Source organism: Petromyzon marinus (genome assembly GCF_048934315.1).
Source record: "Petromyzon marinus isolate PM22_M1 ecotype Great Lakes invasive population chromosome 80 unlocalized genomic scaffold, UKy_Petmar_22M1.pri1.0 chr80_unloc.3, whole genome shotgun sequence".
NCBI lineage: Eukaryota > Metazoa > Chordata > Hyperoartia > Petromyzontiformes > Petromyzontidae > Petromyzon > Petromyzon marinus.
In genome coordinates, this window is record NW_027422631.1 from 769,924 (window position 1) to 840,910 (window position 70,987).

Here is a 70,987-nt window from a genome sequence, read left to right on the forward strand (position 1 = left end):
TTACCTCGCATGAGATAAAGTTATCTCTCTTGAGATGTTACTTCACCTGAGGTAATTTTACCTCTGCTTGAGGTAAAGTTACCTGGCCTGAGGTAAAGTTATCTCACCTGAGGTAATGTTACCTCTGCCTGAGGTAATGTTACCTCACTTGAAGTAAAGTTACCTCAGCTGAGGTAAAGTTACCTCTACCTAACGTAATGTTACCTCACTTGAAGTAAAGTAATCTTATTTGAGGTAAAGTTACCTCACCTGAGGTAAAGTTATCTCACCTGAGGTAATGTTACCTCAGATGAGGTAAAGTTACCGCATCTGAGGTAAATTTACCTCTAACTAACGTAATGTCACCTCACCTGAGGTAAAGTTATCTCACCTGAGGTAAAGTTACCTCACCTGAGGTAAATTTAACTAACGTGGGGTAAAGTTACCTCTATCTGGAGCTAGTACGTCATGGTAGAGGTGGGGAGTCTCCACACTTTACCACAAAGACAAAGATCCCCCGTGTAGCCTCTAACAGGCTGTTAGTGAGTAGCACCCATTAAGGCTACCGGCACTGTGGCACACGAGGGGGTGGGTGGCCAGCACCACGCCCGGCCGCCTTTGTCTCCCCAGTGGCGATGTTCACACACCGCTACACCGGGTGCTCATTTTAGGTCGAGTCGACCTAGGGGACGAGGTCCCAGGACCGGTTCAGATGATCGTCACCGCTGTTGGTGGTGGCCGTGAGCGGGAATGGAACTCGGGTCTCTGCCGGCTTCGTAGCGCAGCGCTCGGCCAACACCGGCGACGATCTTCTAACCCGGTCCTGGGCCTCGTCCCCTAGGTCGACTCAGCCTCAAATGAGCACCCGGTGTAGCGGTGTGTGAACATCGCCACTGGGGAGACAAAGGCGGCCGGGCGTGGTGCTGGCCACCCACCCCCTCGCACGTCGTTCCGGCCTTCACAGGCGCTGCTCGCTAACAGCGCTTGCCCCGACAGTCTGTTAAGGTCACACGGGGGATCTTTGTCTCGTATCCCTGTGACTCGCTATCCGTGTGACTCCATCTCCGTGACTCGCTATCCGTGTGACTCCATCTCCGTGACTCGCTATCCATGTGATTCCATCTCCATCACTCGCTATCCGTGTGACTCCATCTCCGTCACTCGCTATCCGTGTGACTCCATCTCCGTGACTCTCTATCCGTGTGACTCCATCTCCGTGACTCTCTATCCGTGTGACTCCATCTCCGTGACTCGCTATCCGTGTGACTCCATCTCCGTGACTCGCTATCCGTGTGACTCGATCTCCGTGACTCGCTATCCGTGTGACTCCATCTCCGTGACTCGCTATCCGTGTGACTCCATCTCCGTGACTCGCTATCCGTGACTGCGTCTGACCGTCGTCCGCGTCTCGTCCCCTCCGTGTCTCTGCGCCTCAGCAGCAGGAGATGGGCGACTTCCGAGACATCAGAGGCTTCTTCACCAAGGCCGAGTGGGGCGACCTGGCCGAGTGCGAGAAGCGGCGCTACAGGAACATCAAGCAGAACCACGCCGTCATGCTGAACCTCGGTGGGTATGGCAGGCCCGAGCCTCTTCACAACTAAACTAATTGTCGTAGTAATTATACTGATGATGAGACCAGAACGTCGTAGCAGAGTGCCATGCACGGGGCGCCACGGTGGCTATGAGATGTTAACTACCTCGCCTGGTCTACAGGAGGTCGTGGGTTCGATGCTGACCCTGACGATGCCTGTCATATATCTGGAGTCTGCGTGTGTCTCTCCCCGGTGAGATGTTAACTACCTCGCCTGGTCTACTGGAGGTCGTGGGTTCGATGCCGACCCTGACGATGCCTGTCATATATCTGGAGTCTGCATGTGTCTCTCCCCCGTGAGATGTTAACTCCCTCGCCTGGTCTACAGGAGGTCGTGGGTTCGATCCCGGTCCTCTGGGTTGTCGCTCCACAATGTAGAATCAACATCACGCGTTTAACGTATTTGGCTGCTGCTGTAAATGTCCACGTGGTGAGCCACTTGGTTGAGCTGTCATTTGTGGCAGCCAGGTGGCTTCTGAAGAAGAAGCCGATAGCTCAGTGGACTTCACTTGGTGAAGTAAAAATAGATTTAGTTTAATGATTTGTTTACCTTTCCTCTACTTTGCACTGCTATCGTGTTTGTGTATTGTGTCGTTGTTGTAACTTTCCTGGCTCCGTGCCCCCTACGGGACATCTGTGAAAAAGAGCTTCATAGCTGATCGGATTCTTAATGTTGGAGAGTAAACCCACAACATTTACAAAAATAGTTTATTTTGTGTGTGTGTGATTTGTTAACCTTTCCTCTACTTTACACGCCTATCGTGTTTACTGTATTGCTTGGTGTTGTTGTAGCAGCCAAATAATATAGATGAACGTAGTGGCGGTGGTACACCGTTACGCTGTATAAAATAATCAGCACATTTTTGGCAATAATGATTTATTTCCATCGCGATTCGAGACCCCGGATAGAAGGATATTTTGGGGTGGTGGTGGTGGTGCGTCAAAATCAGTTGTCGTGATGCCGTAGCGGCGGGAAGACAGAACGTGACACGAGCAGAACTGAACACGAAGCTTCGCAGTCTGTTGCCGTACAGCGGCGCCCAGTCTGATGACGATCGGCTGCTCCGTGCTCCGGTGGTGCCCAATCTGATGACGATCTGCTGCTCCGTGCTCCAGCGGCAAGATTTGACTCCTCGTGCCCCTAGAGACTCGGTGGGACGGTTCCTCGATACGACTTGTGGTGTCGCCACCGCACGTTCGGAATGGGGGACGCGGCTGCTGAATCTGAGTGCAACTTCTGACGGAGAGTCCTGCAGCTCACTCAAGGGGCGACAGCGACATCGTCGGGACTGTGAAAAATAAGAAGAGGTTTTACGCTTCAGGGGAATGAAACAGGCGGCGTTAAGGTGTTCAAACACCAGGTAGATGGTAGCTTTTGCAAGGAATCAAGTTACCCCATCAACCACGCGTACTTGTGGCGAACACGACAAACAAACACTCTCCGATAATACATTTCGATTTAAAGCTTTCGTGACTGCAATGATTCATCTTCTTTGGTTCTTTCGGTAAAGTCACGTAGAATGAGAATAAAATAATAAATTGATAAAATAAAATAACACAATAATATTCTCACGACGTTTCGGCCACAACACAAGCGGCCTTCATCAGGTGAAGGGAGCGAGACTGTCTGGTAGGACAGCGCTGTCAACTGACAGCGCTGCGCTGTCAACTGACAGCGCTGCGCTGTCAACTGACAGCGCTGCCGAAACGTCGTGAGAATATTATTGTGTTATTTTATTTTATCAATTTATTATTTTATTCTCATTCTACGTGACTTTACCGAAAGAACCAAAGAAGACTCTCCGATAATATTTAATCGTTGCCTTTGAAACTGATTGGCCTACCCCAGAGACAGCCTTCTTCATGGCCCAGTCTCACCAGTGTCAGACCAGAGAACAACACCAAAAGGCGACCGGTACAAGGACAATGCAGCATCGAGAGCATTGATAGCTCGGGGTGAGCAGCTACATGACGGGACCTTTTTGCGAGTATCAAAGCGTGAAAAATAAGAATCAGTTTCACCCTTTCTGGCAATAAAACAGGAGGCGTTAAGATGTCCACACACCAAATAGATTATTCCTTTTGCAAGAAATCAAAGCTACTGAATTAACCACGCGTGCTTGTGGCGAACACGACAAACACTCTCCGATAATAATTACATCGTCAGGACTGTCTTACGAGGAACCGGCGTGTCGCTATGCTGCACCGGTGTACCGCCAATACGTCCAAATAACAATGACCGACTGCCTCCTTGCGCAGGGATGAACCCGGCCCAGCCCGAGTTCATGCGTGCACGCGGCAAGCGCAGGGCAAGGGGGAATGGAGCGGAGTGCGGGCGGTCGAGCGACTCCGACGAGGAATGGACGAGGAGGAGGAAGAGGAAGGAGGTGGCGGTGCACGGAGGACAAAGAGGCAGAGGAGGCAAACGTAAAAGGGCACTTGCTCAGCGTGCAGAGACCCCCTGTAGACTCACACAGAGACCCCCTGTAGACTCACGCAGAGACCCCCTGTAGACTCACACAGAGACCCCTGTAGACTCACTCAGAGACCCCTGTAGACTCACACAGAGACCCCCTGTAGACTCACACAGAGACCCCCTGTAGACTCACTTGATGAAGCTGGTTGTAATCACCAGCAGAACATCACAGTACCATACTCGAATTGTTGTGGGTTCACTGTCCAACACACAACCGGTTAGTGCTGAACTAGTAACTAATTGGCACGTTTTGTTTACCTGACAAACCTTACGGATTGGCTTCGTCGGGTGGTGACGGGTTTAGCGACACATTTATAATTACGCGATCTAACCCAAAAAAAATCTTTATTAATAATAATATTGGTCGCGAAATCCTACATGTTAAACTGGTTGGCAATCTGCGCTATGAATTCAGCGACCCAAGTTAAATGCCCGCTCACGGCCAACACCAGTGTCGACGATCTGAACCGGACCTGGGCCTCCCCTATGTCGGCTCAGCCTCAAAATGAGTACCTGGTGCGGTGGTGTGTAGTAAACATCGCCACTGGAGAGACAAAGGCGGTCGGGCGTGGTGCTGGCCACTCACCCCTTCATGTATCGTTCTGGCCTTCATAGGTGCTCGCTAACAGCACTTGCCCCTACAGTCTGTTAAGGCTATACGGGGGATCTTTGTCTTTGCATATGTTCATGCGTGTCCGTGTGAACACACGTTTGTGCGTGTGTTCACGGGTATCCATGTGTTTACACACATGGACACGTGTGTGCGTGTGTTCACGTGTGTGCGTGTGTTCACACGTGTGTGCGTGTGTTCACGTGCGTGTGTTCACACGTGTGTGCGTGTGTTCACGTGTGTGTGTGCGTGTGTTCACACGTGTGTGCGTGTGTTCACGTGTGTGCGTGTGTTCACACGTGTGTGCGTGTGTTCACGTGCGTGTGTTCACACGTGTGTGCGTGTGCTCACGCAGGAGGAGGCAAGGGGGCTGCTTCACGCTGGGCTACCGTGGGAGAGTCGCACGTGAGGGCAGCTCCCAGCAAGCGCAAGGTCTCTGTGCACAGCGCACGGCACTCCTCTCGTTACAGCTGCTGCTGCTGTTGTTGTCTTTAGTTTGTTGTCCTTCCCACGCACCTCCCATTAGCGAGGTTGGCTATGTACGGTGCCAAAGAACTTCAACATACATACGTACTACTAAACACTACTTACTATACCAGGGACGTGCGGTCAGGGGAGGCAGGCGAGGCTAGAGCCTCACCTGTCATATACTCCAATGAAAATAGTTGTTACGAAAAGTAAAAAATAAAAATTTCCACTGCTCTGTTATAAATGTCATTTCTGTATAATCCCAATCATTACAGAGAGATAGTAACAGGCAAGCGCTTATTGCCCGCGCTCCATCCAGTTTCTGAGGGGTTGCGCAATCAGAGGGGAGGCTGAGCTCGTCGCTGCCTCACCTCTCGTCTCCCTGTATTTGCAGCGGAGCTCCGCAAATTTGGCGATTTTGACGATCAAAATTATTGGAGTCGTACAGAAATGACGTAACACAGATCAGCGGAAGAATCTTAATTTGTATTTTATTACTTTTTACTTTTCGTAGAAGAGGCTTGGCCTGCCATACCCACCGAGGTTCAGCATGACGACGGCATGGTTCTGCGTGATGTATGGAATCAGATATACAGAATCAGAATATCAGAATTAGAATATGTATTGTACTGGAGGAATCCGATGAGGTGTCAGGGTCGAGATCGAACCCGCAACCTCCTGCGTACCAGGCGAGGGAGTAAACATCTCCTAGCCACCGCGGGTCACCGCACCAACTCTGCCCCCCGCACCCCCTTCCGATCCCTCACCCCACCGCCCCCTCCGCTCAGACTAAAGCGAAAGCCCTGGAGTACGTGTGGAGCATCTTGCAGGGCGTGGAGGAGGAGCAGCAGCAGGAGGAGGAGTTCAGGGGATTTGAGCTGAGGGAGGTGCACAAGGCCAGGATGGCGATGTTCAGGCTGGAGCGCAGAGCCACCGCCTGCAAGGAGGCCCTGAGGGTGGTGCTCCAGAGGATACGTGGAGGTGCGTAGCCTGCAGCGGTGATTTCTATTCACACCGGAACTCCACGCTCCCCCTCTATTCTCACCGGAACTCCACGCTCCCCTCTATTCTCACCACAACTCCACACTCCCCTCTATTCTCACCGGAACTCCACACTCCACCTCTATTCCCACCGGAACTCCACACTCCCCTCTATTCCAGCCAGAACTCCACACTCCCCTCTATTCTCACCGGAACTCCAGACTCCACCTCTATTCTCACCGGAACTCCACACTCCGCTCTGTTCCCACCGGAACTCCACACTCCCCTCTATTCCCACCGGAACTCCACACTCCCCTCTATTCTCACCGGAACTCCACAGTCCACCTCTATTCCCACCGGAACTCCACGCTCCCCTCTCTTCTCACCGGAACTCCACACTCCCCTCTATTCTCACCGGAACTCCACACTCCCCTCTATTCTCACCGGAACTCCACACTCCCCTCTATTCTCACCGGAACTCCACACTCCACCTCTATTCCCACCGGAACTCCACGCTCCCCTCTCTTCTCACCGGAACTCCACACTCCCCTCTATTCTCACCGGAACTCCACACTCCCCTCTATTCTCACCGGAACTCCACACTCCTCTCTATTCTCACTGGAACTCCACGCTCCCCTCTATTCTCACCGGAACTCCACACTCCCCCTCTATTCTCACCGGAACTCCACGCTCCCCTCTATTCTCACCGGAACTCCACACTCCACCTCTATTCCCACCGGAACTCCACGCTCCCCTCTCTTCTCACCGGAACTCCACACTCCCCTCTATTCTCACCGGAACTCCACACTCCCCTCTATTCTCACTGGAACTCCACACTCCTCTCTATTCTCACTGGAACTCCACGCTCCCCTCTATTCTCACCGGAACTCCACACTCCCCCTCTATTCTCACCGGAACTCCACGCTCCCCTCTATTCTCACCAGAACTCCACACTCCCCTCTATTCTCACCGGAACTCCACGCTCCCCTCTATTCCCACCGGAACTCCGCAATCTTCCGCTGCTGCTGATGGAAGTCGCCACTGCTGTTGATGCTACTGCTACATGTGCCCCCGTCAGTGCTGCTGCTGGTACTGATGCAGCCTATGAACTAAACAATGTTTATTTTACCAGGGTGAGCCCCACTGAGCCGTGTAGCTGTTTTTTCAGAAGCGTCCTGGCTATCACAAATTATAGCTCAGCAAAGTGACTTGTCACCATCGTCATCACGTGGACATTTATAGCAGGCCAAATTACCCTCAACGCGTGACGTCGATTCTGAACGTCGAGGGGAAAACCGGAGGACCCGGAGAAAAATCCGCGCAACCACGGGTAGGTACAACACGCAGACTCCAAACGTACAGCGTGGGTCGTCAGGGTCGGGATCGCACCCACGACCTCCCGTAGACCACGCGAGGGAGTCAACATCTCGCCACGGAGGAGAGAGAGAGAGAGACGCGCGGGCTCCAGATGTATGGCAGGCTTCGTCAGGGTCGGGATGGAACCCACGACCTCCCGTACACCGGGAGAGGTGGTCAACATCTCGCCGCGTTTGCCCGCAGGCTCCTCCGTACCGCCGGCCTCCTCCGCCCAGGCTGCGGCGGTGTCGCTCAGCGCTCGCTCTCGCTACGGCCTGCGGCAGCGCGAGAGGAAAGTCTACACAGAGGTGGAGGAGCCCCAGGACGACGACTTCTTCTGTGAGACCCCCTGCTGCCTCTACCGCTCTCTCTCTCTCACTTTCTCACTCTCACTGTCACTCTGTTACTTTCTCACTCTCTCTCTCACTGTCAATCTCTCACTGTCACTTTCACACTCTCTCTCACTCACTGTCACTTTCTCACACTCTCACCTATTTCTATCGCTTTGTTACACTCTCACTGTCTCACACTCTCACCTATCTCTCTCGCTTTGTTACACTCTCACTGTCTCACACTCTCACCTATCTCTCTCGCTTTATTACACTCTCACTGTCTCACACTCTCACCTATGTCCCTCTATTGCTCCCGCGTTCTCACTCGATATATTCCACCTGCTCCCTCTCACTCTTTCCCCCTCGCCCTCCCTCTCGCACACTCCCTTTCTCGCACTCTCACTCACCCCTCTCTCGTTTGCTCCCTCACTCAGGGATGCAGGGAGGGAGGGGAGGGATGCAGGGAGGGTTACAGGGGATACATCTCCGATGAGCGAGCTAAATACGTTCACCATGCAGAGAGGGAGGGAGGCATCTATCTGGAGCGCTCCTCACCCTCTCACTCTCTCACAGTGCCACTGCTGCTGCTGCTGTTGCTACTGCGATTCGCCCCCCTCCTGCTGCTGCTGCTGCTGTGGCTCTCAGTCTGCGAGCTGTGCAGGGATTTCTACCTGGGGGAGTGCTCCGTGCACGGCCCGCCAGAGTTCATCGCGGACGCGGCCGTGGCCCCGGGAGTGGCCGACAGGGCCCGGCTCAGCCTGCCCCAGGGCCTCACCGTCGGCGCCTCCTCCATCGCCGGCGCCGGCCTCGGGGTGTGGAGCAACAGGAAGAAGCTGCCCAAGGGGGTGATGTTTGGGCCCTACCAGGGAGAGGTGTCTGAGGAGAACCCCGTGAGCGAGTACTGCTGGCTGGTGAGCTGCTGCTGCTGCTGCTGCTGCCACTGCTGCAGCCTCCTCCTATTCCTACATCATCATCGTCGTCGTGTGTGTGGAGAGGAGGCTCGTGAGGGAGATACAGAGAAACCCATAGCTTCACACAGTCACCCACAGACTCACACAGAAGAGACCCAGAGTCTCACACAGAAACCCAGAGACTCGCACAGAGACCCGGAGACTCGCACAGAGACCCACAGACTCACACAGAGACCCAGAGACTCGCACAGAGAGACCCACAGACTCACACAGAGACCCACAGACTCACACAGAGACCCAGAGACTCACACAGAGCCTTAGAGGCTCACACAGGGACCCACAGACTCACAGAGAGACCCACAGACTTGCACAGAGACCCACAGACTCACACAGAGACCCAGAGACTCACACAGAGCCTTAGAGGCTCACACAGGGACCCACAGACTCACAGAGAGACCCACAGACTTGCACAGAGACCCACAGACTCACACAGAGACCTAGAGACTCACACAGAGACCTAGAGACTTGGACAGAGACTCAGAGACTCACACAGGGCCCCACAGACTCACAGAGAGACCCAAAATTTCACGTCATTATGAGTTCAACTTGTAACCCACAGTAGCCGCTCGCTCGCAAGGACAGAACAACTTCGATGCGTAAGGAGGAACCACAGACTCGTGGTTCCTCCTCACGCACTCCTTACGCAAAAATAAACCACGACACCTCGCGGCTTATCTCGTCAAGAAGCATAAACCATCATCACGCAAACTCTGTTGATGCTCGCAGCAGCAGCAGCGGCGTTTGGCGACCCATCGTGCAAAGACGATGGTCAGCGCATGGCGCGGCTCTTACAGACGCACTTCTGCGGTCGTCTGGAAGGTTCTTGCTTCCAATATGAGGAAGCCACTGGGAGCTATGCACTTTTAAATCTTGTAGATTTAAAATTCATTTCTTTAGAACTGCTCTTAGTGTTTAGTTTGTTGTCCTTCCCCCCGCACCTCCGATCAGCACGGTTGGCTACGTCCGGTACGAAAGAAGTTCAAGTTACGGTCCAACTCACGTGAGTTATCTGTGGATCTGCTCGTGTGCGTGTGTGTTTCAGATTTACAAAAACAAAAAGGATCGTGAATATGTTGACGCTCAGGATGAATCTAAATCAAACTGGATGAGGTGATTCTTGTCTTAAGGACCACTGGACAGAGAGACCAGAACCACTCCACACAGAGACCAGAACCACTACAGAGACCAGAACCACCAAACAGAGACCAGAACCGCTACACACAGAGACCAGAACCACTACAGAGACCAGAACCACTACACACAGAGACCAGAACCACCACACACAGAGACCAGAACCACTACACAAAGTGACCAGAACCGCTACACACAGAGACCAGAACCACTACAGAGACCAGAACCACTACACACAGAGACCAGAACCACTACACACAGAGACCAGAACCACCACACACAGAGACCAGAACCACTACACACAGAGACCAGAACCACCACACAAAGTGACCAGAACCACTACACACAGAGACCAGAACCACTACACACAGAGACCAGAACCATGACATACAGAAACCAGAACCACCACACAGAGAGACCAGAACCACTACACATAGAGACCAGAACCACTACACACAGAGACCAGAACTACTACACACAGAGACCAGAACCACTACAGAGACCAGAACCACTACAGAGACCAGAACCACTACACAGAGAGACCAGAACCACTACACACAGAGACCAGAACCACTAGACACAGAGACCAGAACCACTACACACAGAGACCAGAACCACGACACACAGAGACCAGAACCACCACACAAAGTGACCAGAACCACTACACACAGAGACCAAAACCACTACACACAGAGACCAGAACCATGACATACAGAGACCAGAACCACCACACACAGAGACCAGAACCACTACACATAGAGACCAGAACCACTACACACAGAGACCAGAACTACTACACACAGAGACCAGAACCACTACAGAGACCAGAACCACTACACAGAGAGACCAGAACCACTACACACAGAGACCAGAACCACTAGACACAGAGACCAGAACCACTACACAGAGACCAGAACCACGACACACAGAGGCCAGAACCACTACAGAGACCAGAACCACCACACACAGAGGCAAGAACCACTGTACACAGAGACCGGAACCACTCGAGGCCAGAACCACCACACACAGAAACCAGAACCACTGCACACAGAGACCCTGGGCCTCCCCTTGGTCGACTCGGCATCAAATGAGCACCCGGTACTGAGCGTGGTTCCAGCCCCACCACCCCAACGTAGCGCCCAGTGCCGGCCATTAATAGGCGCTCGCTAACGGCCCCACCCCGCCCCCCGCGTCTGCCCCCGCAGGTTCGTCAACTGCGCGAGGAATGAGCAGGAGCAGAACCTGGTGGCCTTCCAGCACCGGGGGCAGATTTACTACCGCACGTTCCGTGCCGTGGGGCCCGGCTCTGAGCTGCTGGTCTGGTACGGCGAGGAGTTCGCCCAGGAGCTGGGCATCGCCTGCGAGGCCGAGCCCTCGCGACGCCGCAGCAGCAGCAGCGAGTTGGCTCCCAGGGCCACCGCCAGAGACCTGCAGCCCGTGCAGCCTCCACCAAGCGAGGAACACTGTGAGCACCGCTCACCAGAGACTCACCACTGCTCACCAGACTATAGCCACCACTCACCAGAGATGATAGCCACCACTCACCAGAGATGATAGCCACCGCTCACCAGAGACGATAGCCACCGCTCACCAGAGATGATAGCCACCGCTCACAAGAGATGATAGGCACCACTCACCAGATATGATAGTCACTACCCACCAGAGATGATAGCCACCACTCACCAGAGATGATAGCCACCACTCACCAGAGATGATAGCCACCACTCACCAGAGATGATAGCCACCACTCACCAGAGATGATAACCACCACTCACCAGAGATGATAGCCACCACTCACCAGAGATGATAGCCACCACTCACCAGAGATGATAGCCACCACTCACCAGAGATGATAGCCACCACTCACCAGAGATGATAGCCACCACTCACCAGAGATGATAGCCACCACTCACCAGAGATGATAGCCACCACTCACCAGAGATGATAGCCACCACTCACCAGCAATGATAGCCACCACTCACCAGAGATGATAGCTTCCGCTTACCAGAGATGATAGCCACCGCTCACCAGAGATGATAGCCACCACTCACCAGAGATGATAGCCCCCACTCACCAGCAATGATAGCCACCACTCATCAGAGATGATAGCCACCACTCACCAGAGATGATAGCCACCACTCACCAGAGATGATAGCCACCACTCACCAGAGATGATAGCCACCACTCACCAGAGACGATAGCCACCACTCACCAGAGATGATAGCCACCACTCACCAGAGATGATAGCCACCACTCACCAGAGATGATAGCCACTGCTCACCAGAGATGATAGCCACCACTCACTAAAGATGATAGCCACCACTCACCAGAGACGATAGCCACCACTCACCAGAGATGATAGCCACCACTCACCAGAGATGATAGCCACCACTCACCAGAGATGATAGCCACCGCTCACCAGAGATGGTAGCCACCACTCACCAGAGATGATAGCCATCACTCACCAGAGATGGTAGCCACCACTCACCAGAGATGGTAGCCACCACTCATCAGAGATGGTAGCCACCACTCACCAGAGATGGTAGCCACCACTCACCAGATATGATAGCCACCACTCACTAAAGATGGTAGCCACCACTCACCAGAGATGATAGCCACCACTCAGCAGAGATGATAGCCACCACTCACCAGAGATGATAGCCACCACTCAGCAGAGATGATAGCCACCACTCACCAGAGATGATAGCCACCACTCACCAGAGATAATAGCCACCACTCACCAGAGATGATAGTCACCACTCACCAGAGATGATAGTCACCACTCACCAGAAATGATAGCCACCACTCACCAGAGATGATAGTCACCACTCACCAGATATGATAGTGACCACTCACCAGAGATGATACCCACCGCTCACCAGAGATGATAGCCACCACTCACTGGAGATGATAGCCACCGCTCACTAGAGATGATAGCCACCGGTCACCAGAGACGATAGTCACCACTCACCAGAGATGATAGTCACCACTCACCAGAGATGATAGCCACCACTCACCAGAGACGATAGCCACCGCTCACCAGAGATGATAGCCACCACTCACCAGAGATGATAGCCACCACTCACCAGAGATGATAGCCACCATTCACCAGAGATGATAGCCACCACTCACCAGAGATGATATGCCACCACTCACCAGAGATGATAGCCACCACTCACCAGAGATGATAGCCACCACTCACCAGAGATGATAGCCACCACTCACCAAAGATGACAGCCACCGCTCAACAGAGATGTTAGCCACCACTCACCAGAGATGATAGCCACCACTCACCAGAGATGTTAGCCACCGTTCACCGAAGATGATAGCTACCACTCACCAGAGATGATAGCCACCACTCACCAGAGACGATAGCCACCACTCACCAGAGATTATATCCAGCACTCACCAGAGATGATAACCACCACTCACCAGAGATGATATCCACCGCTCACCAGAGATGGTAGCCACTGCTCACCAGAGATGATAAGCACCACACACACTGCTAAGGTGCAAGTTCGTAACAGGTGTGGTGTGTAGTAGTCGTAAACATCGCCACTGGGGAGACAAAGGCGGCCACGTGTGGTGCTGGCCACCCTCCCACTCGTGTGCTGTTCTGGCCTTCATAGATGCCCGATAACAGCACTTGCCCCAAAAGTGTATACAGGCTAGACGGGGGTTCTTTGTCTTTGTGTGTATATATAATGGGGCCCACTGCACTACGAACCCGGCCACCTGAGTTCGATTCCCACTCACGGCCAACGTCAGTGGTTAATATTTAGGCCTCCCCTAGGTTGACTCAGCCTCAAATGAGTACCTAGCTTAAACGTGGAAACATCACCACTGGAGAGACAAAGGCGGCCGGGCCTGGTGTTGGCCACCTACTCAATCGTGTGCCATGCCGGCCTTCATAGGTACTCACAAACAGCACTTGCCCAACTGATATGGCTGTTGGGGACCTTTACCTTTGTATATACACACACGTGTTCAAGAGTGTTCATGTCTAGCTGTTGGTGTGTGCGCGCGTGTCTTGTGCCTCTGGGATGACGCAGGTGGAGTGGGTGTGGAGGTCACAAGGCTGCCGTGTCCTGCCTGCAACCGTCAGTTCATCTGCCGCTCTAGTCTAGAGCATCACGTGCAGAGGAGACACCCCACTAAGACCAGTAACAAAACTCATCAGTGTGACCAATGTCCATTCAGCACAAACTACAATAATTGCTTGAAGATACACCAGAGAACACACACGGGAGAGAAACCGTTCAAGTGCACCGTGTGTGAGAAGGCGTTTGCACGGCTATCACACCTTCACAGGCACCAGAGAACACACACGGGAGAGAAGCCGTTCAAGTGCACCGTGTGTGAAAAGGCGTTTGCACGGCTATCAGCTCTTCACAGGCACCAGAGAACACACACGGGAGAGAAGCCGTTCAAGTGCACCGTGTGTGAGAAGGCGTTTGCACAACTACCAGATCTTCACAGGCACCAGAGAACACACACGGGAGAGAAGCCGTTCAAGTGCACCGTGTGTGAGAAGGCGTTTGCACAACTACCAGATCTTCACAGGCACCAGAGAACACACACGGGAGAGAAGCCGTTCAAGTGCACCATGTGTGAGAAGGCGTTTGCAGACCTATCCAGTCTTCACAGCCATCAGAGAACACACACGGGAGAGAAGCCGTTCAAGTGCACCGTGTGTGAGAAGGCGTTTGCATGGCTATCAGCTCTTCACAGCCACCAGAGAACACACACGGGAGAGAAGCCGTTCAAGTGCACCGTGTGTGAGAAGGCGTTTGCATGGCTATCAGCTCTTCACAGCCACCAGAGAACACACACGGGAGAGAAGCCGTTCACGTGCACCGTGTGTGAGAAGGCGTTTGCACGGCTATCAACTCTTCACAGCCACCAGAGAACACACACGGGAGAGAAGCCGTTCAAGTGCACCGTGTGTGAGAAGGCGTTTGAACGGCCATCAACACTTCACAGGCACCAGAGAACACACACCGGCCAGAATGCATTTTCTCATCCACGTGAAAACAGAAAAGTCAGCCATCCTGAGCACAAAGCGTACAGCGCCGAGCTGTGAATTAGTTTCAAACAACAGGCCACGTGATTAGCCGAGGCTGTGCCACTCTTGAAACTGATTTTGAACGTGAACACGGAAACCTACGGAATCCTCCTACACCTGCCTCACACCCTGTGGGGGGCGGGAGATTAAACCGGTCCCAACCACTGCACGTCCCCACCCCACCCCCACCACCTGGGGGTCCCTGTGTGTGTGAGTGTGCAGAGTCCCCCGTGCAGAGCTGCACTGTTGTTACCCTAGAGGGGGGCACCGCAGGGCGATCCACCTACAGATACCCCAGTCTGCACGTCTCCCGCCGGTCTCCGTGAGCACCGCGTGCCGTCTCGTAGCCCTGCCCCGTGCGACGTACGTACAGTGTGTGCAGTACGTACAGTGTGTGCAGCGTGCGCAGTGCGTGCAGCGGTGAACGGTGAAACCCACCCCGTGACCGGTGACACCCCGTGACCGGTCACAAGCACCCCGTGAACGGTGACACCCACCCCGTGAACGGCGACGCCCACCCCGTGAACGGCGACGCCCACCGCGTGAACGGTGACACCCACCCTGTGAACAGCGACGCCCACCCAATGAACCGTGACACCCACCCTGCAACTCTGCGGATGTCTCGGACGTGGGAAAGTGTTGAGAGATTCTCTGCGTCGTCCCGGTTGCTCGCGTGTCGTCGCACGGTGGTGGCGCGCGTTGACTCTTACACGGTTAAGAAAGTTGAGCGTTAGTTTGTGATTCTGTATAAAATTATATACTTACTTAAACTAACAAACATTATCTTGGGATTTTACTAAGTAAGGTCCAACAGAATATGTAGAGGCTCTTTTATCAGACGCGACCACCTGGCCATCACAAATGAAAGCTCAGCGAAGTGGCTCATCATTGTGTGGACATTGATAGCGGCCAGATACTCTGATTGCGTGATCTCGATTATAAATGTCGAGGGGAAAAACCGGAGGACCTGGAGAAAAATCCACACGACCACGGGGAGAGAGAGAGAGACACGCGCAAACTCAAAATATACAGCAGGCGTCAGGGTCGGAATCGAACCAACGATCTCCTGTATACCAGGAGAGGTGGTTAACATCTCAACATGCGTTCAGAGTATTTGGCTGCTGTAAATGTCACGTGACAAGCCACTTCGGTGGGCTGCCGTCATTTGTGATAGGCGGGTCGCTACCACACAGCTCAGTGGGGGCCTTACCTGGAAAAGTAAAGTGAAGTAAAAAAACAAAAACCTGCTGTTGAGAATGACCTCACCGGACCGGTGGAGGCAGTGCTGACGTCTTGGTCCCAGTTGGCAGCGCCGGCGTCTCGTTGGTTGTGAAGGCAGCCCAGCTCACACAGCCCGTGCCGGTGTCTCCAGGAGGTCCCAGCGACTTGCCCTGTGTCAGTGTCTCCAGGAGGTCCCAGCGACTTGCTCTGTGTCAGTGTCTCCAGGAGGTGGGAGCGACTTGCTCTGTGGCGACACTTTGCCGTGACAGAGGTTTGTTCTTTGTTGTTGTTGTGTTAGAGATCTCGTAAACATAAACATTGTGTCGTTAACCCACCGTCACCCACCACCATCGCCTGACACGGCCAATCAGTCAGGGTTTGTCACGTAAACGAAACGTGCCAATTGGTTACCAACTTCAGCACACACGGCGCTTGTGTGTCGGGGAGAGTGAACCCACCACAGCGTTTACAATTCGAGTACCGGTGACGTTTCGCCGGCGATTAAATAACAACGGCGACCGGCTTCATCGGGCGACGTGCCAGGATTGTGATCCAACGCCATCTAACCCGGCGGCAACGACGACAAAAACCTTCGTCGCAGATACCGCCGGTCGCGAGAGACCGCGTGTGGCGCTTTGTGTTGCCGTCGCGTTGCCGCGAATCGTCGAAGCGCGTTCACGGTCCGTCGTTCTCCTGCAACGCGGCGGTGGTTGTTGCGTTCCTGAAGAACAACCGCGTTGTGGAGAAATAATATAAACTATAGGGGGGGTGGGGGGTGAAGCGTGGTCCGCGATAACACGCGAGATGATGGGCAAGACAGAGGCGGGACTAAGACCGAGGCGCGTGGGTAGCGTCTAGAAGCATCCAGCAGCATCCCAACGCCTCCTCCTCGTTGCGACGCCGCTACACCGAGGGCAGCCGCACGTAGAACCGCTTACTCCTACTCGCGTTGAGACGTAGTTCCGTTCGCTCGGTCGCGTCGCATCCAATCCGCGTCCACGTTACAGATGGCGTCTGTCCCCCTGCGATACATTCACGGCGTTGTGTCGTCCAGTTGGCGTCGTTAGAACTAACACGCAGCGTTGTAGCGGAACCAGACTGTACCCGTTGTCTCCTGCTGTTCAACGCAGAGGCCGCATTGACCATTACAATAGTCGCCGTAGCCATTGCGAGCCCCAAGTTGTTGTTGGCTCCCGGCTCTTAAACTCGCGTTTTTCTGGATTTTCTTGTTGTTATTCTGTCTCTCGCTGTTCAAATAAACCAACCGTTAAAATTATAGACTGATCATTTCTTTTGTCAGTGGGCAAACGTACAAAATCAGCAGGGGATCAAATGCTTTTTCCCCCTCACTGTCATCTGTAATCGTTACACACAGCACCACCTGGTCACAACTGCTCGCCGCTGATCCTAACAACACCGATCCTAGTCGTCATCCCTGCACGTCAAGGATGGTAAAACTATGACCCAACAAACTTACACATCACACTGTCCTACAGATTTCAATTCACACGCCCCTACAGACTTCAATTCACATGCCCCCACAGACTTCAATTCACACGCCCCTACAGAGTTGTGTTGGTCACGTGCCTACCTTTCCTATACTCTGCACTCCCATGGTGTTTATTGTATTGTGTTTGTTGTTGTGGCGTTCTGACCCCGTGCACCTACTGTGGACGTCTGTGGATAATAAAGAGCTTCACAGCTCATCGGATTCCTCCAGAATAAAAAAAAATAACTTAAAAACTCTGATGACGTCACTGCGTGGTGACGTCACGCGTCTCGCCCCCCCCCACTCCCCCGTTACCCCCCACCCCTCCCACCCCCGTTACCCCCCCCACTCCCCCCCACCACCAACCACCGCCATTGGCCACTCAGTGACGGTGACGTCCCCACGGCGCCTGTGCCAGGCTGGGTGCACTTCGAGGCTGCCGCGTGAAGTGAGGTGGTGACGTCACGCGAGCGTTGTGTTTAACGATTACAGTGGCACGCGGCCTGCACTACGTGAGGGTTACTTTGACACAACGTTACCTCTATCTGAGGTAAAGTTACCTCTACCTGAGGTAAAGTTACCTCTATCTGAGGTAAAGTTACCTCTACCTGAGGTAAAGTTACCTCACCTGAGGTAAAGTTACCTCTATCTGAGGTAAAGTTACCTCTACTTGAGGTAAAGTTACCTCTATCTGAGGTAATGTTACCTCACCTGAGGTAATGTTACCTCTATATGAGGTAAAGTTACCTCCATCTGAGGTAACGTTACCTCTACCTGAGGTAATGTTACCTCTATATGAGGTAATGTTACCTCTACCTGAGGTAAAGTTACCTCTATCTGAGGTAAAGTTACCTCTACCTGAGGTAAAGTTACCTCTATCTGAGGTAAAGTTACCTCACCTGAGGTAAAGTTACCTCTACCTGAGGTAAAGTTACCTCTATCTGAGGTAAAGTTACCTCTACCTGAGGTAAAGTTACCTCTACCTGGGGTAATGTTACCTCTATCTGAGGTAATGTTACCTCCACCTGAGGTAAAGTTACCTCTACCTGAGGTAAAGTTACCTCTATCTGAGGTAAAGTTACCTCTACCTGAGGTAAAGTTACCTCTACCTGAGGTAAAGTTACCACTATCTGAGGTAAAGTTACCTCTACCTGAGGTAAAGTTACCTCTACCTGAGGTAAAGTTACTTCTACCTGAGGTAAAGTTACCTCACCTGAGGTAAAGTTACCTCGCCTGAGGTAAGATTACCTCTACTTAACGTGATATTACATCACAAGGGGCACAGCAAAATGACTGGTTCTTTCGGTAAAGTCACCACGTAGAAGGTAAACAATAAAATAATAAAAATATAAAACAATAAAATTCACACCTGATGATGATTGCTTGTGTTGCAGTCGAAACGTCGTGAGAATTTTATTGTTTTTATATTTTTATTATTTTATTGTTTCCCTTCTACGTGGTGATGACTTTACCGAAAGAACCAAGAATATGAATCCCTGCAGTCACGAAAGCTTTAAACCAAAGAGTATGAATCCTTGTAAAAGGTTTAAGTTTGGTGTTTTAACATCTTAACGCAGCTGTTTTGTTGCCAGAAAAAAGGGGAAAACCTGTTCTCATATTTTGGTCCTGGCAAAGGAGGTCACCATGAAATTAATTAATCGATTGAGATTTTGTTTTTGTCGTTGGAGGTTTTTATTCAGATTGAGGATCCATAATTAGAGGGGTTTTTTTTCTGGCGTTGCGTCGCGTCAATATAAATGTTGTGTCGTTAAAAGCGACACCACCCGACACAGCCAATTAGTAAGAGGGTTTGTCACGTGAACAGAACGTGCCAACTCGTGATTTAGTACAGCACTAGTGTATAGTGTAGTGTGTAGTGTATAGTGTAGTGTATAGTAGTGTATAGTGTAGTGTGTAGTGTATAGTGTTGTGTATAGTAGTGTATAGTGTAGTGTATAGTGTAGTGTATAGTAGTGCAGTTTATAGTGTAGTGTATAGTGTAGTGTATAGTATAGTATACAGTAGTGTAGTGTATAATGTAGTTTATAGTAGTGTAATGTATAGTAGTGTATAGTGTATAGTAGTGTAGTGTATAGTGTAGTGTATAGTAGTGTAGTGTATAGTGTAGTGTATAGTGTAGTGTATAGTAGTGTAGTGTATAGTGTAGTGTAGTGTATAGTGTAGTGTATAGTAGTGTAGTGTGTAGTGTATAGTAGTGTATAGTGTAGTGTATAGTGTAGTGTATAGTGTCGTGTATAGTGTAGTGTATAGTGTAGTGTATAGTGTAGTGTATAGTAGTGTAGTGTATAGTAGTGTAGTAGTGTATAGTGTAGTGTATAGTGTAGTGTATAGTAGTGTATAGTGTAGTGTATAGTAGTATAGTGTATAGTAGTGTATAGTGTAGTGTATAGTGTAGTGTATAGTGTAGCACTACACCGGTTGTGTGTTGGAGAGCAAATCCACAACATTTATAAATCTGAGTAAGACGTTTCGCCAGTAATCACAACCAGCATCATCAGGCGGACAGCCAGATTGTGCCCCTTACTGAATATCTGTGACACAAAGAGCTTTATAGCTTATCGGATACCCCCTACACCATAAAGATTCAGATTTATTTTTAAAAAATCTGATTACGTCATTGCGTAGTGACGTCACCCGTATCGCATCTCCCCTCTCGGAGTCTGTTGGGATCAAAGCGCGATGACGTCATACGTCTCCCTCACCCCCCGCAACCCCCACCCCCCACTCCTCTCGACCCCCACTCCCTAAACTCCCCCACCCCTCCTCACCTTCACCCCCACCCCCACTCCATTCCCCACCCCCACTCCCCCCCCAACCCCCACTCCCCCAACTCCCTAAACTCCTCCCACTCCCCCACCCCCACCCCCCACTCCCCCATTCGAATTTTCCCGCGCCGAACCAAGGAAGGGAGAAGCCGCGTCAATGGCGTCAGCTCCCACAGAGGCAAGGACGTTACATTACACGGGGATTACATTACACGGGGATTACATTACACGAGGATTACATTACACGGGGATTACATTACACGGGGATTACATCGCACGGGGATTGCATTACCACGGAGATTGCATTACCACGGGGATTACATTACACGGGGATTACATTACACGGGGATTACATTCGGGTAACATTACACGGAGATTACATTCACAATACATTATACGGGGATTACAAGTTACATCACCTGAGGTAATGTTACCTTATATGAAGGATTACATTTTGATTACATTACACGGTGATTATTAGAAGGGTTACATTACACGGGGGTTACATTGCAGTCCGTATTTTAAATCGTGTAAGATTTAGGCTACGAGACGACTTCACGTTACGATTACAGCTCCACATCTAGTACAGTGTTGACACGAGCGACTAACTGTACAATATTTACTTTGCACTGAATGAGAATGTCGCGGTGAAGATTACCTTATAATATAACGTGATTTTATTCGGATTGCATCACGTTCTGATTACCTTACCCTCAGTGAGGTAATGTTACCTCACCTGAGGTAAAGTTATCTCACCTGAGGTAAAGTTACCTCTACCTAACGTAATGTTACCTCACTTGAGGTAAAGTTACCTCACCTGAGGTAAAGTTATCTCACCTGAGGTAAATTGAACTAACGTGGGGTAATGTTACCTCTACCTGAGGTAAAGTTACTTCACCTCAGGAAAAGTTACCTCAACTGAAGTAATTTAACTTCACCTACGGTAATGTTACCTCGCATGAGGTAAAGTTACCTCATTTGAGATACTGTTACTTTACCTGAGGTAAATTTACCTCGCCTAAGGTAAAGTTACCTCATCTGAGGTAAAGTTATCTCACCTGAGGTAAAGTTACCTCTACTTAACGTTATATTACATCACTTGAGGTAAAGCTACTTCACCTGAGGTAATGTTTCCTCTACCTGAAGTAAAGTTATCTCATCTGAGGTAAATTTACCTCGCCTAAGGTAAAGTTATCTCAACTGAGATAAAGTTTCCTCTACCTGAGGTAATGTTACCTCACCTGAGGTAAAGTTACCTCATCTGAGGTAAATTTACCTCGCCTAAGGTAAAGTTATCTCAACTGAGATAAAGTTACCTCTCCTGAGGTAACGTTACCTCACCTGAGGTAAAGTTACCTCTACCTAACGTAATGTTACCTCACTTGAGGTAAAGTTATCTCATTTGAGGTAAAGTTACCTCACCTGAGGTAAAGTTATCTCACCTGAGGTAAATTTAACTAACGTGGGGTAATGTTACCTCTACCTGAGGTAAAGTTACTTCACCTCAAGAAAAGTTACCTCACCTGAAGTAATTTTACTTCACCAAAGGTAATGTTACCTCGCATGAGGTAAAGTTATCTCTCTTGAGATGTTACTTCACCTGAGGTAATTTTACCTCTGCCTGAGGTAAAGTTACCTGGCCTGAGGTAAAGTTACCTCACCTGAGATAACGTTACCTCTACCTAACGTAATGTTACCTCACTTGAGGTAAAGTAATCTCATTTGTGGTAAAGTTACCTCACTTGAGGTAAAGTAATCTCATTTGTGGTAAAGTTACCTCACCTGAGGTAAAGTTACCTCACCTGAGGTAAAGTTACCTCTACCTAACGTAATGTTACCTCACTTGAGGTAAAGTAATCTCATTTGTGGTAAAGTTACCTCACCTGAGGTAAAGTTAGCTCACATGAGGTAAAGTTAGCTCACATGAGGTAAAGTTAGCTCACATGAGGTAAAGTTACCGCATCTGAGGTAAATTTAACTAACGTGGGGTAAAGTTACCTCTATCTGGAGCTAGTACGTCATGGTAGAGGTGGGGAGTCCTCACACTTTACCACAAAGACAAAGATCCCCCGTGTAGCCTCTAACAGGCTGTTAGTGAGCAGCACCCATTAAGGCTACCGGCACTGTGGCACACGAGGGGGTGGGTGGCCAGCACCACGCCCGGCCGCCTTTGTCTCCCCAGTGGCGATGTTCACACACCGCTACACCGGGTGCTCATTTGAGGCCGAGTCGACCTAGGGGACGAGGTCCCAGGACCGGTTCAGATGATCGTCACCGCTGTTGGTGGTGGCCGTGAGCGGGAATGGAACTCGGGTCTCTGCCGGCTTCGTAGCGCAGCGCTCGGCCAACACCGGCGACGATCTTCTAACCCGGTCCTGGGCTTCGTCCCCTAGGTCGACTCAGCCTCAAATGAGCACCCGGTGTAGCGAGTGTGAAGTAGTGAACATCGCCACTGGGGAGACAAAGGCGGCCGGGCGTGGTGCTGGCCACCCACCCCCTCGCGCGTCGTTCCGGCCTTCATAGGCGCTGCTCGCTAACAGCGCTTGCCCAGACAGTCTGTTAAGGCCACACGGGGGATCTTTGTCTCGTATCCCTGTGACTCGCTATCCGTGTGACTCCTTCTCCGTGACTCGCTATCCGTGTGACTCCATCTCCGTGACTCGCTATCCGTGTGACTCCGTCTCCGTGACTGCTTCTCCGTGACTGCGTCTGACCGTCGTCCGCGTCTCGTCCCCTCCGTGTCTCTGCGCCTCAGCAGCAGGAGATGGGCGACTTCCGAGACATCAGAGGCTTCTTCACCAAGGCCGAGTGGAGCGACCTGGCCGAGTGCGAGAAGCGGCGCTACAGGAACATCAAGCAGAACCACGCCGTCATGCTGAACCTCGGTGGGTACGGCAGGCCCGAGCCTCTTCACAAATAAACTAATTGTCGTAGTGATTATAATGATAATGAGACCAGAACGTCGTAGCAGAGTGCCATGCACGGGGCGCCACGGTGGCTATGAGATGTTAACTACCTCGCCTGGTCTACAGGAGGTCGTGGGTTCGATGCCGACCCTGACGATGCCTGTCACATATCTGGAGTCTGCGTGTGTCTCTCCCCCGTGAAATGTTAACTACCTCGCCTGGTATACAGGAGGTCGTGGGTTCGATGCCTGTCCTCTGGGTTGTCGCTCCACAATGTAGAATCAACATCACGCGTTTAACGTATTTGGCTGCTGCTGTAAATGTCCACGTGGTGAGCCACTTGGTTGAGCTGTCATTTGTGGCAGCCAGGTGGCTTCTGAAGAAGAAGCCGATAGCTCAGTGGACTTCACTTGGTGAAGTAAAAATAGATTTAGTTTGTGTATTGTGTCGTTGTTGTAACTTTCCTGGCCCCGTGCCCCCTATGGGACATCTGTGAAAAAGAGCTTCATAGCTCATCGGATTCCTAATGTTGGAGAGTAAACCCACAACATTTACAAAAATAGTTTATTTTGTGTGTGTGTGTGATTTGTTTACCTTTCCTATACTTTGCACTCCTATCGTGTTTACTGTATTGCTTGGTGTTGTTGTAGCAGCCACATTATATAGATGAACGTAGTGGCGGTGGTACACCGTTATGCTGTGTAAAATAATCAGCACATTTTTGGCAATAATTACGTTTTTTTCCTCGCGATTCGAGACACCGGACAGAAGGATATTTCGGGTTGGTGGTGGTAGTGGTGGTGGTGCGTCAAAATCAGTTGTCGTGATGCCGTAGTGGCAGGAAGACGGAATGTGACACGAGCAGAATTGAACACGAAGCTTCGCAGTCTGTTGACGTACAGCGGCGCCCAGTCTGATGACGATCTGCTGCTCCGTGCTCCAGTCGTGCCCAGTGTGATGACGATCTGCTGCTCTGTGCTCCAGCGGCTGCTCCGTGCTCCAGCGGCAAGATTTGACTCCTCGTGCCCCTAGAGACTCGGTGGGACGGTTCCTCGATACGACTCGTGGTGTCGCCACCGCACGTTCGGAATGGGGGACGCGGCTGCTGAATCTGAGTGCAACTTCTGACGGAGAGTCCTGCAGCTCACTCAAGGGGCGACAGCGACGCCGTCGGGACTGTGAAAAATAAGAATAGGTTTTACGCTTTAGGGGAATGAAACAGGAGGCGGTTAAGATGTTCAAACACCAGATAGATTGTAGCTTTTGCAAGGAATCAAGTTACCGCATTAACCACGCGTACTTGTGGCGAACACGACAAACAAACACTCTCTGATAATATTTAATCGTTGTCTTTGAAACTGATTGGTCTACCCCAGAGACAGCCTTCTTCATGGTCTAGTCTCACCAGTGTCAGACCAGAGAACAACACCAAAAGGCGACCGGTACAAAGACAATGCAGCATCGAGAGCATTGATAGCTCGGGATGAGCAGCTACATGACGGGACCTTTTTGCGAGTATCAAAGTGTGAAAAATAAAAATCGATTTTTCCCTTTCTGGCAATCAAACAGGAGGGAGGCGTTAAGATGTCCACACACCAAATAGATTATTCCTTTTGCAAGGAATCAAAGCTACTGCATTAACCAAGCGTGCTTGTGGCGAACACGACAAACAAACACTCTCCGATAATAATCACATCGTCAGGACTGTCTTACGAGGAACCGGTGTGTCGCTATGCTGCACCGGTGTACCGCCAATACGTCCAAATAACAATGACCGACTGCCTCCTTGCGCAGGGATGAACCCGGCCCAGCCCGAGTTCATGCGCGCACGCGGCAAGCGCAGGGCGAGGGGGAATGGAGCGGAGTGCGGGCGGTCGAGCGACTCCGACGAGGAATGGACGAGGAGGAGGAAGAGGAAGGAGGTGGCGGTGCACGGAGGACGAAGAGGCGGAGGAGGCAAACGTAAAAGGGCGCTTGCACAGCGTGCAGAAACCCCCTGTAGACTCACACAGAGACCCCTGTAGACTCACGCAGAGACCCCCTTTAGACTCACACAGAGACCCCCTGTAGACTCACACAGAGACCCCCTGTAGACTCACACAGAGACCCCTGTAGACTCACGCAGAGACCCCCTGCAGACTCACACAGAGACCCCCTGTAGACTCACACAGAGACCCCTGTAGACTCATACAGAGACCCCCTGTAGACTCACACAGAGACCCCCTGTAGACTCACACAGAGACCCCCTGTAGACTCACACAGAGACCCCTGTAGACTCACACAGAGACCCCTGTAGACTCACACAGAGACCCCCCGTAGACTCACACAGAGACCCCCTGTAGACTCACGCAGAGACCCCTGTAGACTCACACAGAGACCCCTGTAAACTCACACAGAGACCCCTGTAAACTCACACAGAGACCCCTGTAGACTCGCACAGAGACCCCCTGTAGACTCACACAGAGACCCCCTGTAGACTCACACATAGACCCGTGTAGACTAACACAGAGACCCCCTGTAGACTCACACAGACCTGTGTAGACTCACACAGAGACCCCCTGTAGACTCACACAGAGACCCCTGTAAACTCACACAGAGACCCCTGTAGACTCACACAGGGACCCCTGTAGACTCACACAGAGGCCCCCTGTAGACTCACACAGAGACCCCCTGTAGACTCACACAGAGACCACCTGTAGACTCACACAGAGACCCCTGTAGACTCACACAGAGCGCCCTGTAGATTCACACAAAGACCCCTGTAGACTCATGCAGAGGCCCCCTGAAGACTCACGAAGAGACCCCCTGTAGACTCACACAGAGACCCCTGTAGACTCACACAGAGACCCCCAACCCATGGAACCTGGTTCTGTCCTGTGATAACAGTCTGTTAAGGCTGCACAAGGGAGATCATTAATTTATTTGTAAATATGTGAGTGAGTAAATGCCTGCATGCGTAAATACACACGTGGGTGTGTTCACACGTGTGTGCGTGTGTTAACGGGTATCCATGTGTTCACACACATGGACACGTGTGTGCGTGTGTTCACTTGTGTGCGTGTGTTCATGTGTGTGTGGGTTCACACGTGCGTGCGTGTGTTCACGTGTGTGTGCGTGTGTTCATGTGTGTGTGGGTTCACACGTGCGTGCGTGTGTTCACGTGTGTGTGCGTGTGTTCACACGTGTGTGCGTGTGTTCACGTGCGTGTGTTCACGTGTGTGCGTGTTTTCACGTGTGTGCGTGTGTTCACACGTGCGTGTGTTCACGTGTGTGTATTCACACGTGTGTGCGTGTGTTCACACGTGTGTGTGTGTGTTCACGCAGGAGGAGGCAAGGGGGCTGCTTCACGCTGGGCTACCGTGGGAGAGTCGCACGCGAGGGCAGCTCCCAGCAAGCGCAAGGTCTCTGTGCACAGCGCACGGCACTCCTCTCGTTACAGCTGCTGTTGTTGTTGTCTTTAGTTTGTTGACCTTCCCACGCACCTCCCATTAGCGAGGTTGGCTACGTACGGTGCCAAAGAAATTCAACATACGTACGGACTACTAAACACTACTATACCAGGGACGTGCGGTCAGGGGAGGCAGGCGAGGCTTGAGCCTCACCTGTCATATACTCCAATGAAAATAGCTGTTACGAAAAGTAAAAAATAAAAATTTCCACTGCTCTGTTATAAATGTAATTTCTGTATAATTCCAATCATTACAGAGAGATAGTAACAGGCACGCGCTTATTGCCTGCGCTCCATCCAGTTTCTGAGGGGTTGCGCAATCAGAGGGGAGGCTGAGCTCGTCGCTGCCTCACCTCTCGTCTCCCTGTATTTGCAGCGGAGCTCCGCAAATTTGGCGATTTTGACGATCAAAATTATTGGAGTCGTACAGAAATGACGAAACACAGATCAGTGGAAGAATCTTAATTTGTATTTTATTACTTTTTACTTTTCGTAGAAGAGTCTTGGCCTGCCATACCCACGGAGGTTCAGCATGACGACGGCATGGTTCTGCTTGATGTCTGGAATCAGATATACAGAATCAGAATATCAGAATTAGAATATGTATTGTAATGGAGGAATCCGATGAGGTGTCAGGGTTGAGATCGAACCCGCGACCTCCTGCGTACCAGGCGAGGGAGTTAACATCTCCTAGCCACCGCTGGTCACCGCACCAACTCTGTCCCCCACACCCCCTTCCGACCCCTCACCCCACCGCCCCCTCCGCTCAGACTAAAGTGGAAGCCCTGGAGTACGTGTGGAGCATCTTGCAGGGCGTGGAGGAGCAGCAGCAGGAGGAGGAGTTCAGGGGATTTGAGCTGAGGGAGGTGCACAAGGCCAGGATGGCGATGTTCAGGCTGGAGCGCAGAGCCACCGCCTGCAAGGAGGCCCTGAGGGTGGTGCTCCAGAGGATACGTGGAGGTGCGTAGCCTGCAGCGGTGATTTCTATTCACACCGCAACTCCACGCTCCCCTCTATTCACACCGCAACTCCACGCTCCCCTCTATTCTCACCAGAACTCCACGCTCCCCCTCTATTCTCACCGGAACTCCACACTCCACCTCTATTCTCATCGGAACTCCACACTCCACCTCTATTCCCACCGGAACTCCACGCTCCCCTCTATTCTCACCGGAACTCCACACTCCACTCTATTCTCACCGGAACTCCACGCTCCCATCTATTCTCACCGGAACTCCACACTCCCCTCTATTCTCACCGGAACTCCACGCTCCCCTCTATTCTCACCGGAACTCCACGCTCCCCCTCTATTCTCACCGGAACTCCACACTCCCCTCTATTCTCACCGGAACTCCACGTTCCCCTCTATTCTCACCGGAACTCCACGCTCCCCCTCTATTCTCACCGGAACTCCACACTCCCCTCTATTCTCACCGGAACTCCATGCTCCCCTCTATTCTCACCGGAACTCCATGCTCCCCTCTATTCTCACCGGAACTCCACGTTCCCCTCTATTCTCACCGGAACTCCACGCTCCCCTCTATTCTCACCGGAACTCCACGCTCCTCTATTCTCACTGGAACTCCACGCTCCCCTCTATTCTCACCGGAACTCCACACTCCCCTCTATTCTCACCGGAACTCCACGCTCCTCTATTCTCACCGGAACTCCACGCTCCCCCTCTATTCTCACCGGAACTCCACACTCCCCTCTATTCTCACCGGAACTCCACGCTCCCCTCTATTCTCACCGGAACTCCACGTTCCCCTCTATTCTCACCGGAACTCCACACTCCCCTCTATTCTCACTGGAACTCCACGCTCCCCTCTATTCTCTTCGGAACTCCACGCTCCCCTCTATTCTCACCGGAACTCCACACTCCACTCTATTCTCACCGGAACTCCACGCTCCCATCTATTCTCACCGGAACTCCACACTCCCCTCTATTCTCACCGGAACTCCACACTCCCCTCTATTCTCACCGGAACTCCACGCTCCCCTCTATTCTCACTGGAACTCCACGCTCCCCCTCTATTCTCACCGGAACTCCACGCTCCCCTCTATTCTCACCGGAACTCCACGCTCCCCTCTATTCTCACCGGAATCCACGCAACCACGGGGAGGTACAACACGCAGACTCCACACATACAGGGTGAGTCGTCAGGGTCGGGATCGCTTCCACGACCTCTCGTAGACCACGCGAGGGAGTCAACATCTCGCCACGGAGAAGAGAGAGAGAGACACGCGGGCTCCGGATGTACGGCAGGCTTCGTCAGGGTCGGGATGGAACCCACGACCTCCCGTACACCGGGAGAGGTGGTCAACATCTCGCCGCGTTTGCCCGCAGGCTCCTCCGTGCCGCCGGCCTCCTCCGCCCAGGCTGCGGCGGTGTCGCTCAGCGCTCGCTCTCGCTACGGCCTGCGGCAGCGCGAGAGGAAAGTCTACACAGAGGTGGAGGAGCCCCAGGACGACGACTTCTTCTGTGAGACCCCCTGCTCCCTCTACCTCTCTCTCTCACTGTCTCAGTCACTCACTGTCACATTCTCAACTATCTCTCTCACTTTGTTACACTCTCACTGTCTCACACTCTCACCTATCTCTCTCGCTTTGTTACACTCTCACTGTCTCACACTCTCACCTATCTCTCTCACTTTGTTACACTCTCACTGTCTCACACTCTCACCCATCTCTCTCGCTTTGTTACACTCTCACTGTCTCACACTCTCTCCTATCTCTCTCACTTTGTTACACTCTCACTGTCTCACACTCTCTCCTATCTCTCTAACTTTGTTACACTCTCACTGTCTCACACTCTCACCTATCTCTCTCACTTTGTTACACTCTCACTGTCTCACACTCTCACCTATCTCTCTCACTTTGTTACACTCTCACTGTCTCACACTCTCACCTATCTCTCTCGCTTTGTTACACTCTCACTGTCTCACACTCTCACCTATCTCTCTCACTTTGTTACACTCTCACTGTCTCACACACTCACCTATCTCTCTCGCTTTGTTACACTCTCACTGTCTCACACTCTCACCTATCTCTCTCGCTTTGTTACACTCTCACTGTCTCACACTCTCACCTATCTCTCTCGCTTTGTTACACTCTCACTGTCTCACACTCTCACCTATCTCTCTCGCTTTGTTACACTCTCACTGTCTCACACTCTCACCTATCTCTCTCACTTTGTTACAGTCTCACTGTCTCACACTCTCACCTATCTCTCTCGCTTTGTTACACTCTCACTGGCTCACACTCTCACCTATCTCGCTCGCTTTGTTACACTCTCACTGTCTCACACACTCACCTATCTCTCTCGCTTTGTTACACTCTCACTGTCTCACACTCTCACCTATCTCTCTCACTTTGTTACACTCTCACTGTCTCACACACTCACCTATCTCTCTCGCTTTGTTACACTCTCACTGTCTCACACTCTCACCTATCTCTCTCACTTTGTTACAGTCTCAATGTCTCACACTCTCACCTATCTCTCTCGCTTTGTTACACTCTCACTGTCTCACACTCTCACCTATCTCTCTCGCTTTGTTACACTCTCACTGTCTCACACTCTCACCTATCTCTCTCGCTTTGTTACACTCTCACTGTCTCACACCCTCACCTATTACTCTCACTTTGTTACACTCTCACTGTCTCACACACTCACCTATCTCTCTCGCTTTGTTACACTCGCACTGTCTCACACGCTCACCTATCTCTCTCGCTTTGTTACCCTCTCACTGTCTCACACTCTCACCTATCTCTCTCACTTTGTTACACTCTCACTGTCTCACACTCTCACCTATCTCTCTCGCTTTGTTACACTCTCACTGTCTCACACTCTCACCTATCTCTCTCACTTTGTTACACTCTCACTGTCTCACACACTCACCTATCTCTCTCGCTTTGTTACACTCTCACTGTCTCACACTCTCACCTATCTCTCTCGCTTTGTTACACCCTCACTGTCTCACACTCTCACCTATCTCTCGCTTTGTTACACTCTCACTGTCTCACACTCTCACCTATCTCTCTCGCTTTGTTACACTCTCACTGTCTCACACTCTCACCTATCTCTCTCACTTTGTTACAGTCTCACTGTCTCACACTCTCACCTATCTCTCTCGCTTTGTTACACTCTCACTGTCTCACACTCTCACCTATCTCTCTCGCTTTGTTACACTCTCACTGTCTCACACACTCACCTATCTCTCGCTTTGTTACACTCTCACTGTCTCACACTCTCACCTATCTCTCTCACTTTGTTACACTCTCACTGTCTCACACACTCACCTATCTCTCTCGCTTTGTTACACTCTCACTGTCTCACACTCTCACCTATCTCTCTCACTTTGTTACAGTCTCAATGTCTCACACTCTCACCTATCTCTCTCGCTTTGTTACACTCTCACTGTCTCACACACTCACCTATCTCTCTCGCTTTGTTACACTCTCACTGTCTCACACTCTCACCTATCTCTCTCACTTTGTTACACTCTCACTGTCTCACACACTCACCTATCTCTCTCGCTTTGTTACACTCTCACTGTCTCACACTCTCACCTATCTCTCTCACTTTGTTACAGTCTCAATGTCTCACACTCTCACCTATCTCTCTCGCTTTGTTACACTCTCACTGTCTCACACTCTCACCTATCTCTCTCGCTTTGTTACACTCTCACTGTCTCACACTCTCACCTATCTCTCTCGCTTTGTTACACTCTCACTGTCTCACACCCTCACCTATTACTCTCACTTTGTTACACTCTCACTGTCTCACACACTCACCTATCTCTCTCGCTTTGTTACACTCGCACTGTCTCACACGCTCACCTATCTCTCTCGCTTTGTTACCCTCTCACTGTCTCACACTCTCACCTATCTCTCTCACTTTGTTACACTCTCACTGTCTCACACTCTCACCTATCTCTCTCGCTTTGTTACACTCTCACTGTCTCACACTCTCACCTATCTCTCTCACTTTGTTACACTCTCACTGTCTCACACACTCACCTATCTTTCTCGCTTTGTTACACTCTCACTGTCTCACACTCTCACCTATCTCTCTCGCTTTGTTACACTCTCACTGTCTCACACTCTCACCTATCTCTCTCGCTTTGTTACACTCTCACTGTCTCACACTCTCACCTATCTCTCTCGCTTTGTTACACTCTCACTGTCTCACACTCTCACCTATCTCTCTCACTTTGTTACAGTCTCACTGTCTCACACTCTCACCTATCTCTCTCGCTTTGTTACACTCTCACTGTCTCACACTCTCACCTATCTCTCTCGCTTTGTTACACTCTCACTGTCTCACACACTCACCTATCTCTCTCGCTTTGTTACACTCTCACTGTCTCACACTCTCACCTATCTCTCTCACTTTGTTACACTCTCACTGTCTCACACACTCACCTATCTCTCTCGCTTTGTTACACTCTCACTGTCTCACACTCTCACCTATCTCTCTCACTTTGTTACAGTCTCAATGTCTCACACTCTCACCTATCTCTCTCGCTTTGTTACACTCTCACTGTCTCACACTCTCACCTATCTCTCTCGCTTTGTTACACTCTCACTGTCTCACACTCTCACCTATCTCTCTCGCTTTGTTACACTCTCACTGTCTCACACCCTCACCTATTACTCTCACTTTGTTACACTCTCACTGTCTCACACACTCACCTATCTCTCTCGCTTTGTTACACTCGCACTGTCTCACACGCTCACCTATCTCTCTCGCTTTGTTACCCTCTCACTGTCTCACACTCTCACCTATCTCTCTCACTTTGTTACACTCTCACTGTCTCACACTCTCACCTATCTCTCTCACTTTGTTACACTCTCACTTTCTCACACTCTCACCTATCTCCCTCTATTGCTCCCGCGCTCTCACTCGATATATTCCACCTGCTCCCTCTCACTCTCTCCCCCTCGCCCTCCCTCTCACACGCTCCCTTTCTCGCACTCTCACTCACCTCTCTCTCTTTTGCTCCTCGCTCGGGGATGCAGGGAGGGAGGAGAGGGATGCAGGGAGGGTGACAGGGAATACATCTCCGATGGGCGAGCTAAATAAGTTCACTATGCAGAGAGGGAGGGAGGGAGGCATCTGTCTGGAGCGCTCCTCACCCTCTCACCCTCTCACAGTGCCACTGCTGCTGCTGCTGTTGCTACTGCGATTCGCCCCCCTCCTGCTGCTGCTGCTGTGACTCTCAGTCTGCGAGCTGTGCAGGGATTTCTACCTGGGGGAGTGCTCCGTGCACGGCCCGCCAGAGTTCATCGCGGACGCGGCCGTGGCCCCGGGAGTGGCCGACAGGGCCCGGCTCAGCCTGCCCCAGGGCCTCACCGTCGGCGCCTCCTCCATCGCCGGCGCCGGCCTCGGGGTGTGGAGCAACAGGAAGAAGCTGCCCAAGGGGGTGATGTTTGGGCCCTACCAGGGAGAGGTGTCTGAGGAGAACCCCGTGAGCGAGTACTGCTGGCTGGTGAGCTGCTGCTGCTGCCACTGCCACTGCTGCAGCCTCCTCCTATTCCTACATCATCATCGTCGTTGTCGTGTGTGGAGAGGAGGCTCGTGAGGGAGATACAGAGAAACCCATAGCTTCACACAGTCACCCACAGACTCACACAGAAGAGACCCAGAGCCTCACACGGAGACCCAGAGACTCGCACAGAGACCCGGAGACTCGCACAGAGACCCACAGACTCACACAGAGACCCAGAGACTCGCTCAGAGAGACCCACAGACTCACACAGAGACCCAGAGACTCACACAGAGCCTTAGAGGCTCACACAGGGACCCACAGACTCACAGAGAGACCCACAGACTTGCACAGAGACCCACAGACTCACACAGAGACCTAGAGACTCACACAGAGACCTAGAGACTTGGACAGAGACTCAGAGACTCACACAGGGCCCCACAGACTCACAGAGAGACCCAAAATTTCACGTCATTATGAGTTCAACTTGTAACCCACAGTAGCCGCTCGCTCGCAAGGACAGAACAAGTTCGATGCGTAAGGAGGAACCACAGACTCGTGGTTCCTCCTCACGCACTCCTTACGCAAAAATAAACCACGACACCTCGCGGCTTATCTCGTCAAGAAGCATAAACCATCATCACTCAAACTCTGTTCATGCTCGCAGCAGCAGCAGCGGCGTTTGGCTACCCATCGTGCAAAGACGATGGTCAGCGCATGGCGCGGCTCTTACAGACGCACTTCTGCGGCCGTCTGGAAGGTTCTTGCTTCCAATATGAGGAAGCCACTGGGAGCTATGCACTTTTAAATCTTGTAGATTTAAAATTCATTTCTTTAGAACTGCTCTTAGTGTTTAGTTTGTTGTCCTTCCCCCCGCACCTCCGATCAGCACGGTTGGCTACGTCCGGTACGAAAGAAGTTCAAGTTACGGTCCAACTCACGTGAGTTATCTGTGGATCTGCTCGTGTGCGTGTGTGTTTCAGATTTACAAAAACAAAAAGGATCGTGAATATGTTGACGCTCAGGATGAATCTAAATCAAACTGGATGAGGTGATTCTTGTCTTAAGGACCACTGGACAGAGAGACCAGAACCACTCCACACAGAGACCAGAACCACTACAGAGACCAGAACCACCAAACAGAGACCAGAACCGCTACACACAGAGACCAGAACCACTACAGAGACCAGAACCACTACACACAGAGACCAGAACCACCACACACAGAGACCAGAACCACTACACAAAGTGACCAGAACCGCTACACACAGAGACCAGAACCACTACAGAGACCAGAACCACTACACACAGAGACCAGAACCACTACACACAGAGACCAGAACCACCACACACAGAGACCAGAACCACTACACACAGAGACCAGAACCACCACACAAAGTGACCAGAACCACTACACACAGAGACCAGAACCACTACACACAGAGACCAGAACCATGACATACAGAGACCAGAACCACCACACAGAGAGACCAGAACCACTGCACATAGAGACCAGAACCACTACACACAGAGACCAGAACTACTACACACAGAGACCAGAACCACTACAGAGACCAGAACCACTACACAGAGAGACCAGAACCACTACACACAGAGACCAGAACCACTAGACACAGAGACCAGAACCACTACACACAGAGACCAGAACCACGACACACAGAGACCAGAACCACCACACAAAGTGACCAGAACCACTACACACAGAGACCAGAACCACTACACACAGAGACCAGAACTACTACACACAGAGACCAGAACTACTACACACAGAGACCAGAACCACTACAGAGACCAGAACCACTACACACAGAGACCAGAACCACTACACATAGAGACCAGAACCACTACACACAGAGACCAGAACTACTACACACAGAGACCAGAACCACTACACACAGAGACCAGAACTACTACACACAGAGACCAGAACCACTACAGAGACCAGAACCACTACACAGAGAGACCAGAACCACTACACACAGAGACCAGAACCACTAGACACAGAGACCAGAACCACTACACACAGAGACCAGAACCACGACACACAGAGGCCAGAACCACTACAGAGACCAGAACCACCACACACAGAGGCAAGAACCACTGTACACAGAGACCAGAACCACTCGAGGCCAGAACCACTACACACAGACCAGAAGCACCATACAGAGTGACCAGAGCCACTACACACAGAGACCAGAACCACCACACACAGAAACCAGAACCACTGCACACAGAGACCCTGGGCCTCCCCTTGGTCGACTCGGCATCAAATGAGCACCCGGTACTGAGCGTGGTTCCAGCCCCACCACCCCAACGTAGCGCCCAGTGCCGGCCCTTAATAGGCGCTCGCTAACAGCGCCCACCCCGCCCCCCGCGTCTGCCCCCGCAGGTTCGTCAACTGCGCGAGGAATGAGCAGGAGCAGAACCTGGTGGCCTTCCAGCACCGGGGGCAGATTTACTACCGCACGTTCCGTGCCGTGGGGCCCGGCTCTGAGCTGCTGGTCTGGTACGGCGAGGAGTTCGCCCAGGAGCTGGGCATCGCCTGCGAGGCCGAGCCCTCGCGACGCCGCAGCAGCAGCAGCAGCGAGTTGGCTCCCAGGGCCACCGCCAGAGACCTGCAGCCCGTGCAGCCTCCACCAAGCGAGGAACACTGTGAGCACCGCTCACCAGAGACTCACCACTGCTCACCAGATTATAGCCACCACTCACCAGAGATAATAGCCACCACTCACCAGGGATGATAGCCACCGCTCACCAGAGATGATAGCCACCACTCACCAGAGATGATAGCCACCGCTCACCAGAGATGATAGCCACCACTCACCAGAGATGATAGCCACCGCTCACCAGAGATGATAGCCACTGCTCACCAGAGGTGATAGGCACCACACACACTACTAAGGTACAAATTTGTAACAGGTGTGGTGTGTAGTAGTAAACATTGCCACTGGGGAGACAAAGGCGGCCATGTGTGGTGCTGGCCACCCTCCCACTCGTGTACCGTGCCGGCCTTCATAGGTACTCGCAAACAACACTTGCCCAACAGTCTGATATGGCTGTTGGGGACCTTTACCTTTGTATATATACACACACGTGTTCAAGAGTGATCATGTCTAGGTGTTGGTGTGTGCGTCTTGTGCCTCTGGGATGACGCAGGTGGAGTGGGGGTGGAGGTCACAAGGCTGCCGTGTCCTGCCTGCAACCGTCAGTTCATCTTCCGCTCTAGTCTAGAGCATCACGTGCAGAGGAGACACCCCACTAAGCCCAGTAACAAAAGTCATCAGTGTGACCAATGTCCATACAGCACAGACGGCAAGAGTAGCTTGAAGATACACCAGAGAACACACACGGGAGAGAAACCGTTCAAGTGCACCGTGTGTGAGAAGGCGTTCGCAGACCCATCAACTCTTCACAAGCACCAGAAAACACACACGGGAGAGAAGCCGTTCAAGTGCACCGTGTGTGAGAAGGCGTTTGCACAACTATCAAATCTTCACAGGCACCAGAGAACACACACGGGAGAGAAGCCGTTCAAGTGCAACGTGTGTGAGAAGGCGTTTGCACAACTATCAACTCTTCACAGGCACCAGAGAACACACACGGGAGAGAAGCCGTTCAAGTGCACCGTGTGTGAGAAGGCGTTTGCACATCTATCACATCTTCATAGGCACCAGAGAACACACACCGGCCACAATGCATTTTCTCATCCACGTGGAAACAGAAAAGTCAGCCATCCTGAGCACAAAGCGCACAGCGCCGAGCTGTGAATTAGTTTCAAACAACAGGCCACGTGATTAGCCGAGGCTGTGCCACTCTTGAAAGTGATTTTGAACGTGAACACGGAAACCTACGGAATCCTCCTACACCTGCCTCACACCCTGTGGGGGGCGGGAGATTAAACCGACCCGGCCACCCCTCGATTGCAAGTGCGGAGTTCTCGGTCCCAACCACTGCACGTCCCCCACCTCCACCCCCACCACCTGGGGGTCCCTGTGTGTGTGAGTGTGCAGAGTCCCCCGTGCAGAGCTGCACTGTTGTTACCCTAGAGGGGGGCACCGCAGGGCGATCCACCTACAGATACCCCAGTCTGCACGTCTCCCGCCGGTCTCCGTGAGCACCGCGTGCCGTCTCGTAGCCCTGCCCCGTGCGACGTACGTACAGTGCGTGCAGCGTGCGCAGTGCGTGCAGCGGTGAACGGTGAAACCCACCCCGTGACCGGTGACACCCCGTGAACGGTGACACCCCGTGACTGGTGACACCCCGTGACTGGTCACAAGCACCCCGTGAACGGCGACGCCCACCCCGTGAACGGCGACGCCCACCCCGTGAACGGCGACGCCCACCCCGTGAACGGCGACGCCCACCCCGTGAACGGTGACACCCACCCCGTGAACGGCGACGCCCACCCCGTGAACGGCGACGCCCACCCCGTGAACGGCGACGCCCACCCGTGAACGGCGACGCCCACCCCGTGAACGGCGACGCTCACCCCGTGAACGGCGACGCCCACTCCGTGAACGGCGACGCCCACCCGTGAACGGCGACGCCCACCCCGTGAACGGCGACGCTCACCCCGTGAACGGCGACGCCCACCCCGTGAACGGCGACGCCCACCCCGTGAACGGTGACACCCACCCTGTAACTCTGCAGACGTCTCAGACGAGTGAAAGTGTCGAGAGATTCTCTGCGTCGTCCCGGTTGCTCGCGTGTCGTCGCACGGTGGTGGCGCGTGTTGACTCTTACACGGTTAAGAAAGTTGAGCGTTAGTTTGTGATTCTGTATAAAATTATATACTTAAACTAACAAAAATTATCTTGGGATTTTACTAAGTAAGGTCCAACAGAATATGTAGAGGCTCTTTTATCAGACGCGACCACCTGGCCATCACAAATGAAAGCTCAGCGAAGTGGCTCATCATTGTGTGGACATTGATAGCGGCCAGATACTCTGATTGCGTGATCTCGATTCTAAATGTCGAGGGGAAAAACCGGAGGACCTGGAGAAAAATCCACACGACCACGGGGAGAGAGAGAGACGCGCAAACTCAAAATATACAGCAGGCGTCAGGGTCGGAATCGAACCAACGATCTCCTGTATACCAGGAGAGGTGGTTAACATCTCAACATGCGTTCAGAGTATTTGGCTGCTGTAAATGTCACGTGATAAGCCACTTCGGTGCGCTGCCGTCATTTGTGATAGGCAGGTCGCTACCGCACAGCTCAGTGGGGGCCTTACCTGGAAAAGTAAAGTGAAGTAAAAAAACAAAAACCTGCTGTTGAGAATGACCTCACCGGACCGGTGGAGGCAGCGCTGACGTCTTGGTCCCAGTTGGCAGCGCCGGCGTCTCGTTGGTTGTGAAGGCAGCCCAGCTCACACAGCCCGTGCCGGTGTCTCCAGGAGGTGGGAGCGACTTGCTCTGTGTCAGTGTCTCCAGGAGGTCCCAGCGACTTGCCCTGTGTCAGTGTCTCCAGGAGGTCCCAGCGACTTGCTCTGTGTCAGTGTCTCCAGGAGGTGGGAGCGACTTGCCCTGTGGCGACACTTTTCCGTGACAGAGGTTTGTTCTTTGTTGTTGTTGTTGGGTTAGAGATCTCGTAAACATAAACACTGTGTCGTTAACCCACCACCACCCACCACCATCGCCTGACACGGCCAATCAGTCAGGGTTTGTCACGTAAACGAAACGTGCCAATTGGTTACCAACTTCAGCACACACGGCGCTTGTGTGTCGGGGAGAGTGAACCCACCACAGCGTTTACAATTCGAGTACTGGTGACGTTTCGCCGGCGATTAAATAACAACGGCGACCGGCTTCATCGGGCGACGTGCCAGGATTGTGATCCAACGCCATCTAACCCGGCGGCAACGACGACAAAAACCTTCGTCGCAGATACCGCCGGTCGCGAGAGACCGCGCGTGGCGCTTTGTGTTGCCGTCGCGTTGCCGCGAATCGTCGAAGCGCGTTCACGGTCCGTCGTTCTCCTGCAACGCGGCGGTGGTTGTTGCGTTCCTGAAGAACAACCGCGTTGTGGAGAAATAATTTAAACTATAGGGGGGGGGGGGTGAAGCGTGGTCCGCGATAACACACGAGATGATGGGCAAGACGGAGGCGGGACTAAGACCGAGGCGCGTGGGTAGCGTCTAGAAGCATCCAGCAGCATCCCAACGCCTCCTCCTCGTTGCGACGCCGCTACGCCGAGGGCAGCCGCACGTAGAACCGCTTACTCCTACTCGCGTTGAGACGTAGTTCCGTTCGCTCGGTCGCGTCGCATCCAATCCGCGTCCGCGTTACGGACGGCGTGTATCCCCTTACGATACATTCACGGCGTTACGTCGTCCAGTTGGCGTCGTTAGAACTAACACGCAGCGTTGTAGCGGAACCAGACTGTACCCGTTGTCTCCTGCTGTTCAACGCAGAGGCCGCATCGACCATTCCAATAGTCGCCGTAGCCATTGCGAGCCCCAAGCTGTTGTTGGCTCCCGGCTCTTAAACTCGCGTTTTCTGGATTTTCTTGTTGTTATTCTGTCTCTCACTGTTCAAATAAACCTACCGTTAAAATTATAGACTGATCATTTCTTTTGTCAGTGGGCAAACGTACAAAATCAGCAGGGGATCAAATACTTTTGTCCCCTCACTGTCATCTGTAATCGTTACACACAGCAGCACCTGGTCACAACTGCTCGCCGCTGATCCTAACAACACCAATCCTAGTCGTCATCCCTGCACGTCAAGGATGGTAAAACTATGACCCAACAAACTTACACATCACACTGTCCTACAGACTTCAATTCACACGCCCCTACAGATTTCAATTCACACGCCCCTACAGACTACAATTCACACGCCCCTACAGACTTCAATTCACACGCCCCTACAGACTTCAATTCACACGCCCCTACAGATTTGTTGTGGTCACGTGCCTACCTTTCCTATACTCTGCACTCCCATGGTGTTTGTTGTATTGTGTTTGTTGTTGTGGCATTCTGGCCCCGTGCCCCTACTGTGGACATCTATGGATAATAAAGAGCTTCACAGCTCATTGGATTCCTCCTCCCGAATAAAACATTTTAAACTTAAAAACTCTGATGACGTCACTGCTCCTTGACGTCACGCGTCTCGCCCCCCCCACCCAGAGTACGTTGGGCGAGGCACTTCAACAGCTTGAACGATAAATTATGTTAATGTGTCAGGCCCTTTATATGGAGTAACTTGGTGTGGCTTTGCCCATATAAGGAATACCGCAACGGGAATCGACGTATTTTTAACGATCCGATGCTCGATTAAACGAGAATCGACCGATTTTTGACGATCCAAATCCCGAACGCTGCTTGATCCAAGGTCGAACACATTCACAATTATTAACATAACACTGCTTTATCCATGCTCGAACACATAGACTCAGGTAGTCAACATATCGCAGCTTGATCCATGCATGATCGATGCTCGATCACATTCACACAGGTAGTCAACATATCCCAGATTGTCATGACGCATGCTGAAACACATTCACACAGGTAGTCAACATATCCCAGCTTGATCGATGATCGATGCTCGATCACATTCACACAGGTAGTCAACATATCCCAGCTTGATCGATGATCGATGCTCGATCACATTCACACAGGTAGTCAACATATCCCAGCCTGATCCATGATCTATCGATGCTCGAACACATTCACACAGGTATGTAAGTGCACAAATTATTTTTCTCTCTGTTGCTTTTACTTCATGTTCTATTCACTATACAGTGTATATATTATTGGGTTTTTCGGTCAAGTCACGTGGGTTCAAAGAAAGTAACAAAAAAAACGACGACGTTTCGATCCCAACACAAGCGATCGTCATCAGGAGTCGAAAGCTTGCAAGTCAACGATTCATACAGTGCAGTAAAACCTTGGATTGCGAGTAACTTTGCCCGCGAGCGTTTTGCAAGACGAGTTAAACATTTTAAGTAAATATTAATTTGATAAACGAGCGGGGGGGGGGGGGGGGTCTTAGCAATACGAGCAGTGTACGCACAGTACACGCTTTGTACTGCCGAACGTCACGCGATCTCAACCGATCTTACGAGTGCTTTGATGTTGCGAGTGCTTTGGATTACAAGCAACGTTTTACCGTAACTATGTTTTCAGCGTTACACGTGGAATGACAGTGTGCCACCTAGCGGCCACGAGTACTACATACGGGTGCGGCATAGGAAGACACACACGCGCCCGCGACCACAGGCGGGTGGCCTGACTGGTGCCGAGGATCAAAGAGGTTAAAGTTCTAGAAGAGGGGCGTGAATGTAAGGGAGAGGCATTCAGGGGGTTCGGGGCTGTCGTGGGGGTTTCGGATTCTGGCTGTCGCCATCATCATCATCGCCGCATCGTCATCCAGCTTCACAGTTGTACGTTGCCGCCACCGCTGTGTGGTTGGCTAAAGCTACGGAGTCATTCAGCGCTCATGTTGCTCCGTGACCCTGTTGTCAAAGTATTAAGGGAATGAACACAGGAAAGCCCTCTCTGCTAATCCCACGGACGCTGGCAGGCGGTACTGTCTCTCTTGCACTGCGGCCTTCACAGCCCTGTGGGGATAACCGCACACCGGGTCGGGACAGCCGACACCGCTGGACAGGACCCGCAGCTTGCAGAGGCTTCGAAGATCACGACGGGGACTTCGCGACGAGCTCCATTCCAGGTCGCAGCAGCCCCCGGGCTGCGAGTCGGGGATCGCCACACATCCTGCCCGGCGTGGCCAGGCTCCGCCCTCGGTCTCGCGCCCCTCTGGATCACCCCAGAGGGCTCCGTGCCTTGCCCACATGTCCAACTGGGAGAACGGGGGCTTGTTACCCCGAATTTTATCGTCTACCGATCTCCCAGCGGCACGCGCTGGTGACTCATTCAGCGGCAATACACACGCACAATATTTCTTCTTAATTAGGAGTTTAATGGTGGCTTCCCTTTTTGTTGAACCGCAACGCATTTCGTGACGCCGACGCCCGTATGGGCATTTGAATGTCGTGCATTATTTTGGTGTTCTGACTTAGGAACAGTTCCACTCACGAACGGATCTCAGGAACGATTTAGGTTCATAAGCCGAGGATTGCCCGTTTCGTTGTGTAGTGTATAGTGTAGTCCAGTGTATAGTGGTGTAGTTTATAATCGCGTAGTGTATTAGTAGTGCTGTGTAGTATGTCGTGTATGCTAGTGTAGTGTGTAGTGTAGTGTATAGTAGTGTAGTGTATAGTGTAGTGTAGTGTATAGTGTAGTGTATAGTGTAGTGTATAGTGTAGTGTATAGTGGTGTATAGTAGTGTATAGTGTAGTGTATAGTGTATAGTAGTGTGTAGTGTAGTGTATAGTAGTGTATAATGTAGTGTATAGTAGTGTATAGTGTAGTGTATAGTACTGTAGTGTAGTGTATAGTGTAGTGTATAGTAGTATAGTGTATAGTGTAGTGTATAGTAGTGTAGTGTATAGTGTAGTGTATAGTGTAGTGTATAGTAGTGTAGTGTATAGTGTAGTGTATACTAGTGTAGTGTATAGTGTAGTGTATAGTGTAGTGTATACTAGTGTAGTGTATAGTAGTGTATAGTGTAGTGTATAGTAGTGCATAGTGTAGTGTATAGTGTAGTGTATAGTAGTGTAGTGTATAGTAGTGTAGTGTATAGTAGTGTAGTGTATAGTATAGTGTATAGTAGTGTAGTGTATAGTAGTGTAGTGTATAGTGTAGTGTATACTAGTGTAGTGTATAGTAGTGTATAGTGTGGTGTATAGTAGTGTAGTGTATAGTAGTGTATAGTAGTGTAGTGTATAGTAGTGTATAGTAGTGTATAGTGTAGTGTATAGTGTAGTGTATAGTAGTGTATAGTGTAGTGTATAGTAGTGTATAGTGTAGTGTATAGTAGTGTAGTGTACAGTGTAGTGTATAGTAGTGTAGTGTATAGTATATAGTAGCATAGTGTATAGTAGTGTAGTGTATAGTAGTGTTGTTTACAGTAGTGCAGTGTATAGTAGTGTAGTGTATAGTAGTGTAGTGTACAGTAGTGTAGTGTATAGTGTAGTGAATAGTAGTGTAATGTATAGTAGTGTAGTGTATAGTAGTGTATAGTGTAGTGTATAGTGTAGTGTATAGTGGTGTAGTGTATAGTGTAGTGAATAGTAGTGTAATGTATAGTAGTGTAGTGTATAGTAGTGTATAGTGTAGTGTATAGTGTAGTGTATAGTGGTGTAGTGTATAGTGTAGTGTATAGTAGTGTATAGTATAGTAATGTAGTGTATAGTGTAGTGTATAGTGTAGTGTATAGTGTAGTGTATAGTAGTGTATAGTGCAGTATATACTGTATAGTGTAGTGTATAGTGTAGTGTTTAGTAGTGTAGTGTATAGTGTAGTGTATAGTGTAGTGTATAGTGTAGTGTATAGTAGTGTAGTGTATAGTGTAGTGTATAGTAGTGTAGTGTATAGTGTAGTGTATAGTAGTGTAGTGTATAGTAATGTAGTGTATAGTGTAGTGTATACTAGTGTAGTATAGTAGTGTATAGTGTAGTGTATAGTGTAGTGTATAGTAGTGTAGTGTATAGTAGTGTAGTGTATAGTAGTGTAGTGTATAGTGTAGTGTATAGTAGTGTAGTGTATAGTATAGTGTATAGTAGTGTAGTGTATAGTAGTGTAGTGTATAGTGTAGTGTATACTAGTGTAGTGTATAGTAGTGTATAGTGTAGTGTAGTCTATAGTAGTGTAGTGTATAGTAGTGTATAGTAGTGTAGTGTATAGTAGTGTAGTGTATAGTAGTGTATAGTGTAGTGTATAGTGTAGTGTATAGTAGTGTATAGTGTAGTGTATAGTAGTGTATAGTGTAGTGTATAGTAGTGTAGTGTACAGTGTAGTGTATAGTAGTGTAGTGTAATGTAGTGTAGTGTATAGTATATAGTAGCATAGTGTATAGTAGTGTAGTGTATAGTAGTGTTGTTTACAGTAGTGCAGTGTATAGTAGTGTAGTGTATAGTAGTGTAGTGTATAGTGCAGTTTATAGTAGTGTAGTGTATAGTGTCGTGTATAGTGTAGTGTATAGTGTAGTGTATAGTAGTGTAATGTATTGTAGTGTAGTGTACAGTAGTGTAGTGTATAGTGTAGTGAATAGTAGTGTAATGTATAGTAGTGTAGTGTATAGTAGTGTATAGTGTAGTGTATAGTGGTGTAGTGTATAGTGTAGTGTATAGTAGTGTATAGTATAGTAATGTAGTGTATAGTGTAGTGTATACTAGTGTAGTATAGTAGTGTATAGTGTAGTGTATAGTAGTGTAGTGTATAGTAGTGTAGTAAAGTAGTGTATAGTGTAGTGTATAGTAGTGTATAGTGTAGTGTATAGTAGTGTATAGTGTAGTGTATAGTAGTGTATAATGTAGTGTATAGTAGTGTATAGTGTAGTATATAGTGTAGTGTATAGTAGTGTATAATGTAGTGTATAGTAGTGTGTCGTGTAGTGTATACTCGTGTAGTATAGTAGTGTAGTATGTTGTAGTCTGTGTGTGTGTTGTAGTCTGTGTGTGTGTTGTAGTCTGTGTGTTGTAGTCTGTGTGTGTATGTTGTAGTCTGTGGGTGTGTGTGTTGTAATCTGTGTGTGTGTTGTAGTCTGTGTGTGTGTGTTGTAGTCTGTGTGTGTGTTGTAGTCTGTGTGTGTGTTGTAGTCTGTGTGTGTGTTGTAGTCTGTGTGTGTGTTGTAGTCTGTGTGTGTTGTAGTCTGTGTGTATGTTGCAGTCTGTATGTGTGTGTTGTAGTCTGTGTGTGTGTAGTAGTCTGTGTGTGTGTTGTAGTCTGTGTGTGTTGTAGTCTGTGTGTTGTAGTCTGTGTGTGTGTGTTGTAGTCTGTGTGTGTGTTGTAGTCTGTGTGTGTGTTGTACTCTGTGTGTGTAGTAGTCTGTGTGTGTGTTGTAGTCTGTGTGTGTGTTGTCCGGCAAAACAACCCCCTACCTCCTCGCGGTGCCGGACGGGCAACTCTGTCGTGGACAGCGCTGTGGGGGGAGTTCCAATTTTGATTGGCTCCTCCCCTCATGGCATATGTGTCCACCACAGGGGCTAAACGGGGGCTCTGGACGGGTGCGAGGGGCTGGTTAACCCCTCCACCTTCAATTAATTACCACAAAACCACGAATTAAACTGAAATATGTAACAACTAAGCTTGTGCCGGAGGCCCCGGGGGGCCAGGCGTCTATGACGTCTCCTGGCCAAACCCCAATTGGCGGAGCCAGGAGATTGAATACCTACCCTCGGGGCTACTCCAGAAACAACGAAAAGCCACTACGGGTGGCCACGTGGAATGTTCGAACGCTCACTGCAGAGGAGAGGCTGCCACTCCTCTGTCGGGAGCTGGACCGGTACCGCCTGGATCTATGCGGCATTCAGGAGGTCCGGTGGACCGGCTCTGGCTCCTGCCACCATGAGGGGTGGACAGTCCTCTACTCGGGGCAGCAGACTGCCAAACAACAGGGTGTGGGTCTTCTTTTGAACAAAAGAATGAAGGGGGCGTGGGAGCGTGGCGGTGAGGTGTGGGAAGCTGTAAGCCCCAGGCTACTTTGGGCTCGCCTTCCCATCAACCGGAGGCGAGGAATGGTGGTCGTGGTTACTTATGCCCCCACCGAAGATGAACATCCGTGGAGGGATGCAGGCAAAGCCGATGAGTCAGATGCCTTCTATGACCTCCTGTCACAGGTGCTGGCTAAAGTGGCCCCTTGGGATAGAGTCATCATGTTGGGTGACTTCAATGCCCGAGTTGGTCATGATACTGGCACCTGGTCTGGAGTGATTGGAGGGCATGGGCCAGATCAGCTCAATAACAACGGTAGGAGGCTGCTAGATTTTTGTGCAGCCCATGGGCTTGTAATTACCAACACGCTGTTCCAGCATCGGCGCATCCACACAACATCATGGATGCATGCCGGGTCCAAGCAAGAACATCTGCTGGACTACATAGTGACGGACCAGCGAATACGAGCCCATGTCCTTGACACCAGGACCTACCGTGGAGCTGATCTGCCCTCTGACCATCGACTAGTCATCTGTAAGATGCGCCTGCCATTCTTCCACTCCGGTGGTGGGTGTACACCCAGGACCCCATTCCAACCTAAAGTGGCCTGGTCTCAGTTATCTGATGAAAGTTGCAAGCGAGAATTTCATCATCGCTTGCGGCTGGGATTGGCATCGTCCCCGACTCCTCCTGATGTCGAGGGTAAATGGGCGAGGTTTAGGACTGTGACTCATGCAGCTGCAATGGCTGCTTTGGGTACGCGGTCCAGACCTCCCCAGACACCCTGGATGACAGAGGAGTTGTTCAGGATGGTTGAGAAAAAGCGACAGGCCCACTGTCATCGGCTACAGAATCCCACGTCAGAGAATGAGGAGGCTTACCGCAGCCTTCGCTCGGAGGTTCGGAGAGCCGTGAGGCGCTGCAAGGATGGGTGGTGGTCGCGGGTTGCTGAGGAGATGGAGTCTGCCTCAGTGGCCCGTGATCACAAATCTCTATTTAACTCCATCAAAAAAGTAACCTGCAGCGCCACACCGATTACCATCATTAGGGGAAAAAACGGTGATCCAATTTCCGACCCCCAGGAACAGGTTCGCAGATTTGCTGAGCATTTCTGTGAGGTCCTGGGGGAGGGAAAATCCCTCAGCCAGGAAAACATCGTGGCACAAAGTGAGGATGACCCTGCTGAGGCTGCGGTGCCTCAAATATTGGATGAAGTCACCCCCTGTGAGTGGCTGGCTGAGGTGCCATCTGCTGAGGAAGTATTGAAGGCGATCCGGAGTCTGAGACCAGGAAAGGCAGCGGGCAGAGATGATCTCCCAAGCGAAATGCTGAGGGAGGGTGGCGTTTGTGCACAGACTGCCCTATATGACATCATAACAACAGTCTGGACCACTGGACGGGTTCCGCAGGATTGGAAGGATGCCCTGGTGGTCCCCCTTTTTAAGAAGGGGGACCGCACAGACTGTAACAACTACAGGGGCATCTCACTCCTCAGTGTGCCGGGAAAGGTCCTGGCAAGGATTATTCAGCATCGCCTTGCCAGGCACGCTGACGAGAGGCTTGCGGAGCCCCAATGCGGTTTCAGGAAAGGGCGGTCCTGCACAGATGCCATATTTTCTGTCCGTCTGCTACAGCAGAGGTGTAGGGAATTCCAACAAGACCTACATCTCTGCTTTATTGACCTGGTCAAGGCCTATGATACCATCAGTAGGCCTGGGCTCTGGGTCGTTCTTCGTGCTTTTGGAGTACCTGACCCTCTGCTCACGATCATTAAGGACCTTCATGATGGTGAGCGGGCCCGGGTAAAACTACGTGGCCGGGAGTCAGAGCCATTCCCTGTACACCTTGGGGTGCGACAGGGATGTCCTCTGGCTCCCACATTATTTAACATCTATTTTGACCACGTAGTTCGTGAAGCCTTCAATAGCTGTACCGGGGGAATCTCCATATGGTACAGATATAATGGGAGGCTAATCGATGCCCGGGTGCAGTCAAGGGATGGCTCCCTATTGCTCAACCACGTTATGTATGCTGATGACTTGGTAATAGCTGCTCAGTCAGAGGAGGAGTTGGAGACGCTGCTGCTGAGACTGGAGCGTGCCACTAAGAGGTGGGGCCTTACCATCAGCCCCACCAAAACTAAGCACCTGCCTGGGTATTTTGTACCATCGGACACTCCACCCCCACAACTCCCAATCGGTGATGGGGCAGTTGTGGAGATAGTGGAGAGTTTCCCATACCTGGGCAGTGTGCTCATGACTGGCTCCAGTTTAACAGCAGAGGTCTCACTCCGAATCAGTCGAGCGGCAATATCTTTTCATCGGTTGCGTAACGCTGTGTGGAAGCTACCTGGTCTGTCGCTCCGCACTAAGCTTCAGGTCTTCTCGGCCACGGTCATTCCCTCCCTTCTCTACGCTTGCGAAACGTGGACCCCCCTAATGGAACATCTTCGCCGGTTAGAAACATTTAGGCTGGCCTGCCTACGATCCATCCTGGGTTTAACCAGACTGGATTGTGTGAGGAGCTCACAAATCCTTGAAAGATCTGGGCAGGGTCCCATCGGTGAGCTCCTCCGGCAGGCAAGGCTGCGATGGCTGGGTCATGTAGCCCGCATGCCCAGCCACCGCATGCCGAAACAGCTTTTGTTTGGCCGGATTGAGGGGGCTAAGCGGGCGCGGCACGGGCTAGAGAAGAGATGGAGTGATGTGGTACAGTAGGACGTGGAGCTGAGTGGACTTGCCGATGACTGGTACCAGCGGTGTCAATATCGGCCTCTGTGGAGGAGGCTCGTGAAGGATGCTACTGGGCAGTTGGAGGCAGTCGCCCTCCAACAACAACGGAGGGCGGAGGAGCGACGCTCACAACAGCGAGCGGAGCGCCGGGTGGCTAAAGCACAGCAGGTTGGCACAGTAGGGGGCACAGGTGGTGCATCAGCCAGTCATCTCAGTCAGTCGACCCGTGGCACCTGGGTCTGCCCCGTGACCTCCTGCCAGCGGGCGTTCGACACTTCACGTGGCCTCAGGGTGCACATAGCCTGGCACAAGCGTCGTGGTGACGTCACCGCCACTTAGTGGCGAATGGCGGTTGTTGTTGTGTGTGTTGTAGTCTGTGTGTGTGTTGTAGTCTGTGTGTAGTAGTCTGTGTGTGTGTTGTTGTCTGTGTGTATGTTGTAGTCTGTGTGTGTGTTGTACTCTGTGTGTGTAGTAGTCTGTGTGTGTGTGTGTGTTGTAGTCTGTGTGTGTGTTGTAGTCTGTGTGTGTGTTATAGTCTGTGTGTTGTAGTCTGTGTGTGTGTTTTAGTCTGTGTGTGTGTTGTAGTATGTGTGTGTGTGTTGTAGTCTGTGTGTTGTAGTCTGAGTGTGTGTTCTAGTCTGTGTGTGTGTTGCACTCTGTGTATGTGTTGTAGTCTGTGTGTGTGTTGTAGTCTGTGTGTGTGTTGTAGTCTGTGTGTGTGTTGTAGTCTGTGTGTGTTGTAGTCTGTGTGTGTGTTGTAGTCTGTGTGTGTGTTGCACTCTGTGTGTGTATGTTGTAGTCTGTGTGTGTGCTGTAGTCTGTGTGTGTTGTAGTCTGTGTGTGTGTTGTAGTCTGTGTGTGTGTGTTGTAGTCTGTGTGTGTGTGTGTGTTGTAGTCTGTGTGTGTGTGTTGTAGTCTGTGTGTGTATGTTGTAGTCTGTGTGTGTTGTAGTCTGTGTGTATGTTGTAGTCTGTGTGTATGTTGTAGTCTGTGTGTGTGTGTTGTAGTCTGTGTGTGTTGTAGTCTGTGTGTGTGTTGTAGACTGTGTGTGTGTGTTGTAGTGTGTGTGTGCTGTAGTCTGTGTGTGTGTGTTGTAGTCTGTGTGTGTGTGTTGTAGTCTGTGTGTATGTTGTAGTCTGTGTGTGTTGTAGTCTGTGTGTGTTGTAGTCTGTGTGTGTGTGTTGTAGTCTGTGTGTGTGCTGCAGTCTGTGTGTGTGTGTGTTGTAGTGTGTGTGTGTATGTTGTAGTCTGTGAGTGTGTTGTAGTCTGTGTGTGTGTTGTAGTCTGTGTGTGTGTTGAACTTCTTTAGCACCGTACGTAGCCCAACCTCGCGCTCCATAGCTCATCGGACTTCTCCCAGGATAAACAAAAACATTCTCATTCTAACTTCGTACGTCGAGGCAATATTTCGACGTTTCGGGTACAAGGACCCCACAACAGCCGGTCACGCCGGAGTTTGATTGGTCGGCGTGCATAGCGGAGGACACGCCCACCGCGCGCTCTGATTGGTCCTTGCATCACTAACATGTGCAGACCTTCGCTATCCACCCTCTCTGATTGGTCCTTGCCGCGCTGATATATGCAGACATTTCCTATACGTCCGCTCTGATTGGTTCGCGCACCGCTAATATATCCACATCCCCGCCTTTTGTGCACTCCTATTGGTCCACGCGCCGCTAATATATGCAGATGACTGCCCTCCCGCACACTGATTGGTTATCTTGTGCGAATATTTGCATATGTTCCGCCCTCTCTCGCGCTCTGATTGGTCCTTGCCGCGCTAATATATGCAGATCCCCACCTCCTGCGCGCTCTGATTGGTCCTCACCCGATAATTTATCCTAATCCCCGCCCTCCGCGCGCTCTGATTGGTCCTCGCCCGATAATTTATACTGATCCCCGCTCTCCGCATGTTCTGATTGGTCCTTGTCCGATAATTATTACGGACCCCACCCTTCGCGCACTTTGATTGGTCCGCGCCCGATAATTTATCCTGATTCCCGCTCTCCGCATGTTCTGATTGGTCTTTGCCCGATAATTAATGCTGACTCCCGCCTTCCGCGCACTTTGATTGGTCCTCACGTTAATATATGTACATTTCCGCCCTTCGCGCGCTCTGATTGGTTCTCGCCGCGATAATATATCCAGAACTCCGCCTTTCCCGCGCTCTGATTGGGCCCTCGGCAGCCGCCTCCACGTAACGATCAATCCCCGCCTTCCGTCGCCCCTCCCGATTGGCCCCGCGTGAACCGTATCCATCAATCCCCGCCCACCTCGCGCTCCGATTGGCCCTCGCGCCAACTAATATCTGTAGACTCCGCCCCCCGGGCCTTTCTCTCTCCCCTCTCTCTCTCTGCGAGGACTAGCACGAGGCGAGGCTGCGTTTCAAGTGAGGCCGCTCTTCTCTCTGTCCCGCGCGCTCTCTCCCCTCTCTCTTCCCCTCTCTCTCCTCTCTCTCTCCCCGCTATCGGCGAGAGGATTCTCACGGCTTCCGAAGTCGCGTGAGGCGAGAGAAACTCTCCTCCCCCACCACCACTAACCACCCCACCCCCCCCCCCCAATACCGACGCCGGTCTCCCGGTTGAGTTCCAGGCAAGGCCGTAGGCTCCGCGCGACGGGGCGACTAGGCCCGCAGCAACCGGGCCACGTGGGAATCGGGGAAATTTTTTTTTTTGGTTTTTAACGAAACGCGAATTTTTTTTTATTGATTTTAAACTTTTAACTCCGTTACAATGGGGGGGGGCTCTTGCGTCGTTGTCGTTTACAGGAGGTCGTGGCTTCGATCCCGACCCTGACGCCTGCTGTATAGTCCTAATGGCTATGTGATGTTAACTACCTCGCCCGGTATACAGGAGGTCGTGGCTTCGATTTTGACCCTGACGATGCCTGCTGCTGTATAGTCCTAATGGCTATGAGATGTTAACTACCTCGCCCGGTATACAGGAGGTCGTGGCTTCGATCCCGACCCTGACGATGCCTGCTGCTGTATATTCGGAGTCCGTCTCTCCGTCCCCGTGGTGGTCACTCTGGGGATTTTGTCTCCGGATCGTCTGGTTTTTTTTTTCCCCCTCCACATTTTTAGGTTTAACATCAACCACGTGTACTTGGCACGATCGGCCACTTGGTTGAGCTTGCTATCGTTTGTGATGGCCAGGGGAGATCCCCCTCTGCTCAATGGGGCCCTGAACCTGGTGAAATAAAAAATATATTTTTAGCTTTGGGTGTCGATGTGTATGGTGGGCCTCTGTGGGTCGTTATGATTCTGTGTGTGTCGCTGAAGCTCTGTGGGTCTTTGAGTCTCAGAGGGACGATGTCTCTGAGTCTCAGTGGGTCGGTGTCTGAGTCTCAGTGGGCCGGTGTCTGAGTCTCAGAGGGACGATGTCTCTGAGTCTCAGTGGTTCGTTATGGTTCTGTGTGTGTCGCTTGGAGCTCTGTGGGTCTTGGACTCTTGAGTCTCAGTGGGCCGGTGACTCTGAGTATCAAGGGAGGGACGAGGTCGCCATGGGTCTCGGCTGGTCTGCGGCTCTCTCTGAATGTCTGTGCGTCACGTCTCTACGAGTCGGGCGGGTAATTTGGTTCCCGGAGTGTTTTTTGACTAGTATACGGCCGCTGCTAGAAATTTCCACGTGTGGTGATGATGAGCCCACTTCGTTGAGCTGTCATTTGTGATGGCCATGTCGCTTCTGACAAAATAGCTGCGCCGCTCCGTCGGGCCTTTACCCGGCAACGATAAAAAGTTATCTTCTTTATAGCTTACGGGAGCGGTGGCGCGGCCGTTAGCGCGCCGCCAAACCCGGCAGAGGGCCCAAGTTCGATTCCCGCTCACGACCATCACCAAACCAACACGGTCATCGGCACTGGCTCCTAGGCCGCTACCCCCACGGTCGACTCTGCCTTGACCAATGAGTCACTTGGTGCGATATGCAGTCATAGACACCGCCACTAGGGAGGGAGACGCCCACCCACTCGACCACTCAATCCGGCACCTACTCGCCCACCCACTCGCCCATCCACTCAACCACTCGCCCGCCCACTCAACCACTCACCCGTCCACTCACCCACTCAACCACTCACTCAACCACTCACCTACTCAGTGACATACCCACCCACTCAACCACTCACTCGCCCACTCACCCACTCAACCACTCACCTACTCAGTGACCTACCCACCCACTCAACCACTCGCCCACCCACTCAACCACTCACCCATCCACTCAACCACTCAACTGCTCAACGACCTACTCACCCACCCACTCAACCACCCACCCACTCAGCTGGTGTTAATGGTGGCCGTGATCTGGATTTGAACCAGTGGTGGCGATTATCAGAACCGTGTCCCTGGGCCTCCCCTGGGTCGACTCAACCTCAAATCTGTACCTGGTGTAGCGGTGTGTAGTAAACATCGCCATTGGGGGGAGACAAAGGCGTTCGGGCGGGCGTGTGTTGCTGGCCACCCACCCCCTCGTGTGCCACAGTGCCGGCCTTTATAGCCATTGCTGCTACTCGCTACTAACAGCACTTGCCCCTACAGCCTGTTAGAGGCTACCTAGGGATCTTTGTCTGTGTATAGGCGCTGCTGCTACTCGCTACTAACAGCACTTGCCCCTACAGCCTGTTGGAGGCTACCTAGGGATCTTTTGTTGTAACATTTGATTCGGTTATTCATGTCAACATGATTATTATTTGGGAATATACATGTCTATGATAAGTCTGTGGGTTTCTGTTTAGTGAATCTGTGGGTCTATGTGATGAGTCTGTGGGTCTCTGTGTGGTGAGTCTGTGTGTCTCTGTGTGGCGAGTCTGTGTGTCTCTGTGTGATGAGTCTATGGGTCTCTGTGTGGTGAGTCTGTGGGTCTCTGTGTGATGAGTCTGTGGGTCTCTGTGTGGTGAGTCTGTGTGTCTCTGTGTGGTGAGTCTGTGTGTCTCTGTGTGGTGAGTCTGTGGGTCTATGTGTGGTGAGTCTATGGGTCTCTGTGTAGTGAATCTGTGGGTCTCTGTGGTGAGTCTATGGGTCTGTGTGGTGAGTCTGTGGGTCTTTGTGTAGTGAATCTGTAGGTCTCTGTGTGGTGAGTCTGTGGGTCTCTGTGTGATGAGTCTGTGTCTCTGTGTGATGGGTCTCTGTGTGGTGAGTCTATGGGTCTCTGTGTGGTGAGTCTTGAGTGGTGAGTCTGTGTCTCTGTGATGGGTCTGCCTTTGAGGAGTCTCTGTAGTGAGTCTATGGGTCTCTACCATTTCTGTATTAACCCTCCCCCTATCTCCCGTACCCCCCCCCCCCTCCCGCCCCATCTCTCTGCCCACCAGGATGCGTTACGTCTCTGCGTACCTACTGGCCGTCCTGGGTGGCAATGCCAACCCCACGGAGAAGGAGCTCAAAGCCATCCTGGCCAGCGTGGGCATCGAAGCCGACGGAGACAGACTGGGCAAGGTGATGATGCCCGCCAGGTCGGCTTAGATTCCGGCTGGCCAGAACCCTGGTTAATGATAATAATAATGATGGGTTCATAATAAAGGTGTTTGGGTTAGATCGCGTTGATTTATAAATGTGTCGTAGCCCTCCACCACCCGACACGGCCAATCAGCAAAAAAAAAGTGTCACGTTGACAAAAGACAAATAGTTCACTACTTTAGCCCCACCGGTGTGTTGTTGAACAGTGAATCCACAACATTTACAGTTTGAGTAGTACGACGTTTCGCTGGTAAATACATCCAGCATCATCGGGCAATTCGCCAGAATGGTAAAGCCCTCGCTTGCTCCCGGTTTTATATAGAGCAGCAGGGTGACGTCATCACTTAACTCATATCAGGTGCAGTGATTAGAGGCGGAGAGGGGGGTATTGTAATTATATAATCGATTAGTAATCGGTCATTGGTTATGATTAGTAATGAGTTGTAGATCAGTCATTCTTTAATCAAGATGTAATGTGTATTATTTAATAATACGCTTCCAGGGGGTTGGAGGGGGTTGAGTTGGTGGGTGGGCGAGTGGTTGCAGTGGTCGAATGAGTGAGTGGGTGAGTAGGTCAGTCAATGGGTGGGTGAGTGTGTGGGTGAGCGAGCGAGTGGGTGAGCGGGTGGATGGGTGAGCTGGTGGATGGATGAGCGAGTGGGTGGGTGAGCGGGTGGATGGGCGAGCGAGTGAGTAGGTGGCCGAGTGAGTGGGTGAGCGAGTGGTTCAGTGGTTGAATGAGTGAGTGGGTGAGTCGGTCAGTTATTGGGTGGGTGAGTGTGGGTCGGTGAGTGTGTGGGTGAGCGAGTGAGTGGGTGGCCGAGTGAGTGGGTGGGCGAGTAGGCTTGTGATCGAGTGAGTGGTTGAGTTGGAGGGCGACGTTGGGGTGACGTTATTCACCCCCCTCCCCCGCAGGTCGTCGGGGAGCTCAAAGGGAAGAACCTGGAGGAGGTGATCGCTGCAGGTAGCAGGCTGTCTGCACAAAGACACACACAGACACACACAGATACACACAGACACAGAGACACACACTGACACAGACACACACTGACACAGAAACACACACAGACACACACTGACACAGAGACACACACACTGACACACACTGACACACACTGACACAGAGACACACACACTGACACAGAGACACACACTGACACAGAGACACACACTGACACAGAGACACACACTGACACAGAGACACACACAGACACACACAGAGACACACACTGACAGACACAGAGACACACACTGACAGACACACACAGACACACACAGAGACACACAGAGACACACTGACACAGAGACACACACAGACACAGAGACACACTGACACAGAGACACACACAGACACAGAGACACACACAGACACACACTGACACAGAGACACACAGAGACACACACTGACACAGAGACACACACAGACACAGAGACACACACAGACACACACTGACACAGAGACACACACAGACACAGAGACACACTGACACAGATACACACTGACACAGAGACACAGACACACACTGACACACACTGACACAGAGACACACTGACACAGACACACACTGACACACACTGACACAGAGACACACTGACACAGACACACACTGACACAGAGACACACACAGACACAGAGACACACACAGACACACACTGACACAGAGACACACACAGACACAGAGACACACTGACACAGATACACACTGACACAGAGACACAGACACACACTGACACAGAGACACACTGACACAGACACACACTGACACAGAGACACACACTGACACAGAGACACACACTGACAGACACACACTGACACACACAGACACACACAGACACAGACACACACAGACACACACTGACACAGAGACACACACTGACACACACTGACAGACACACACTGACACACACAGACACACAGACACAGACACACAGACACAGACACACACTGACACATACACACACTGACACAGAGACACACACTGACACACAAACACACACTGACACACACTGACACAGAGAGACACAGACACACACTGACACAGAGACACACAGACACACTGACACAGAGACAGACAGACAGAGACACACACTGACACAGAGACACACACTGACACAGAGACACACACTGACACACACTGACACACACTGACAGAGACACACACAGACACAGAGACACACACTGACACAGAGACACACACTGACAAAGATAAAGATCCCCCATATAGCCTTAACAGACTGTAGGGGCAAGTGCTGTTAGCGAGCACCTATGAAGGCCGAAACGGTACACAAGGGGGTGGGTGGCCAGCACCACGCCCGACCGCCTTTGTCTCCCCAGTGGCGATGTTTACTATACACCGCACCAGGTACTCAATTGAGGCTGAGTCGACCTAGGGGAGGCCCGGGACCGGTTCAGATAATCGTCACTGGTGTTGGACGTGAGCTGGAATCGAACCCGGGTCGCCAGGTTTATAGCGTAGCGTAGCGCTAACCACTACACTACCGCTCCCCACACACTGACACAGACACACACACTGACTCAGACACACACTGACACAGAGACACACACTGACTCAGACACACACTGACACACACTGACACAGAGACACACACTGACACACACAGACACACACTGACACAGAGACACACAGACACACACTGACACACAGACACACAGAGACACACACTGACACAGAGACACACACAGACACAGAGACACACACAGAGACACACACTGACAGACACACACAGACACAGAGACACAGAGACACACACTGACACAGACACACACTGACACAGAGACACAGACACACACTGACACAGAGACACACACTGACACAGAGACACACACAGACACACACTGACACACAGACACACACAGACACACACTGACACAGAGACACACACAGACACACACTGACACAGAGACACACACAGACACACACTGACACAGAGACACACACACACACTGACACACAGACACACACAGACACACACTGACACAGACACACACTGACACAGAGACACACAGACACACTGACACAGAGACAGACAGAGACACACACTGACACAGAGACACACACTGACACACACTGACACACACTGACAGAGACACACACTGACACAGAGACACACAGACACACACCGACACAGAGACACACACAGACAGAGACACACACTGACACACACTGACACACACTGACAGAGACACACACTGAAAGAGACACACACTGACACACAGACACACACACAAACACACGGACACTGGTGTTGTTGACTGTGTTGACTGTTGTTGTTGTTGATGACTGTTGTTGACGTGTAGGTGTAGGCAAGCTGGCCTGCATGCCGTGTTGACTGTTGTTGTTGTTATTGACTTGTTGTTGACTGTTGTTGTTGACTGTTGTTGTTGATGACTGTTGTTGTTGTTGACGTGTAGGTGTAGGCAAGCTGGCCTGCGTGCTGTGTTGACTGTTGTTGTTGTTGACTGTTGTTGATCATGACTGTTGTTGTTGTTGTTGACGTGTAGGTGTAGGCAAGCTGGCCTGCGTGCCGTGTTGACTGGTGTTGTTGTTGACTGTTGTTGTTGACTGTTGTTGTTGACTGTTGTTGTTGACTGTTGTTGTTGTTGTTGACGTGTAGGTGTAGGCAAGCTGGCCTGTGTGCCGTGTTGACTGTTGTTGTTGATGACTGTTGTTGTTATTGACTGTTGTTGTTGTTGATGACTGTTGTTGTTGACTGTTGTTATTGATGACTGTTGTTGTTGTTGTTGATGACTGTTGTTGTTGACGTGTAGGCAAGCTGGCCTGCGTGCCGTGTTGACTGTTGTTGTTGATGACTGTTGTTGTTGTTATTGACTGTTGTTGTTTATGACTGTTGTTGTTGACTGTTGTTGTTGTTGACTGTTGTTGTTGATGACTGTTGTTGTTGTTGTTGACGTGTAGGTGTGGGCAAGCTGGCCTGCGTGCCGTGTTGACTGGTGTTGTTGTTGACTGTTGTTGACTGTTGTTGTTGACTGTTGTTGTTGACTGTTGTTGTTGTTGATGACTGTTGTTGTTGACGTGTAGGTGTAGGCAAGCTGGCCTGTGTGCCGTGTTGACTGTTGTTGTTGTTGATGACTGTTGTTGTTATTGACTGTTGTTGTTGTTGTTGATGACTGTTGTTGTTGACTGTTGTTGTTGATGACTGTTGTTGTTGTTGATGACTGTTGTTGTTGACGTGTAGGCAAGCTGGCCTGCGTGCCGTGTTGACTGTTATTGTTGATGACTGTTGTTGTTGTTATTGACTGTTGTTGTTTATGACTGTTGTTGTTGACTGTTGTTGTTGTTGACTGTTGTTGTTGATGACTGTTGTTGTTGTTGTTGACGTGTAGGTGTAGGCAAGCTGGCCTGCGTGCTGTGTTGACTGTTGTTGTTGATGACTGTTGTTGACTGTTGTTGTTGACTGTTGTTGTTGACTGTTGTTGTTGATGACTGTTGTTGTTGTTGTTGATGACTGTTGTTGTTGACGTGTAGGCAAGCTGGCCTGCGTGCCGTGTTGACTGTTGTTGTTGATGACTGTTGTTGTTGTTATTGACTGTTGTTGTTTATGACTGTTGTTGTTGACTGTTGTTGTTGTTGACTGTTGTTGTTGATGACTGTTGTTGTTGTTGTTGACGTGTAGGTGTAGGCAAGCTGGCCTGCGTGCTGTGTTGACTGTTGTTGTTGATGACTGTTGTTGACTGTTGTTGTTGACTGTTGTTGTTGACTGTTGTTGTTGATGACTGTTGTTGTTGTTGTTGATGACTGTTGTTGTTGACGTGTAGGCAAGCTGGCCTGCGTGCCGTGTTGACTGTTGTTGTTGATGACTGTTGTTGTTGTTATTGACTGTTGTTGTTGACTGTTGTTGTTGTTGACTGTTGTTGTTGATGACTGTTGTTGTTGTTGTTGACGTGTAGGTGTAGGCAAGCTGGCCTGCGTGCCCTCCGGTGGTGCCGTGTCCTCCTCTGCCGCTCCAGCCGCTGCCTCTGTTGCAGCACCGGCTGCTGGTGAGGGCACCACCACCGCCGTCACCACCATCACCACCGTCACCACCATCACCACCGTCACCACCACCACCACTATGCCTCATTCACCGCCGTCACCACCATCGCCGTCACCGCCATCGTCGCTACCACCACCATGCCTCATTCACCCCTGCCATCACCACCATCGCCACCACCGCCATCACCACTGCTGTCACCACCATCACCGCCATCGCCACCACCATGCCTCATTCACCCCCGTCATCACCACCACCATCGCCGTCACCATCACCGCCATCGCCATGCCTCATTCACCCCCGTCACCACCATCATCGCCACCACCATCGCCAACACCGCCGTCACCACCATCACCACCGCCATCGCCACCACCATTATCATGCCTCATTCACCCCCGTCATCACCACCACCATTGCCACCACCACCACCGTCACCACCATTGCCGCCACCACCACCACCGTCACCAACATCACCATAACGCCTCATTCACCCCGTTACTCATTACCGTCAGTCCCCACCATCACTCACTGCAGCACCAGCGGCTGGCGATGGCATCACCACCATCACCCCACCATCATCAGCTTCACCCCCATCATCACCATCACCCAGTCACCATCGCTCCTCCCCCATCTGTGTCTGTGTGTCTTTATGTATGTCTGTATGTCCGTGTGTGTCTGTTTCTCTGTCTATGTACTTCTCCATGGGAGATGTTGACTACCTCGCCTGGTACACAGGAGGTCGTGGGTTCCATCCTGACCCTCACACCTGCTGTGTATTTGTGTGTGGCTAGGAGATGTGGGTTTCTATGAGTGTGGGTCTCTATGAGTGTGGGTCTCTATGAGTGTGTATATTGACGTGCGTGTCTCTGTACGTGTCTGTGTGTCTCTGCGTGTGTCTCTGTGCGTGCCTGTGTGTGTATATTGACGTGCGTGTCTCCGCGTGTGTCTCTGTGTGTGCCTGTGTGTGTCTATATTAACCTGCGTGTCTCTGTGTGTCTCTGTCCCTGTGTGTGTGTATATTAACGTACGTGTCTCTGTGCGTGTTTCTGTGTGTCTCTGTGTGTGTGTATATTAACCTGCGTGTCTCTGTGTGTCTCTGTGCCTGTGTGTGTGTGTATATTGATGTGCGTGTGTCTCTGTGTGTGTGTATATTAACGTGCGTGTCTCTCTGCGTGCGTCGCTACAGCGGAGAAGAAGGAGGAGGCCAAGGACTCTGATGAGGAGGAGGACGACGACATGGGCTTCGGCCTCTTCGACTGAGACCCACCTCACCACCACCTCCTCGCTCCAGCCCCCCCGCCCGCCATCGCCAAAACAATAAACTCTCCAGTCTCATCCCCCCCCCCGTTGTGCACGCTCATCTCTCTGCCCGTGTGTGACCACGGCCAGTGTGTACACACACACGGCGTGTGTGTGTACGTACGCACGGCGTGTGTGTACATACGGCGTGTGTGTACGTACACACACGCCATGCGCGTGTGTGTGTGTACGTACACACACACACACGCCATGCGCGTGTGTGTGTGTACGTACACACACACACGCCATGCGCGTGTGTACGTACATACACGGCGTACGTGTGTGTACGTACACACACGTACGCCGTGTATGTACGTACGTACACATGGCGTGCGCGTGTGTGTACGTACACACGTACGTACGCCGTGTGTGTGTGTGTGTGCGCGCACGTATGTGCAGATTTGCTGAGCGTTTCTGTGGGGTGTTGGGGGTGAGGGGGAAATCTCTCGGGGGTGGGGCCCCAGAACTTCACGAGGCAAAAGTGGAAGAAGGGGTTGTGACCCCTTCTTCTGAGGTGCCTCAACTAACGGAGGAAGTTGTCGCCCCCTGTGAGTGGCTGGCTGAGGTGCCATCTGTTGAAGTATTGAAGGCGATCCAGAGTCCTGAGATCAGGAAAAGCGCCGGGCAGAGATGATCTCCCAAGCGAAATGCTGAGGGAGGGTGGCGTTTGTGCACAGACTGCCCTACGTGACATCATAACAACGGTCTGGACCACTTAAAAGGTACTGCAGGTTTGGAAGGATGCCCTGGTGGTTCTCTTCAAGAAGGGGGACCGCACAGACTGTAACAACTACAGGGGCTTCTCACTCCTCAGTCTGCCGGGAAAGGTCCTGGCAAGGATTATTCAACATTGCCTTGCCAGGCACGCTGAGGAGAGGCTTCCGGAGCCCCAATGCGGTTTCAGGAAAGGGCGGTCCTGCACAGATGCCATATTTTCTGTCCGCCTGCTACAGCAGAGGTGTAGGGAATTCCAGCAAGACCTACATCTCTGTTTTATTGACCTGGTCAAGGCCTATGATACCGTCAGTAGGCCTGGGCTCTGGGTAGTGCTTTGGGAGGCCCTGACTGCTCACAATCGTTAAGGACCCTCATGATAGTGGGCCGGGCCAGCTAAAGCGACAGGGCTGGGAGTTGGAATGCGACAGGGATGTCCTCTAGCCCCTCCGCATTATTTAACATCTCGTGAATCCTTCAGTAGCTGTACCAGAGGAATTTCTATCTGGTACAGATACAATGGGAGGCTGATCGTTGCCCGGGTGTGGTCAAGGGATGGCTCCCTATTGGTCAACCACGTTATGTATGCCGATAATCTGTTGATTGCTGCTCACTCAGAGGAGGAGTTGGGAGGTGCTGCTGCTGAACCTGGAGCTTGCCACTAAGAGGTGGGGCCTTACCATCAACCCACCAAAACTAAGCACATGCCAGGGTATTTTGTACCATCGAACACTCCACCCCCACAACTCCCAATTGGTGATGGGGCAGTTGTGGAGAGAGTGGAGAGTTTTTTCCATTCCTGGGCAGTGTGCTTATGACTTGTTCCAGTTTGACAGCAGAGGTCTCACTCCGAATCAGTTGGGCAGCAATATCTTTTCATCGGTTGCGTAACGCTGTGTGGAAGCTACCTGGTCTGTCGCTCCGCACTAAGCTTCAGGTCTTCTCGGCCACAGTCATTCCCTCCCTTCTCTACGTTTGCAAAACGTGGACTCCTCCTAATGGAACATCTTTGCTGGTGAACATTCAGGCTGGCCTGCCTACGATCCACCCTGGGTTTGACCAGGCTGGATTGTGTGAGGAACTCACAAATCCTCCAATGATCTGGACAAAGTCCCATCGGTGAGCTCCTCCGGCAGGCAAGGCTGTGTTGGCTGGGCATGTAGCCCGCATGCCCAGCCACCACATGCCGAAACAGCTTTTGTTCGGCCGGATCGAGGGGGCTAAACGGGCGCGGAACGGGCTAGAGAAGAGATGGAGTGACGTGGTACAGGAGGACGTGGAGCTGAGTGGACTTGCCGATGACCGGTACCAGTGGTGTCAAGATCGGCCTCTGTGGAGGAGGCTCGTGAAGGACGCTGCTACTGGGCAGTTGGAGGCAGTCGCCCTCCAACAACAACGGAGGGCGGAGGAGCGACGCTCACAACAACGAGCGGAGCGACGGGTGGCTAAAGCACAGAAAGTTGGCACTGTAGGGGGCACAGGTGGTGTATCCCGTGACCTGCCAGCGGGCGTTTGACACTTCACGTGGCCTCAACGTGCACATAGCCTGGCACAGGCGTCGTGGTGACGTCACTGCCACTTAGCGGCGAATGGTGGTTATGTGTGCAGGCTTTAGTTAAGAGAGTGGCTAAGTAGGTGCTGTGAGTGGGTGGATGAGTGGTTGAGTGAGTGAATGGATGGGGTGAGTCCGTGCGTGAGCCGTTAAGAAAGTGGGCTAGTAGGTGCATGAGTGGTTGAGTGGGTGGATTAATGAATGGGTGGATGTGTGGTTGAGGGAGTGAGTGGTTGAGTGAGCGGGTGAGTGAGTGGTTGGGTGAGTGAGTGAGTGGGTGAGTGAGTGAGTGGTTGAAGGAGTGGGTGGGTGAGTGAGTGGGTGAGTGAGTGAGTGGGTGAGTGGGTGAGAGTGAGTGAGTGGGTGAGTGAGTGAGTGGGTGAGTGAGTGGGTGAGTGAGTGAGTGAGTGGGTGAGTGAGTGGGTGAGTGAGTGAGTGAGTGGGTGAGTGAGTGAGTGGGTGAGTGAGTGAGTGGGTGAGTGAGTGGGTGAGTGAGTGAGTAGGAGGCTGCAGAGGGTCTCTGGGGCAGTCCATAAATGACATCACCCGATTTTGGACGATTTTTGACCCCCCCAACCCCCCCCCCCCCTTCGTCACATGACGTCACAAAAAGTCAGACACCCCCCCCTCAAATATGACGTCACAAAGCTCTGCCCCCCACCCCCCTCCCAAAAATATATAAAACACGCTTCAAATCGAATTTTTACTTAAAATCTTTCGTGACTGCAGGGATTCATATTCTTGGTTCTTTCGGTGAAGTCACCACCACGTAGAAGGGAAACAATAAAATAATAAAAAATATAAAACAATAAAATTATATTCTTGGTTCTTTCGGTAAAGTCACCACCACGTAGAAGGGAAACAATAAAATAATAAAAATATAAAACAATAAAGTTCTCACGACGTTTCGACTTCAACACAAAGCAGCAATCATCATCAGGTGTGAAAAACCACAGCAAGAACATTTTTTAAAAGTGGTTCTCACACCTGATGATGATTGCTTGTGTTGCAGTCGAAACGTGAGAATTTTATTGTTTTATATTTTTATTCTTTTATTATTTCCCTTCTACGTGGTGGTGACTTTACCGAAAGAACCAAGAATAAGGATTCATACTCTTTGGTTTTTCTCGGTAAAGTAACGAAGGTAAAACGTAAAATGTAAATAAAACAACTAAATTAAATCACGACGTTTCAGAGGCAACACAAAGCAGCAATCATCGTCAGGTGTGAAAAACCACGTGACTTTACCGAAAGAACCAGGAACATGCTTCAGATTGCTTTAAACTATCGTCATCGTAGTAACGTATTTAATGTGGCGCTGCACTCTGATGTTGTAGGATAAAAGAAAACAATTTTTAAAAAGCCTATTTCATTAAGCAGAACGTCATTAGACCTCCTTTTGCCAGCACCAAAATGTAATAATAATAATAGTGGGGTTTTTCCCCCTTTTTTCCTGGCAACAAAGCTGAAACCTTCTTACGAGGATTCATGTTTACTGCATTCACCACAATACCTGCAGTCAAAATGCAAACAAAAAAAACCACACACACTACGATACTATTTTGGCATTTATACTCTTTGGTTCTATTCGGTAAAAGTCACGTAGGTAAAAAAATAACAAAAATCACGAAGTTTTCGGCCACAACACAAGTGGCCTTCATCAGGTGAAGGGACCGTGCTGTCACGAGGACAGCGTTGGAGTGAAAACGGCCAAGCCCAGGTCGCGTCCTTTAAGCCGTGTGGGAGGAAGCAAAACGCTTTGACAAATGGAATTAGCGTAACAATGAGCACGATATACGGAGGAGGTGCATGGGCCATGATGGACCAGCAGCGGGGGGGAGGGGTGGGACCTCACCAAGGGACGGCTTTTCCGTCCCTTTGTTGCGAGCGACATGGCCATCACTAACGGTAGCGACTCAACCGAGCGTCTGATATGATCATCGTCATCGTCATCATCGTCGCGTGGAAATTTATAGTAGCAGATACATACTCACAGAGACCCACAAAGACCCACGCAGACCCATACTCATAGAGACCCACAGAGACCCATACTCACAGAGACCCACACAGACCCATACTCACAGAGACCCACAGAGACCCATACTCACAGAGACCCACAGAGACCCACACAGACCCACACTCATAGAGACCCACAAAGACCCACACAGACACATACTCATAGAGACTCACACAGACCCACACTCATAGAGACCCACAGAGACCCACGCAGACCCATACTCATAGAGACCCACAGAGACCCATACTCATAGAGACCCACACAGACCCATACTCATAGAGACCCACAGAGACCCACACAGACCCACACTCATAGAGACCCACAAAGACCCACACAGACCCACACTCATAGAGACCCACAAACACCCACACTCATAGAGACCCACACAGACCCATACTCATAGAGACCCACACAGACCCATACTCGTAGAGACTCACACAGACCCATACTCATAGAGAACCACACAGACCCACACTCATAGAGACCCACACAGAGACCCACACTCATAGAGACCCACACAGACCCACACTCATAGAGACCCACAAACACCCACACTCATAGAGACCCACAGAGACCCATACTCAGAGACCCACAGAGACCCACACTCATAGAGACCCACGACGACCCACACTCATAGAGACCCACACAGACCCAAACTCATAGAGACACACAGAGACCCACACTCACAGAGACCCACAAAGACCCATACTCATACAGACCCACAGAGACCCATATTCATAGAGACCCACACAGACCCACACTCATAGAGACCCACACAGACCCATGCTCATAGAGAACCACACAGACCCACACTCATAGAGACCCACACAGACCCACACTCATACAGACCCACAGAGACCCATACTCATAGAGACCCACACTCATAGAGACCCACACAGACCCATGCTCATAGAGACCCACAGTGACCCATACTCATAAAGACCCACACGGACCCACACTCATAGAGATCCACACAGAGACCCATACCCATAGAGACCCACACAGACCCACACTCATAGAGACCCACACAGACCCATACTCATAGAGACCCACAGTGACCCATACTCATAGAGACCCACAGAGACCCACACTCATAGAGACCCACAGAGACCCATACTCATAGAGACCCACAGAGATCCACACTCATAGAGACCCACAGAGACCCATACTCATAGAGACCCACAGAGACCCATACTCATAGAGACCCACAGAGACCCACACTCATAGAGACCCCTTTCTCCCCCTATCTCTACCCCCCCTCCCTCTCTCTCCCCCTATCTCTACCCCCTCTCTCCCCTATCTCTACCCCCTCTCCCCCCCTATCTCTACCCCCTCTCTCCCCCTATCTCTACCCCCTCTATCCCCCTATCTCTACCCCCCCTCTCTCTCCCCCTCTCTCTCTCCCTATCTCTACCCCCTATCTCAACCCCCTCTCTACCCCCTATCTCTACACCCCCCTCTCTCCCCCTCTCTACCCCCTCTCTACCCCCTCTCTCTACCCCCTATCTCTACCCCCCTATCTCTACCCCTATCTCTACCCCCCCTCTCTCCCCCTATCTCTACCCCCCTCTCCTCCCCCTATCTCTACCCTCTCTCTCTCTCCCCCTATCTCTACCCCCTCTCTACCCCCTATCTCTACCCCCTCTCTCTCCCCCTATCTCTACCCCCTCTCTCTCCCCCTATCTCTCTACCCCCTCTCTACCCCCTATCTCTACCCCCTCTCTCTCCCCCTATCTCTACCCCCTCTCTCCCCCTATCTCTACCCCCCTCTCTCCCCCTATCTCTACCCCCTCTCTCCCCCCCTATCTCTACCCCCTCTCTCCCCCCCTATCTCTACCCCCTCTTTCTCCCCCTATCTCTACCCCCTCCCTCTCCCTATCTCTACCCCCCTCTCTCCCCCTATCTCTACCCCCTCTCTCTCCCTATCTCTACCCCCCTCTCTCCCCCTATCTCTACCCCCTCTCTCCCCCTATCTCTACCCCCCTCTCTCTCCCCCTATCTCTACCCCCTCTTTCTCCCCCTATCTCTACCCCCTCCCTCTCCCTATCTCTACCCCCCTCTCTCCCCCTATCTCTACCCCCTCTCTCCCCCTATCTCTACCCCCTCTCTCCCCCTATCTCTACCCCCGTCTCTCTCCCTATCTCCCCCCCCTTTTAACCCCTTATCTCTACCCCCTCTCTCCCCCCCCTATCTCTACCCCCTCTATCTCCCCCTATCTCTACCCCCCTCTCTCTCCCCCTATCTCTACCCCCCCCCCTCTCTCCCCCTATCTCTACCACCCTCTCTCCCCCTATCTCTACCCCCCTCTCTCCCCTATCTCTACCCCTCTCTCTTCCCCTATCTCTACCCCCTCTCTCCCCCTATCTCTACCCCCCTCTCTCCCTCTCCCCCTATCTCTACCCCCCTCTCCCCCCTATCTCTACCCCCTCTCTCCCCCTATCTCTCTCCCCTATCTCCCGCTATCTCTCTCCCCCCTCTCTCTCCCCCCTATCTGTACCCCCTCTCTCTACCCCTCTCTCTCTCCCCCTATCTCCCCCTATCTCTACCCCCCCTCTCTCCCCCTATCTCTACCCCGTCTCTCTCCCTATCTCTACCCCCTCTCTCTCCCCCTATCTCTACCCCCCCTCTCTCCCCCTATCTCTACCCCCCTCTCTCCCCCTATCTCTACCCCCCTCTCTCCCCCTATCTCTACCCCCTCTCTCTCCCTCTATCTCTACCCCCCTTCCCCTATCTCTACCCCCCTCTCTCTCCCCCTATCTCTACCCCCTCTCTCCCCCTATCTCTACCCCCCTCCCTCTCCCCCTATTTCTACCCCTCCCTCCCCCCCCTATCTCTACCCCCCCTCTCTCCCCCTATCTCTACCCCCTCTCTCCCCCCCTATCTCTACCCCCTCTCTCTCTACCCCCCCCCCATCTCTCCCCCTCTCTACCCCTATCTCTACCCCTATCTCTACCCCCTCTCTCCCCCCCTATCTCTATCCCCCTCTCTCCCCCTATCTCTACCCCCCTCTCTCTCCCTATCTCTACCCCCTCTCTCTCCCCCTATCTCTACCCCCCTCTCTCCCCCTATCTCTACCCCCCTCTCTCTCCCCCTATCTCTACCCCCTCTCTCTCCCTATCTCTACCCCCTATCTCTCGCCCTATCTCTACCCCCTTCTCTCCCCCTATCTCTACCCCCCCTCTCTCCCCCTATCTCTACCCCCTCTCTCTCCCTATCTCTACCCCCTCTCTCTCCCCCTATGCATGCTATACCCCCCCCCTCTCTCCCCCTATCTCTACCCCCTCTCTCCCTATCTCTACCCCTCTCTCTCCCTATCCCTACCCCCCCTCTCTCTCCCCCTATCTCTACCCCCCCTCTCTCCCCCTATCTCTACCCCCTCTCTCTCCCCTATGTCTACCCCCCCCCTCTCTCCCTATCTCTATCCCCCTCTCTCCCCCTATCTCTACCCCCCTCTCTCTCCCAATCTCTACCCCCTCTCTCTCCCCCTATCTCTACCCCCCCTCTCTCCCCCTATCTCTACCCCCTCTCTCTCCCCCTATCTCTACCCCCACTCTCTCCTGCTATCTCTATCTCCTCTCGCTCCCCCTATCTCTACCCCCTCTCTCTCCCTCTATCTCTACCCCCCTCTCTCCCCCTATCTCTACCCCCCTCTCTCCCCCTATCTCTACCCCCCCTCTCTCCCCCTATCTCTACCCCCCTCTCTCTCCCTCTATCTCTACCACCCCCTCTCTCCCCCTATCTCTACCCCCCTCTCTCCCCCTATCTCTACCCCCCCCTCTCCCCCTATCTCTACCCCCTCTCTCTCCCCTCTATCTCTACCCCCCCTCTCTCTCCCCCTATCTCTACCCCACCCCTCTCTCTCCCCTATCTCTACCCCCCTCTCTCTCCCCCTATCTCTACCCCTCTCCCCCTATCTCTACCCACCCCCCCCCTCTCTCTCCCCCTATCGCTACCCCCTCTCTCTCTCCCCCTATCTCTACCCCCCTCTCTCTCCCCCTATCTCTACCCCCTCTCTCCCCTTATCTCTACCCCCCTCTCTCCCCCTATCTCTACCCCCTCTCTCTCCCCCTATCTCTACCCCCCCTCCCCCTCTCACCCCCCTCTCCCTCTCCCCCTATCTCTACCCCCTCTCTCTCCCCATATCTCTACCCCCTCTCTCTCCCTATCTCTACCCCCTCTCTCTCCCCCTATCTCTACCCCCCCCTCTCTCCCCCTATCTCTACCCCCCTCTCTCCCCCTATCTCTACCCCCTCTCGCTCCCCCTATCTCTCCCCCTCTCTCCCCCTATCTCTACCCCCCCTCTCCCCCCCTATCTCTACCCCCCCTCTCTCCCCCTATCTCTACCCCCCTCTCTCCCCCTATCTCTACCCCCTCTCTCTCTCCCTATCTCTACCCCCTCTCTCTCCCCTATCTCTACCCCCTCTCTCCCCCTATCTCTACCCCTCCCTCTCCCCCTATCTCTACCCCTCTCTCCCCCTATCTCTACCCCCCTCTCTCCCCCTATCTCTACCCCCTCTCTCCCCCTATCTCTACCCCCTCTCTCTCCCCCTATCTCTACCCCCCTCTCTCTCCCCCTATCTCTACCCCCTCTCCCCCCTATCTCTACCCCTCTCTCCCCCTATCTCTACCCCCCTTCTCTCTACCCCCCCCCCCCCCTCTCCCCTCTCTCTACCCTATCTCTACCCCCTCTCTCTCCCCCTATCTCTACCCCCCTCTCTCTCCCCCTATCTCTACCCCCCTCTCTCTCCCCCTATCTCTTCCCCCTCTCTCTCCCCCTATCTCTACCCCCTCTCTCCCCCTATCTCTACCCCCTCTCTCTCTCCCTATCTCTACCCCCTCTCTCTCCCCTATCTCTACCCCCTCTCTCCCCCTATCTCTACCCCCTCTCCCCCCCTATCTCTACCCCCCTCTCTCCCCCTATCTCTACCCCCCTCTCTCCCCTATCTCTACCCCCTCTCTCCCCCTATCTCTACCCCCTCTCTCTCCCCCTATCTCTACCCCCCTCTCTCTCCCCCTATCTCTACCCCTCTCTCCCCCTATCTCTACCCCTCTCTCCCCCTATCTCTACCACCCTTCTCTCTACCCCCCCTCTCTCCCCCTCTCTACCCCTATCTCTACCCCCTCTCTCTCCCTATCTCTACCCCCTCTCTCTCCCCATATCTCTACCCCCTCTCTCTCCCTATCTCTACCCCCTCTCTCTCCCCCTATCTCTACCCCCCTTCTCTCTACCCCCCCCCTCTCCCCCTCTCTACCCCTATCTCTACCCCCTCTCTCTCCCCCTATCTCTACCCCCCTCTCTCTCCCCCCTATCTCTACCCCCCTCTCTCTCCCCCTATCTCTTCCCCTCTCTCTCCCCTATCTCTACCCCCTCTCTCTCCCTCTCTCTCCCCCCATTGTCTACATTCGCATTGTCTGCCCCGTCCCTGCTTGTAACGCCTCACAACTCTCCGCCTGATGAAGACCGCTTGTGGTCTTTACCTTCTTCGCTGACTTATTTTATTTTACTTGAATGTTCCATCTTGGTGACTTTACCCAAAGAACCAAAGAATATGAACCCGAGTTTGTGTTGCTTGTGCTGAACCAATGCTGCTGATGACGTTGAAGCCCTCCCCCCCAGTCGCCCCGCCCCTCCTCCACTAGCCCCGCCCCTCCCCTCTCCCCCACTAGCCCACAAACCCCCTCACCCACTAGCCCCGCCCCTGCGCTATCCCCGCCCCCCCCACCCCGACCCACCCCCCCAGCCCCTCCCCTCTCCCCAACTAGCCCCCCCAGCCCCTCCCCTCTCCCCCACTAGCCCCCCCAAGCCCCTCCCCTCTCCCCCACTAGCCCCCCCCCCAAACCCCTCCCCTCTCCCCCGCTAGACCCCCCAAGCCCCTCCCCTCTCCCCCGCTAGACCCCCCACCCCCCTCCCCTCTCCCCGCTAGCCCCCCCCACCCCCGTCCCCTCTCCCCCACTAGCCCCCCCAAGCCCCTTCCCTCTCCCCCGCTAGACCCCCCACCCCCCTCCCCTCTCCCCCACTAGCCCCCCCAAGCCCCTCCCCTCTCCCCCACTAGCCCCCCCCAAGCCCCTCCCCTCTCCCCCGCTAGACCCCCCACCCCCCTCCCCTCTCCCCCACTAGCCCCCCCAAGCCCCTCCCCTCTCCCCCGCTAGACCCCCCACCCCCCTCCCCTCTCCCCCACTAGCCCCTCCCCCAAGCCCCTCCCCTCTCCCCCACTAGCCCCTCACCCAAGCCCCTCCCCTCTCCCCCACTAGCCCCCCCAAGCCCCTCCCCTCTCCCCCACTAGCCCCTCCCCCAAGTCCCTCTCCTCTCCTCCACTAGCCCCTCCCCCAGGCCCCTCCCTTCTCCCCCACTAGCCCCTCCCCAAGCCCCTCCCCCTCTCCCCCGCTAGCCCCC

At 52.1% G+C, this 70,987-nt stretch overlaps 3 protein-coding genes across 4 annotated transcripts; all 3 read left to right on the forward strand.

Moving 5' to 3' along the window:
- Positions 1–1,352: 1,352 nt before the first annotated feature.
- LOC142908364 (uncharacterized) lies at positions 1,353–17,459 on the forward strand. The gene is made up of 9 exons (XM_076058934.1): positions 1,353–1,545; positions 3,830–3,997; positions 5,012–5,088; positions 5,913–6,105; positions 7,666–7,800; positions 8,439–8,700; positions 9,770–9,874; positions 11,101–11,437; positions 13,890–17,459. The coding sequence occupies exons 1-9, from the start codon at positions 1,425–1,427 to the stop codon at positions 14,976–14,978; spliced, it is 2,487 nt and encodes an 828-aa protein (XP_075915049.1). The 5' UTR covers positions 1,353–1,424; the 3' UTR covers positions 14,979–17,459.
- Positions 17,460–34,262: 16,803 nt separating this feature from the next.
- On the forward strand, positions 34,263–37,986 carry LOC116937523 (histone-lysine N-methyltransferase PRDM7-like). Its single transcript, XM_032944654.2, has 3 exons — positions 34,263–34,349; positions 35,709–35,971; positions 37,970–37,986. The coding sequence occupies exons 1-3, from the start codon at positions 34,345–34,347 to the stop codon at positions 37,984–37,986; spliced, it is 285 nt and encodes a 94-aa protein (XP_032800545.2). The 5' UTR covers positions 34,263–34,344.
- A 12,816-nt stretch (positions 37,987–50,802) lies between these two features.
- Positions 50,803–60,353, forward strand: LOC142908344 (large ribosomal subunit protein P2-like). 2 transcript variants are annotated; one of them, XM_076058907.1, is made up of 5 exons: positions 50,803–50,941; positions 53,854–53,977; positions 54,914–54,962; positions 58,929–59,018; positions 60,198–60,353. In XM_076058907.1, exons 2-5 carry the CDS (start codon positions 53,855–53,857, stop codon positions 60,269–60,271), a joined length of 336 nt encoding a protein of 111 aa, XP_075915022.1. In that variant the 5' UTR covers positions 50,803–50,941; position 53,854; the 3' UTR covers positions 60,272–60,353. The 2 variants fall into 2 exon arrangements, with proteins under 2 accessions (XP_075915022.1, XP_075915023.1); XM_076058908.1 differs by having other exon boundaries at positions 50,930–51,058.
- The last annotated feature ends 10,634 nt before the right edge of the window (positions 60,354–70,987 follow it).

What these genes read in the sequence shown, in the direction of transcription:
- LOC142908364 (XM_076058934.1), top strand. Translation starts at nt 1,425, where the DNA reads ATGGGCGACTTCCGAGACATCAGAGGCTTCTTCACCAAGGCCGAGTGG. An exon ending in GCTCCAGAGGATACGTGGAG is followed by an intron (nt 6,106 to 7,665) that starts GTGCGTAGCCTG and finishes GTTTGCCCGCAG; the next exon opens with GCTCCTCCGTACCGCCGGCC. An exon ending in CCCGTGAGCGAGTACTGCTG is followed by an intron (nt 8,701 to 9,769) that starts GCTGGTGAGCTG and finishes AACTCACGTGAG; the next exon opens with TTATCTGTGGATCTGCTCGT.
- LOC142908344 (XM_076058907.1), top strand. Translation starts at nt 53,855, where the DNA reads ATGCGTTACGTCTCTGCGTACCTACTGGCCGTCCTGGGTGGCAATGCC. An exon ending in GGAGGAGGTGATCGCTGCAG is followed by an intron (nt 54,963 to 58,928) that starts GTAGCAGGCTGT and finishes GTTGACGTGTAG; the next exon opens with GTGTAGGCAAGCTGGCCTGC. An exon ending in TGTTGCAGCACCGGCTGCTG is followed by an intron (nt 59,019 to 60,197) that starts GTGAGGGCACCA and finishes GCGTCGCTACAG; the next exon opens with CGGAGAAGAAGGAGGAGGCC.